Raw genomic sequence first — 72,089 nt, 5'->3', positions numbered from 1 at the left:
TCTGCCTTAAGCTTCCATGCATTACTAAGGACATGGTTTGGTTTTCCTTAATTTGCAACAATGACCTAATTTAAATGACAAAAATGTTCTCCTGGACTTTCCAGTGCGGAAAAAATAACTTTCAGCCCTTCAGGTTCCATCTGAAGGCAGCTGAACAGTAGATGGAATCACTGGTGTAATGATATTGACCTCCACTGATTTGTGAGAGCAGTGGTGGATTTTACATAAATAAATAAAGCAGAACCACTTCCACTTGTCTATAGTACAGGGGGGGAATTGGAGGTGTAGTTTGCACAACCACACATTCACAACGTAACTTTCTGTTTCATCAATAAATCCGGCAAATGGCTCCCTTTTTAATCCGAAACCTACTGAAACAAAAAAGAAAGCAGCAGCTTACTGATGGTAGGAAATCATGCACTTAATGGATTCCATAAAGCCAAAGCAGCACATGTGCAGATTCACACAAATACACATTCTCCTTTACACTTCTCCTCCCACTTGTAAGGCCTCTTCTCCCACATTGTTAAGAGAAGAAGAATCTGTAGTGTTCTCACCCCTCCTCTGCTCTAGACGGGTTCTATGTAGCGTTCCAAGAGGAGAGCAGGATAATGAGATCACAGCATGCATTTTTCATGGACAGGATGAAAGCGCAACAGACTCAAGCTTAGAATCTACATTTCAAATAAACTGCTGCCCACATGCCTCCCAGAAGAACCATTGCCTTGGAAAACTAAATCATCCTTCAGTGCTCTGCCTCTAAAGTGAAGACAAATTAAGAAGTATTAATAAATGAAATGGCAGAACTCATAGTTAAGCTCTGAATGAAAAGACCGACACTGCAGCTAGTAAGATACTGTTTTTGTAGATCTTTTTTCTTATTCCCAACTGCTGGATCCTAATCCATTCGGGCTAATCTGAAGGCACAATGCTTAAAACAATTAGCATTTTTGACGGTCACCATATTCATTTAAACTGCCATCAGTAGGCAGCCTGAAAATAGACGTGCAGCCGTTTCCTGTGGTGATAGAGAGAAAGCACAATAACAGTGATTACGTTCTGATAAAAGCTGTAATTTCTTCGCAGTAGGCACGAGCCCTCAGCATGCAGATGTGTTGACTTAGACGCTCGTTGCTGCTTTTCTGTCAGAGGCCTGCAGGGAATCACCTTCATGAACCTTCAAAGCCCCGAAACCCTTTTTGTTAATTAACTTCTTCCTAAAAAGGCACGGCGTACTAAAGAGACACAAAGACTTCCAAACCACGTTACATGAGCTGCTTTCTCCAATCAATTAATTTATTAGATAAAATGGGAAAGAAATTTTAATTTAGCTTTTGATGATGTTTAAAAAAATTGCAAGTTAACTGGTAACTGGTGAGGTTGCATCATGATGGGACATAAATAGGATCAACCAAAGTTTGGAATGCAGCCTGAAAACTTTTATGCAAGGAGTGAATCATTCACCAGTTCTTTGCAGAAATGACACCAGGATTTGTGACCTCATGGCAGGTTGACTGAAAGATGATGGAAATGTGCTCTGTGGTCAGATAAGCAGACATATTAGCTTGTTTCTTAAATAAATAAAAAAAAAAAGGACAGGTTGCATGTTTCCTCTCAGACCACTATCAGCGAAGTGTAAAAGCCAGGCGTAGGTGACCTGTACTGTTGGACACATGTGCAACATATGCAAACAAACAAAAAACAAATGCAAATTAGAAACAAATATTATCCCCAGTTTCCAAATGTGTAATTAAAAATAGGGTCATGTAGTAAAGCTGTAAATATACTGTACCTCTGTTGCAGTCATCAAATTCTGATTTTACAAAAGTAATTTATTTGGTCAGTGAAAACTCCGAAAAGCATTTTCGTACTTTTGGCAGATAAATACGTGTTCATGTACAGAGAGATTGATAGATCGAGCATTTTAGAAAATTAAAAAAAATGTTAGACTTCAGGTGAAATTTCAGAATGCACCTAAAATGCACTCTCACCTTTACAGGTGGACTGAATTTGACCTTTAAACCTTTTTAAAGCACATGTCCAGCTGTTCAGTGTTTCAGCCCTTTTTGCATAACGTGTTGTTCTCTAACAAGGTGATTAACCACAAAAGTCATGGATCGTTGCTGATCAATGAATCAACTGCTAAATGTTCTGGTTCAATGGAAATTCCTTTTCATCACACTGTTCACATTTTGACATCATGAGACCAGGACGACACCTAACAGCTGAAAACTTATTGAGACGTTGACATTTTTTTATTGTGGTTTACTGATCACTATTGTTAGCTTTTGTTTCAATAAACTGTTTGAGATGAAGAAATTACCATTACATGCTTCTACTAAAATCCCCTACTTTCATGACATAATATGACTGTAGCATGAACTTTTTACATTTTCCATAAATTTCATCTGACTTTCGAATATCTCTACCTTTGTGGTTTGTTGTGCATCTTTCTGTGGCTGTTATTAGCTTGTGTCCTTCCGGTTGTTACATTTTGGTTTAGGCACAGGGACAACTTGGTGGAGGTCAGGAGGAAATTGACTGTCAAATGTTTGAATCACATGATTAATCAGAAATTATTGAGCATGTTTTTTTCCCTCAGAATTTACAGTGAATGGATATCTGACATAAACGCTGATGGTACTAAAATATCTCTGCAACTCGCTTTGGATAAAAGAGTCTGCTAAATTACTAAATGCAAATGTAAATGTAGAAAGATTCCTTTTTCATCATCTACCATTTGCTGTATTATGTGGATTTTGGTCAGTTTTGATACCAATATACATAACTTAATAAAAGTATGTACTCCTCATTACTAAAAGTAATTGTGAGCTTTACTAACCACCACAGCTCGAGGGGCTGGAATAATCTGAATAACCTCTGATTTCTGTGGGGCTAGTTCTACAGAGGCCTAGATATTCTGGTGCCAAACATCCCGATTGAGTGACAGCTGATGCATTTTTCATGCAATGTTACACAATGGCATGGTGGCAGGAAAAAAAAAAAAAAATAGCTGGGGATTTGTGGCTGAAAACTAACAAAAAAAAATCCCTTAAGAATTTGCAAATGCTTGTCGTGGGAAGAAGAACCTGGCAAACACCCCCCCCATTCCACACAGTGCATGCAGACAGTGAGAAATGCTCTGCCGCAGTGCGCTCATTGTTTCTCACCCTGGCCTGTCGAGCCTTCTGGAGAGGAGCATTAATGGAAATGCTGAATGTTTTATTTATCAAGTGAAAGTTGTTCATTGTATTGTTCGAACTGCTAATGTTTAACTCTGTTCTGCTTGTCTCTAAAGACGTCTGTCAAAGGCCCTTCTCATGCCTTTGCTGCTCTGTTTCTGGGATAAGGAAGTAGCTTTTCTCCCCGGTCAGATCAAGTAGCAAAACCCTGATGGGTGGCTGTGCATAGAATGCGGATGCACTATTAAACCAGCTGGATGACTGGGTCACACAGCTGAGTAACTAGCTGTCAAAACAAGTCACTACAAGTTGCATCTCGTGAAATGTGAACACTTTTCTGATGGGACTTTGCTTTGATGTTTTCTCCTTGACTTAGATTTTTGCTGCCTTGTACTTCACTTGTAAGTCGCTTTGGATAAAAGCGTCTGCTAAATGACTAAATGGAAATGGAAGTTTCTTTGGGTTTGGTGCAGGTCAGTGGGTGATGTCCTGTAAAATGTGACTGTAGATGTGATTTGTAGATGTGTTACCAAACAAAACAATGTCACCAAACACTTAGACACAGAAAACTTTGTATTAATTGAACTTTGTTCAGACATGGAAGAATGTGTTTTAACAGTCTCTTTGTTGATATGTGTGTGTTTGGTGGACTTCACTGAGCTTTGCTCAATTACAACAGACAGTGTGAAAAAGGAAACTAACATTTTTTCGAGTTGCTTTATGCTGACTTTAACGTCAACAATACCTCCCATCCTTGGAGAAAGAACAAGTAGCCAAGCCAGAAGGACCTAAAGAATGAAGACATCTCATAACAACATCATGGACATGAAACTGCTGCTGTAACAGCTCCCACATTTCTGGTTTTAGGCTTTTTAACAACATTGACGTTAGGTCATCATAATGCTACATTCCAGTCATGTGGGAGGGACAATAAGGAGGAGGATTTACTTCATCTACCATCTGCAGCTGTGCTATTGCTTCACATTCTTTGCAACTAACTGAATCAACACTAACAAAGTAGAAAGACACAGAGGTTACCTACATCTCTTCATTTCTTCAGGATGAGCAACTAATCGCCAGTGTTCAAATACCTACAACAGGTTTTACATCACTTCAGTTCTGCTCAGCACCAAGTCAGTTGCATTTGAATGAAAAAACAGACTCTCCCAGCTGTACTCATGACTTCAGTCTGTTATCTAAATGCTGTTTAGATAGAGTTGGTGACATTTTGCTCAACCAAAGACCAAATGACACTAAACTAAACCAATTAAAAAGGAATATGAATATTTTCATTTTTCAATCACTCATGACTATACAGTGTGACATGTTGTTAAAAGATGCAGTATTGTTAATTGGTTATATGAACTCGACAATGAGCTAATTTGTGTGACAACATCCCGATCGTGTGTGCAGTGACTGGTTGAACGTGTCTGACTGCAGTAATTTCAGATAAGCATAAACTGAGATAGTTCCAAATCCTGAATTTATTTCTAGAGCCCTGTATAACATAATTGGTGTATAATGAGTCCTACATTGTCGTCACTTCACTTCTAATTGCCTTCATTCTGTTCAGTTTTTGAACCTCTGGAAAATTCGTAGTTCCAACATTACTTCTCCAAAAATGAACATTATTGCTGACTGATTTTTCAATTTCTCCCCTTGCTGGTGTCATTTCCCCATCTGCCTTTCACAGCCCCTTCTCAGTTCACTGTGTTCTGTCACTGTGTGAATTTATCTAAAACCTGTTACTCGACTGACACTGGGGAAATGTAAAGCTGTCTGTAGCGTCGGGCCTCTCAGAAAGCCACGAACGTTAGTTGCTGACCTCTGTAGATGTGGAGGAAGGACTAGGCGGAAAGAGTCAATGAGCTGCACAGCCATCAGAAAGATCAATCTATTTGTCCCATCCTCTTAATTGGAGACCTCAGAGTCAGTGTACATCCACATGTGCCTGTAGGAGCAGTGCGAAAAAAAAAAAATGGTGTCATGTAGTGAGGCCACTGATGAAATCTCCATGGCAATGGCAGAGCGAGGAGGAAGAGCGGGGAGGTTGGTGAGGACCCATGTGGAGCTCGCCATTGATCTGGAGGAGACTGTAGCTGGAGAGAATGACCCACTCACTCAAGAAAGAAAAACAAGAACGCAGAGGGGTGAGAGAACATGAGGACACACCGGTGCCTGCAGCTGTTCAAAGGAGACATGACTTGCTGAATTCACAACTTAAATCACACTGATGTCAGTTAGGGCCTCACTAAAATACAATATACTGACTGAAGGACCATTATGTTAACACTCCATTAATCAATGTGTCATCCACTTTCTGTGTGGGTGAGGATTTTGTTTCCCAAGTCCTCTGACATAACACAAGCTCATGACAAAGCCCCTGTTTCATGTCAGTCCATGTTCATACAGACATACAATCTGCTGGTAAGTAACAAAGAGTAATGTCAATTAGAATTTACAAGACAAACGTCCTTTTTTTTTTAAAGGCACGTCAGTTGGTTTTTAACGTGAACATACTGAAAAGTCAAAGGCAGAAACAGCTCAGATAATATTTGTCAGTCTTAGTTTGCAAACATGTGAAAATAATGAATATTTATGGAGCCATATTGTTATTATGTATGCAGTATTTCATGCTCCTGCAGCTCCCTACAGATTACATATTCTTCTCTGGCTGTACAGTGTGTGGGCGAATTTAGCCATTTAATGAGTAACATAGTAGTGTGAGCATGCAGCTTATTTCTGCTGTAAACTTACGTTTTCCCAATTAAACATATTTATTAACAAAAATGCTCCGGATGCCATAGGGTCTAGGAGTTTCCAAAGGGGAACAGAACATAAAATGATTCGGGAACGGCTGCTCTGGAATGTAGCTCCCAAGAGATTTTTAATTACTTAGGTCATTTAATCATAATCATCCTGGAAGCATGAGAGGACAAAATTCTGATTAAATAAAGCCTTTGTACAACATGTCTTGTGGGGCCAGTTTGGTCTCACGGGGACCAAATATTTACATCAACAGCAGGAAAACAAAGATTTTTATATGTTCTCCAGTGAAAGAAAAAAGGCAAGTGGAATAAAAGAGGAGCTGAAGTGACGACGAGTGTTTGTTCAGCCTTTAATGGCTCAGATCCTTTTTCTTTCAGCTTTTAAATGTGTGTCATGAGAAGCTGTGATCCTCATTCTCATCCTCTGTCCCACTCTCCATCCCTCTTCCTCCAGCCTTGTTTCCAGGTGGAAACTCTGTTGCCGTGGTGATTTGAATAGCTGTTCTTACCATCGCAGGACCTCCTGGCTGAGATGAGTTATATTTCCATTCCTAAACAATCACAGCAGCCACATCTGCCAACATTTATACTTCCGTCTGTCACACTACACGTTAGAGACCAGATACAAACAGCGTAGGATGCACGAGCAAAAGGTTTGTTATTGAGACATGTAGTACAATGATTAGTGGTTGAATCAAAGAGCATTTTCTGCTTTAAGCTTTTGTAACTTTATAATAAAATAATTTTAGCGCCCTCCAGGGGCGGAGCCAGAGGGGTTTCCTGGGGGGGGGGGGGGACACTAGCCACCACCAAAATCTGATTTGCCACCCCCAGGTGAAGGTACCAGCTTTAAAACAGTCTTCATTCTTTTTTATTATTTGTTAATGGCCATTTGGATTTTTAAATGGTAAATAAGCTCCATTACTGAGACTTAACAAAAACTATTAGACTATTAATATGCAGCGTATCATTTTCAAAAAGTATGTTTTTATTTGAGTTTAAAACCTTTGAAATCCTTTTCTAAATGTACCACCCTTTTTTGACAATGTGCCCCAGTCTGGCCACCTCAATAAAAAAAGAAATTCTATATCCTCCCCTGTTCTCTGTAACCCTGCAAAGAATAAAATATACCCCAAATTCAAAGCAGTTTGGATGATGTGTAAAACGTAAATAAAAACATAATGTAATATTTTGCAAATCTCATCAATACATATTTTATTCATAATAGACCAAACATCATATTAGATGCTGAAACAGAAATTTTACCATTTCATGGACAATATTAGCTCATTTAGAATTTGATGGCAGCAACACATCTAAAAAAGTTGGAACAGGGTGATGTTCACCATTGTGTATCATCGCCTCTTCTTCTTTGTAAAAGTCTGTGAAGTGAGGAGACCAGTTGCTACAGTTTAGCAGAGGAATGTTGTTCCATTCTTTCTGATGCAGGATTCTAGCTGCTCAACAGTCCTGGGCCTTTGTCGCTGGATATTATGTTTTATGATGCACCAAATGTTCAGTGAAAGGTTTGGACTGCAGTCAGGCCAGTTACATTTACATTTAGTCATTTAGCAGACGCTTTTATCCAAAGCGACTTACAAGTGAGGTACAAGGCAAATCTAGGTCAAAGTCTAAGTTCAGCACTTGGACTCTTCTTCTGCAAAACCATGCTGTTGTGATGGATGCAGCATGTGGTTTTGCATCGTCTTGCTAAAGGCCTTCCCTGAAAGAGACATTATCTGAAAGGAGCATATGTGTCTCTAAAACTTCTATGTACTTTTCAGCATTGATGTCTTTCCAGATGTGTAAGCTGCCCGCAGCATAGGCACTAATGCACCTCCACACCATCAGAGATGCAGGCTTTTTAACTGTCTGCTGATAACAAGCTGGATGGTCCTTCTCCTCTTTACTCTGCAGGACACAGTGTCCATGTTTTTTCTTTTTTTAAGTATTTAAAATTTTGATTAAATCTGACCACAGAACAGTTTTCCATTTTTCCTTAGACCATTTTAAATTAGCTTTGGCCCAGAGAACCTAATTAGTTTTCAAATGTTCCTCCATTTGTTTTTGATTTGCAGCAATTACTTTTCCAGCATTTTGTTGCCCTTCTTCCAACATCTTTTTTTGATGTGTTGCTCCAATCAAAATTAAAATGAGCTAATATCTTCCATGAAATGTAAAAATGTCTCAGTTTTAACATCTGATATGTTGTTTATGTTCTATTGTGAATAAAATATGGGTTGATGAGATTTGCAAATCATTGCATTCTGTTTTTATTTACTGAATCAGGGTTGCAGATAAATCTGGCCAGACACTATACAAATAGGATTGATTTGAATCCTGAATCATCGATTTTAAAATTGGACCTAAATGCTGGGAAAATCCATTGCCAGTCGTTGTTTGAGGGCAACTGTGACAGCTCATTAATCCTCTAAACAATGTGGCTGCTGGGAAGTTAATAGTTTCTCAATTGAAAATAAAACTGAATCCACTTTCATGGATTTAAAATAAAATGGTTAGATGTCTTGTGGTTTAAGCATTTTCCCACAAAGCAAACACCAAACTGGTCCAGTGAGCTTGTAAGTGTTACAGGGCTCTAGCTGGGTTGGTCTGGGGATGGGCTGAGTTGTCCACCGATTTGGTCTGTTTTATTACAAAAATCAGATGGACACAGTGGTGGATCCAGGCCTTTGGACAGATGCCCAACATCAGAGAACAATGCCTGAATGTATTTGTCATAAATGAGACTGAGGACTGAGAAGCAGGACTCCAGACAGCAGCAGACAGTTCATGAACTGTCAGACTCATCAGCTCACAGCATCCCTCTTATTCACACGCCAACCCCCAAATCCTCCTTCAAGGTCCCCAATTACCCCCCAGCTTCCAGCAACGCATTTACCTTTTATGGTAATGTGGTCAAGGCAAACAGAAAATTGTAGCTATAAAAACACATGTTTAATTCAGTGAACTGATGAACCAATCTAGACTGTGGAAAGGGGTCGAGTGGACTAGTACAAATACTAAAACTAATTGGGAATCTAATCGAATTGAATTTAAAAAATGCAGGTGAGCAAATGGTTGGAGCTGGATCGGGCGACATGAGTGGTGTGGAAGCAGAGCTGGGCCAGAACTGTAGAGTACTGGGTATGTGCATGTCTGGCACAGTGATTGTGACATTATGCTGTCATTTAAATGAAAGTCACTGCAAAAGTGGCTGTATTCACCTCACAGCTCTCAGTTGGTTTATGTCCCATCATTAACATCTGAATGGACAGAACAGGTCAAGAGGTCCATGTTGTGACTGGGTGTTGATATAGGTCATATTTTGCTGAAATGAAAAATGATGAGTAACAAAATGCACAAAGTTAAAGTATTTAGTGCCTTTTCTCTTCAAGGAAACAAATGAAACAGAACTGAGGAGAAGATGGAGTTAAACGATGGGTTGAGATCCAGAGTATAAGGAGCTCTTTCGCTGTAGGAAGTTATTTTACATTTCCAGCCTTTGAGTAACTGTGATACAGGTGTATCCCATGGCTACAGGCTTCAGGACACAGAAGTTTCTCTTTTTAAGGTAACAGTAACTTTTTGCATTTAAAGGTTCATTCTGCATCATACACACTCTGTGGATCGGTTAAGCACATGCATAACGTGTTTTTCACCTCTCTGCTGTGCTCTGGATGTATGTGACATATTGATCCGTGCAGATCTACCAGGTCACTAGCCAGAGAGTTGTGATTGATGCAAACCTCAATAGCGCAATCTTTTCAATTCCACCGTCAACACGATAATGCAGCCAAGCAGATTTGTTCTGAATGCACTGAGGCCATATTCTCTCTCTTAATTCTCTCTCTTCTCAGACAGCTCACAGCATCCCTGTTATTCACACACCAACCCCCAAATCCCACTTCAACATCCCCAATTACCCCCCAGCTTCCAGCAATGCTCCACGTCCCCCTTACACTGAAATATGCCAGTTGCTATGGCAACTCCATACGGCAACATATTATTTCCCTTTCAGTATTCAAAAGAGGATCAATTAGTGATGATGTCACCACGTCAGGCGAACCACTCAAATCCTGATCACGATCCCCTTTGGAGCAGCGGCCGAGGCCTGAGTGTCCTATTTATGACACCCACAGTGATCTGTGAGTGAAGGAAACTAACAGAGTGAGGGTTCGTTCTTCTCTCTCCAGCTCTGGGTGGAAGATAAAGGCAGACTTGAGGTGCCTGAGTCACCACTACACACTGTGGGGGAGGGCTGGATGACAGCAGGATGGGGAATACAGGCAGAATGAAACACACTGACTTCAGCATGAGGGTTAGATGGAAAAAGAGAAATCAGATGTGCTACATTTATGGTGCAGGACAGCATCTCTGGCATTTCTCCAAGAGCAAAAGCAGCAGAAAAATGTGCTGAACATCACATGCAGACCTCACTCTGCCATTTCTATTGCAGTGTATGCTGACAGATAATCCAGCATCAATGGCCTTGTTACACCTCTTTCCTTCTATCACCTAAAAAGAGGAGCACTGAGGATCTGAAGACCTAAACCATTTAATAAAGATGTAGAATTTAGCTTCTGGGGAGAACTGGCAAGTATGCGTTTAGCCTCTTTATTCAATGGAGTCACAGAGAGAGTTTGAGTAAGACAGACAGTATATTTTTAGACACCGTCTTCTAAATCCCTGCTCTTCAGTTAATGCATCACCACGACAGTTTGTAGTAAAATATTCTGGGTGAATCTAAAGCACATAACTAAATTTGACAATTGGACTGGCTACATATGTGTAAAGCAACATGTATTGATCAAGCCCAACTGTTCTGAATGAAATGGTGAATAATACAGCGTATGCAGCTGTGTCGTAAGGCAGAGTTATAGAATTGTGCCAAATGGACAATTATAAATATTTATAATATAATATATGGAGGATGAAAAGTCTGTCATCACAGACTCTTCAAACTCACAACTCAGAAAGTGGTTCAGTTTCTGTCAGAGGGTTCATCAGGGAGTATGTTTTGGGCTAAATGAGGTCTGGAAGGCCCCTACATACTGTGGGCACTTGCATTGCAGGCCACATTATATTGTAATGGGTGTCAGGTTGTGCAGTGAAAGCTTGATGAATTGCTATGATTCACTTTCATTCCTAAAATGAAATTACAAAAAAAAAATAAAAAATAAATGCAAGAAAGCCAAAAAACAAACAAAAAAATATTAAGGCCAACTTTGACCAGAGCTCCTGGGTCTAACAGGGCAGCTGTGGCACAGCAGTTAGGTGATTTTCCACCAACTTCAGGGTCAGTGGTTTGATCCTGGTTTGCCAAATGATTGAATGTAAATGTAGCGTGGGCTGTTTTCCCAGTAAGTATTTGCTTCACATTTTCAGAGACTGAGTTCATTTATTCCTGAAGCACAAAAAACAATAATAATAAAATAAATAAAGCTGCATCGTGACTCTTAAGGCATCAAAAGTCAGAGATGTGAAAGTGGGCAGGTCCCCCTGGAAGTTTCCACCATTTGAATCACGGTGAATTTAATTTGATCTTTGGACAAAACTTTTCTCTACAAAGTAAATCTGAACTGAATTAGAATGTAACCCAGAAAATAAGTGATAAATTCAGATGTCACACTGTTGGTTAAATGTCGATTGGCCGAGTGCAGTGATTCTATTTAAAGGATAAAAGTATAACTGCACCTATGTCAGGGAGGCCCGGTTACCGGCAGACAGAAGTAAATTGGAAGAAATTTCTAATGCTGAATGAAAATTAGGTTTTTGGGCCAGTAGACCAGACTCTACAGCTGGTGAAGAACCTGGGCTGCAGTAGTTGCTTGTACAGTCTCATCTCAGCCGCTGAAGCTTGTAACTCCTTCGTAAACTGGGTCAATAGATATGCAGTCACACTTTTAGTTTTTGATTAATTCAACATTGTAATTTAAAAGAAAAAAAAAGAAGAAGAAGAAGGTGAATACTTTTTGTTTGTCGCAATGATAATAAATTTGTGGCAGAGATTTTCCTGCTTCTGCAGTGAATGAAATGATGATCGCTGTCCATGGTCCTGATCTGTTGTTTGACTCTGGTGACCCATTACAGTGACCTTTGCACTGCACACACAGCCAGGATCATCATCTGTGAAGACCTTCACTGGCATAAAACACCACCTAGCTCTTTACACCAAGTTTCACAAATCCCAACTAAATGTCTGCCGTCAACCCTTTGCCAGACCTACACCAAATTCTAACAATATTCCTAAAACCAAGTCCTGTCGTTCAGTCAGCCACTTGATGTTATGAGAACAGACCAAATGGTCCGGACAAACATGCCAAACGAAGAATTACATGGACACACGTACACTCACATACTTGCTGCATGTTCCACCACATCCCATCTCCATAGTTTTCTCTGCTGAATGTGGAATGACTGGTTTACTTAACATAACAAGTTTGCCCCTGTCGATCATGCAAAAGTGGGTTTTTGTTTGAAAAAGAAGGAGAGAGAGAAGGGAGAGAGACCGAGAGAGGGGAGAGAGATACTTGAAATGCTCGGTACATTCTTGTGTGGAGGGCGACGCGAGCAGCGGAATTGTTGGGAACGACACTCACTCACAATGCAGCTCTTATCGCGCTCCGGAGAGGAAATCCTGGCGTTTGTTTAGTTTCTGCTGCAATAAAAGCGAGATCACTGCATTATTGGTGGGAACCTTAATCATTTCAACATTTCGCTGGAGGTTGTGGTGCCTGCAGCCACCGGAGAGTCTGTTTGTTCCCCTGCGGAGTGCGCAGCGGTGAATCAGCCCAGAGAATCCACAGCGCATGAGTTGATTTGTAGAGCGTCGATACGATGGTAAGATTTAACAAACTGGAATGAATAAAACAGCACGTTTTGCAGGAATGTCTTGAAAAATGTGTGGTGATGCATGTGAGGGAGGACAACGGAAACGAGCACGCCGGGATCCTGCGGTATGTGTCGGTTGAGCTCAGTCAGGAGCAGCTTTCCTGCACTGGCTGCTCACACCGGGAACGTTTGCATCGGATTCGCAGTGATCCAGTGTGGGGACCAAACAAGCTGACTGATACACACAGCGTGCAGATCAGCCACAACATTAATACCACCTGGTGGCTTCATTATTTTGGTGGACAGGGGGTCAGCGTGGGCAGTCTGGCTGGTCTGCGTCTTTGCAGCCCTAAAGTCGCGATGCGATACACCAGGTAGTAATGTTGTGGCCGATCGGTGTAGTTCACCATGTACAAGCGGAGGCTCAACCTTTAAGTGTGTTTAGGTGGCAGGTGCTGAATAACGTGAAGGTGTGAATCAGGGCAACTCCAGATCTGATGCGTAAAAATGATGCTAGAGTCAGTGTTGAATGCGGCTTGAGGGAGACGCCACTTTACTATTACATGTAGGTCGTTAAATCCATCATTACTACAGCACTGGGTCCACACACACAGCACGACTGCACTAAAAGGGCTTTTCCAGGAATTCGGTTACAGAACATCACCGTCCTTAAAGTACATATTCTTTATGTGAGGCTGCGGTGTTCACTCTCTTTTAAGCATGTTCCTGAAGAGCTATATGATCTGTAGGTTCCAGGCCGTGAGTAGTGAGTGACCTTGTGCTGCATCCTGCTGTCACGGAGTCACAATTGCTGCTTCTCTCCTGTGTGTGGACGGTTTCTGGTGCGTTTGGCGGAGACCTTCATGTTAATGTAGGGCCTTAAAAACACCGTGCGCACCAATTTGTGCATGATCTCGGTAATCGGTGTCTCTCTGGTGTGATGGCCGCAGATTGAAGGATTAAAATAAGGCTCGTGTTGACATCCGTGAACGCTTAGCAGCGCCCTGGTTCAGAGAGTGATGAATGAGTGGTGCATCTGGTCTGAGTACTAATTCAAGAGCAAACAGACGCTATTAGTACAGCCAAGATCAATTCGAGCATTTGTTGTTGAACCACATGAACATCCCAGAGAGTTGTTTATAGGCTATATAAGCTTGTTCATCCACAAAGACAACAGTGTGTTTGTCGAGCTTTTCTGTTTAAATGTACAGTTCACATCTGGCTCACATGTCAAGCAAACCCAGGATCCTGTTTAGTTTAGCCCCATTTATTAGAGACAAACATGTCCAACAATGCATCAGTGAGATATGCTGCCAAATCCTCAGAACATAACTGATGAAATATCAGGGAAGAGTTTTTCAGTGACTCACATTTAAATCCCCAATTAGGCTCATTGTTTTAACCAGCAGAGGACGGAGGAAGAGTAAGGGAGGAAAGGACATCAAGCATCAGGCCCAGACTCATCACGGCAACCTTGTAAGACAGCCAGTATCACAGAGACGAGCGTTGTTCAGTCACTGCAAAGTGATTCTATTAATTATTAAGAGTCAGAATTCTCTGTGATTACTATAAGAATATATACCCTGTGGAGCCACAATTGAACGAAGCTATCAACCAACCAGACAACATTATGACCTCCTGTACAATCTAATCCAATCCAATCCAATGCAGCCTCTGCCGTGAATCCTACTTTTACAACGTTATAATTTCTTGGTTTATATGTCGAAACTGTCAGAAAGGTGCTAATTGACCTCGATAATAAACAAAGACAAAGTGTGTAATGGAGTCGTACTGGAGTGCGTCATAAGAAGAGGTGCTTCTAATGTTTTGGCCATCTCTCATTTTAAATATGGTTTTCGTGGTAAAAAGGTTGAATTGTTATGTTTTAAAGCTACATCGAGTATGAAAATCCACAGTGATAAAAACAAACTAGATCTCTAGCTCAATGTCTAGTGTAATTTTCTATTTTATACAGTTGGGATTAAAAAGATTCCCACTTACGAAACGGTATTGAAAATTTTGAAAGACAACAAGCTCTAGAAAACACTGCTATAAACACTGTATCATACTAAAAAGTACTGTAGTAGTAGTAATCTTATTGCACAAACAGGTTTTGAACATATCAGCTCTGTCTGTGTGATGATAGTAGGCTTCACAGAGTCAGTGCCATCTCTGGTCAGGTGGTGACACAGTCGGGCAGAAGAAAATTCAGTCCCTGATTACTGGTCAATGTTGGAAACCAGAGTAGTCACTGGACTGAGAGGCATCTTCCGCTTCATCGTAACACCCTGCTTTAGTGTCCTTTCTGTGACATGTGGTCATCATACATCATCCTGTCAACCTTTGGCCTGTTGCATTTTGTTTTTGTCACCAAGCAGTGGAGGAAGACCGTTCTATCAAATATGAGATAGTATGTTGTTTTTGTCATTTGAAAAAAAAGATAAGATACATCCTATTGCTTTGTCAGGTTTTTTAGGAGGAAGTTTGGGGTTGACCAGGACTCAAGTCCAGTGCAACAACTTTTATTGTCGTCATGTGAACTCAGTACTTTCTTAAGGTAACGAAAATACTAAGAAAGTACTGTTAAGGAAGTAGTGATTTTTAGAGGCAGACTGCCACTGTTTTACTAACCTAACCCTGATGTGCTTGTGCCATAACCAAATCACTGTGTTTGCACCTTTTAAATCCCACAAGCTTGTGTTTTTAGTCAAAAATGAGTTTAAGACTGGTGCCATCTTGGCTCCATTGTAATGAACAGCAGCCACCATTTTGTCAAACCACAGATTGGAAAGACACTATAAGACAATTAAGATTCTGTAATAAAATAAATATTATCCTAACATTACCAAAGTCCAATAGAAAAATCATCAAAATGCATAGAAACCATTGTTGGAATGTCTCCTAAACATCCATAACATAACCAAAGGCATCAGTGAAAACACTGCGTCTTTAAAGAAACAGTTCCATCTTTCTTCCAAGAATTTCTTTCCATTTTCTCACGGGAGCTCTGAGATGGGATTGATAACTCTCGTAAATATAGAGCCGCCATGAGCAGAGCAAAGAGACTGGAAACTGCTCTGCAGAAGGAAACTAAACTCCCCAGCAATGGTAGAGCTTCCAAATTGGGCAGCGTGAGCTAAAAGCCAACATCCTATAGGCGTCTCGCAGTCACATGGGCTTTTTCTCATGACTAAAGGCCTACGATGACATCTTGGGTTCTCTTCTGCAGCTTCTTTGTCTAGTCCATGAATGCAACTTTAGGCCATAAAAACTGTCAGACAGCTTATAATAATAATAATAATAATAATAATAATGACATGGCTATCTTAACAAAATATGCTGTTACATACAAATGCTAAATTGTGAGTTTTCTGTGTTGATTTTATTTGTTACTTAATAAATCTGGGGGGGGGGTTGAATATGTCTGATTACAACTGTATATACAGTTTGTTCTATTGTTGTAGCTTTATTCCAGAGTTTTTACTGTGTTGGATCTATGTGTTTTAACTTATGACACTTTGAGTCCCATGCAAACACTTTCAGTTTTTTGTTCCTTTTTGGAAACAAACTATTTGGTTAATGAAAATTAAAACACTCACAATTTACCATTTGGTCATTGAAATGATCTCCTGTTATCTCCCAACATATTCATAGGTTTATTCAATGCAAACACTGGACATTGTAATTCTCCATGTTCATCTGAGCAATGAGTGCTGAAAAGGAGGGAACTCTACATACTTTCTCTTATTGCTGTGTACTGCTGTGGAATTCAGTTCAGTAGTCTACACCTCAGCAGAGTGTTGTGAATTGTAGAAAGTGCATTTCATTTCTGTTTGCAGATTGTTTTTTCATTTTCAGCAAATGGAGGTTCGTTTAACACAATACTGCACCCTTGAACACGTCCGTCTGCTGTGCACGGACCATTTGAGCATAGGTCCCTGTCAACAATTAGTAAAATTCAGTCTTCAGTCACAAACTAAAAAGCCATTTTATTTGACTTATAAGTACCAGTGCATCGGAAGCAGCTTTCATAGCATATGCCGCTATATACTGTATCACTTTGGATTGATTTGGGTAGAATCTGGTTTTTGATCTAATCAAAATAATCCTGTAAATTTGACCTGTATTCACTAACCCCTCGTTATGATGATGAGCATTTCTACTTTACGACAGACAGTTTTTGTTTCTGTTCATAATAGTTTTTTCCTCCCCCAGGAGTGAATTTTAGTGGATCTTTCCTTATATGCGCTTTTGAAAAAACTTTAACTTTAACTAACTCCCTGCTGTCGTGGTGTCACTTGGGTCCAAATGCTGTGTTGCTGTGCTGGTTTAACTCAAAATGGATGAATGCTTTGTATTTGGTAACAAGGAGAGAATGTGTAAACAAGAAAAAATAAAACTAATGTAAAACTAAATATCATATCCGTCTCCGATACCTTTCCAATAAAAATTGTACCAGTCTGGACTTCCTTGTGGCAAAGGAATCTATAGAATCATCAAATCATCCCTGAGGGCTTGGACGGTCTTTTCATGAATATAATATCAATGAAGATAATATCTAGTTTATTTTATTTGCCGTTTCCAATTTATCAATATATCTTGAAGCAGTGCCCCCATCAGCAGGTGGCGCCCTCGGTGACCGCCCATATGTTTTATGCCAAGAGCCAGCTCTGCTGGGACATGATCTTCTGTATGTGATCTCTTAAACTTTATATTTTCTGTATTTTTGCCTCATTCTTGTGACTGTAGCTCCCCAGTGAATTGTGGGTAAATCAGGGCATAATAAGAGCCAGGAACCAGGAAATTTGTCATATTCTCCGTCTGTAATACAAGCACCTCCCTCTCCCTTCCAAAAATAATGAAGACTAAGTCATGTTTGCATATATTAATTCCTCCCACAATGCTTTGTGCTATATATAGCACTGGAAACTTGAGACATACTGTGATATTTAGTGGGAATTAGAGGGTCTGGTGCTGGTTTAACACATGATTATTGATAAGATATGATACAGGATTATTCTTTAAGCAGCAAAGCAAATCATCTCTTAAATTGTTATCATTTCTTTGCAGAAAGAAGCAATAGTGTCTGTAAAACGAGACCGGTGAGAGATAGAATGAGAAGAATTAGTGGTTGAAGGTCTTTTTGAGGGTAGAGAGGGATGAGCCAGTGGATGCCTTTACGCTAAGGCCACAGCAGCTGTCAAAGCCTGACCAGAACATGTCCTGAGGTACAGATGAGCTCGCAGGGTTTCTCAGTCTGTTTTTACTGTCTGTAATTTAAAGCTTTCTGTCAGCTGTGCACCAGCATTATAAGTGAGTAATCATTAGGCAATGCTCGCTTGTCTTTTCATGCTTATTCCAGAGAGAAATAATACGTTTTCTCCGGGGAGGATTTCTACTCTTTACACACCCATTCATTTTCTTAAAGGAACCAGTTTTTCCTCTTCTTTTTACCCATCAGGTGCAACCTTACACTGACCCCAAATCCGCATTAATAAACTAATAAACCAACGTATGTGTGTTTGTTGAGTTTGGAGGGTGAACGGAGTGTGTGTTTTTGTAATTATGTGTGTGGAACAAGAAACTTCGCACAGGCTGAAGCGACAGTATTGAATATAAAAGCCGCTGAGACTCATTATGCTATGGATCCCAGCTCAGAGAGGAGTTCGCTAATGTGCATTTAAAACTGTGGTTTATTATAAATACTGTGTGTATCTATATATAAACATAGGTTTACTGTACTATTACAGCAAGTGCTCATTCACAGAGCAACGTACTAGAATCCTGAGGCAGGTTTGTAGGGATCCACTGAACAAACTGGTTAGACACACCTGGTTTCAACGAAAAGCCAATACTGGGCCCCCGAATGCTGTACTTTTATTAATGCAGGTGAGAAGACAGTTTCAGATCACGGCGCTGTCAGGTTCAGTTTATTATGAACACCAAGCTAAACCTATACTGTCTAACAGTCCAAAAAGAGTAAAGCAAAGACTCTCATCAACATATATTTATTGCACAATTAGCTACGAGTTTCCCTTCATCAGTAATAGTTAAACTTTTGCACTAAATTTATTTTTCAATTTTATCTTTTTTTATACACTCCTTGACAAGTTTTGGTCAAGCTTAATTTGCAGTAGTAGTAGTAGTAGTAGTAGTAGTAGTTTTATTTAATGATCATCATTTTATGGTTTAGTTTGCATCCCCCTACATACAATTTTACAAAAAAAAAAAAAGGATGCAAACTATTGCACCCAAATGCAAATACTTGAACATAGTAATATTTTGTTTAAACTATTTTATAGTGGTTTTAAATTTAAATGCAAATTCATTCTTTTCAGAGGCTGAAGTATACTCTGTTTATAAGGTGCATAATTTTATCAAAAGCAATTTACAATGTTGTTTCTCATTCACCCATTAACCCTTAACAGCACAACCCTCCCATCTTGATAATACACCAACCCGCCAAGTCAATCTTTGACTGGTTCCTCATGTTAACGAGCAGCTAGGCCTCACAACAAGCCAGTCAGAATGTTAGCACCACCAAACCAGCTAGCCAACCAAACAGCCTTCTGCTGTCTCCTGTTAGCAGACAGCTAAGCTAGCTAACATGCTGCCTGAGTCCATAAACCTCTTCCATCTCAGTAAGAAGCAGAGAAATAGACAAAAACGAGGAAAAGCTTCAGTTTCTCCACCACTAGTATTAACCACATTAGCCAGGACACAACTTCTTAAGTTTGCTCTTCCTGTGCTGCACTTACCTTTGCTTGGTCCTACAGTCAAACACATTCCTTCTAATCCACAGGAAATTGATCCAGTTCTTCTTGTGTAGTTTTGGGCAGCTAACATCCTCTGGACTTTGTCTTGTTATTTGCTTACATCCTGTTAATCAGTCCTGGCTTAGCAGCTTTAGGCTCTGGCCTTTTATACCTAACTCACTAAACAACAAATCCTCTGGGCGGGGCTTAACTTCCAGCCCCGCCCCTCTGCAGCTCCACACCTGCTCACCAGCCACTAATCTGGTTTCTAAAGTCCCTCTCTTTAGCTGCCCTGTATCATGCCTGCTCACGTACCTTGTTAAACTGTGAACCTGAGCCTCCTTGGTCCATGAATGGTATTTTAGTGCAGCCGGGGAAATGAAATCCAATTGAATATAATTTTCAGTTGTTGTGGTTCGCACCATCCAGTCATATGTATAAATGTGTATTTTCTATTTTTAAACCTCAGTGGGAGCAGCAGCATTTGGCTGCAAGCAGTTAAGTGTGGGAGGTGTTGCCAGGTCCAGGTAATTTTATTGGACTAATGTCACAATAGTACCAACCACTGCAAACACACTTTGTCCCATTCACTTAAATTGTAAACTGTGAGGGTTAGAAATAGTTCTGCAGGCATCAGTAGGTTTTTGGATTGTTAAAATGTGAATTTTGTTTGTTTATTAGATTTTATTGGTTCACTTTCATGGAAACTGCTTCACTCAGTGTTAAGCTTTGGGCCTGTTTTTCTTCTCCTTCCTTTGTTTCTACACACTCATCCACCTGCCCAACTCCCTGTGTGGCAGGCTGACATCCCATGAGTGTCATGGTGATTTATAAGTTATGTTTTTTTTCCCTCAGAAATGATTTAATGGCAGTTTTTGCTTGAGCAATCACCATGAAATCTTTTCTGTGGAAGAGCATCAGCAGCCATTATTACGGCTTTGGCAAAGCTGCAGACTGCCATTCATGTTGTATCTTGTTCTATGTTTCTTTATGGAGTGTGTGTGTGACTTCTGTGTGTCTACAAAATATGAATAAAGCAACTGTTGTGCAGGGCAGAGATGCATTAATATTCAGAGTGCAAGACACTTTGCATCTACAAGTGTGTGTGTCTACAGTTTCTACTGAAATACAAACAGAAATTTATCTTGAAATGAATTTGTATGACCACCTAAAAACCCCATATATGCTGCAGTCATAGGTCTATTTCCAGTAGAGCATAAGAAGGAGCAAAGGGAGATCCAGTTCCACATGGCCCAGTTCAGATCCAAACTCAGCAGCTCTCTCAGCTGTTGCTCTTGACGACGGCAGGCAGAAGGAGGGGCCTGTTTCTGGCAGGGGTTCGGTGGAGTAGGAATGCCGAGCTGCCAAGCTCCCTCCTGTGGGACCAGGCCCCAGCCCACAGTCCTGCTACTTGGCTTTGCTCATGTGAACCCTGCAGGCCTGCAGAGTTCCAGGAGGACACACAGATGCACATGGGCTGGACAGACCACATGCAGTTTGAAAGGACAATCATTTGATAGACAGCGTCTTTATCTCTGCTGTGTGCATCTTTTATATCTAGATTTAAAGCAGCAGGTGTCATGTCACAGACTGTAAACCTCACTGTGACGGTGAAAGTTTGTTTTCAATCTGATGCATATTTTTCTAATTATTTGATCATTTGCTTAGTTAAATGCAGGGAAATAGTAGAAGAAAACCTTTTTCTGCATGTTTTGGTAGAGATTTCTTACGGTCTAGTAAATTTAAGCAGTGAAAATAATCTGGCCATGCTGAACAATTGTTGATCACTATCTTTGTTTCGGATTCGGATGCAGATGTTGGTGTGAGCACGAATACCTGCTCTACCAGCTTATCCACAGCCAGTCCCTGTTTTGATTAAACGTGTCCACATCTTGTGGTACAGAACTGTTCCTTGTAGAAACCCACTGTAGCAAAGTTAATGCAGCTCCAGGCAACTTGGTCCTGTACCTTCAAAATAAAAGCCTGCCTGCTCACCAGTCAACAACAGCACCGGTAAGAAACAAAAAAGCTCATAGCTTAAGATTATAACTAAATAGAGAACTAAAAGTGAAGTATAGGTACAATTGTTGAATTTATTTTCCTTTTCTCCCCCAACAAACATGAGGAAGGATTTAAAAACTGTTTTTATATCGTTTAATTTAGTTTGTTCCTTATCTCCTTGATTGGACATGATGACCAACTATGTGTTAATAAGAGGCAGTTTTGACATATTAGTCTCCTGTTGCTATTGATGTCATGTTTGTGAGTGAAAGAAGAAGCGTTTTTGACTTTGGAGCAGATTGAAACAGTGAAAGTGTTCAAATCCTGGTCATAAAAACCAATTCTTTCAACAGATATAAGAGTTAAATGGTGATTTTATAAACTTTTTCTGTTGTTACGGTTTCACTGACTGCTTCCAGTTCGAGTTTGTGCTCCAGATATATGAAACATCCTCTGCAGTGTCCTGCAATGTCCTACTGAGATGTGAACTGTAGACGTCTTGTCTCTTGTGTTTTTCAGATCCCAAGGTGAGCCGGCCTCCTGTTGTCTGTGTCCGTGCAGCTGTAAGAGCTCGGGTTTGAAGGAAAGTCTTGACTGACAAACTCAAGATGTCTGCTGCCAACTTCAGCACGCTGCTCCTCGCACTCCTCCTCCTCCTCTTACCCTTAGTAAGATGATTTCTTCTTTTGTTGTAGCTGCACAATGTCTGATGTGTCTTCAGCATCTCTGTGATTGGGTGAATGCAAACCAATGATCCACATGCAAACAGGTTCAGCAACAGGTGGAACTTTGTTTTAATTCATTTATTCAACAATTTTCATGTATTTCTGCAGCCATTCAGATGGTTAAAGTAACCATATGGAGTGTGTGCATCAATAATTCATTGATCAGCGTGTGGCAGGAGCGAAGGATAAGGACGCAGTCTCATTATTTATTCATTGTTTATTCGACATCGTTTCTGTCTGTTCAATCTGTGAGGAAGAAAAAAGCCCCATTTAAAGCTTTCCTCTCCTTTGTCTTCTCAAAAAGCTTCACCTAATTACTTATTGCTGTAGTCAAATGTGTGTCTCCATCCTGCAAGTGTGGTTGAGATTCGTTTGAGCAGTAATGAGTAGCTGACAAGTAGCTCCACTAATTTTCTCAGTATTGCAGTGTATTAACATAAAACAAAAACCTAGATCATGAAAAAGCATCAATCAGCGTTTCTAATTTCAATTGCATCTGTGTCATATTTACACCTGGAGGAGGATGACTGTGTTGCAAATGGCTTATTTTGTTTGTTGCTAAGGGAAACTTGTAGTTATCACCACAACACGAATCTGTGAATCCTGTGAAATGTGACTTAAATACAGCATTAATCTGTGGATTCTGACATGCAGCAACACAGAAAGGTGTTGATTCTGATTCTTGTTCACTGTATCACTATAACATACAACAACATACAATTTATGTTTACTTGATTTGATCAAATGGTATTTTGCCTCCATCTCTTCATAACTAACAGTAGTTTTGTTAATTTGGGTCTAAATCCACAACCATAACCAATCCATGTTAAGTAAATGCCTGAATCTGAAACTAGTCCCTGTGAATGTAACCGAGCGTCAGCTGACACCTCTTTTAGTGGAAAACCTGCGTTGTGAGTAATGTGGAATGAAGTGAGGACAACCACTGTCTTGCCAACCGAAGGGAGTTTATTCTCTCTCATCAGAGTTTTGTGTAAAAGAAAAAAAATCTGTTCATTTGACCTTAGTAAATGTACCTTAAAAAAACTGTTTGCTTCAGTAGCCTAGTTTGAAGACGGAAACATTTTTGTATCACGTTAATGTGCTGTACAGTCCAGAAAATACACATATAATTCCGAATGAACACTAAAACAAACAGCGATCTATTACACAGTACGTTTCAAACATCGTTTACATTTTTGTCTTTTTAAAGCATTTTTTAACATTACAAATACATTGTTCGAAAGAAACAGGTGGATTTCTGGTGAAATATAAATCTGCTACATTAATACACATGCTACACGTGTGCATGTAGTGCTGTGTGTGGTCTTACTTGTTTTAACATATTAACACACCAACTTAGTTGACTGACTCAGTTATACGTGAATTTCTCCTTCTGCCTCACAGTTAGTGGTTCAAATCCATCTGCCTGTGGTCACCTATGTTCTCATGCAGGTTAGGTGAAAGGCTGTCTGTGTGGCCCCATGACGCACTGACAGTCTGTCCAGGTTTCACCCCAGTGACAGCACATAGGAGAAGATCAAGGGATTTACTGCAGGTCGGACAGAATATACAAAGGATGCTGTCTGGCCTTTTATCCACCATCATGCAACTCAGATTACAAATTAAGTTGACAGGCAATAATCTGCATTAGTGGGCAGCGTTTATTACGAAAGAATGAAGGAGGTTTGTAATAAAAAGTAGTAAAAAGCAAGAATGTAGAGATGAAAGAAACTATTAAACACTTTTAAGACAGCTGGTCCACGTTTGACAAATATACTGCAAGTCTGTGTTGGTTCTTTTGAAAACGTCAATCAGTGCAGGTTTCTTTGTTTAGTTTTGTGTTAAACCTCAAACACAGATGCTGTTATCAGCAGGGGAGCTCTGCAGTTATATGACCTATCAGTGCACTGAGGTTTGCCTTTAATGTATCACAGGTGTTTCCAATGATTTTCTTTAAACCTCCTCTCTGGACTGGCATGTGCAGCCTGTGTAAGATTGGCACGAGCTTCCTGTCAGATTTGGTGGTGTACTCATAGCTGCCTCTAATCAGCCACACTACCTGAACACACCTGTAAGTGTATAAGACCTTTTAACAGAGTGCTTTTCTGTACCTGACTGTGAGCCACGAATACTGTTGTAGAAATGAAACACAGGCCTCAGTTTTCACATTGAGCTGTAAATGTTAATTGGCCTGTTTTTGTGCTTGATTTAAAATTACAACCTGCTACTGCACAGCAGCTACGGCCAATGTCAGGTATCAGTAACTCTGTCTGCACTGGTATTGCATCACACTGTGCAACAAAACAGAGCCGATAGATCAGGGGTGGGCAACCCATGCTCCTCAAGCTCTGCAGCCCAGCTTGTGTTCCTACTGTCCCAGCTTCTGATTGACTGAGCACATCTGAACCAGGTAATCAGAAGTGGGTGGGCATTGGTTGCCCAGCCCTGGTCTGTAGACTGATCCAGGGAAGCAGGAATAAACATGCTGCCAGTAGGTTCCATTGGGGCAACTTCATTTCCCTTGAATTTTTCTCCTCAGTTTTTACATAAAATGTTGCGATGGTAAAAAATCTTCTTTGGTCAAACAGGTTTAGCAGAACAAGCTGCAAATACATATTTCTTTAAGTTGTTTTTTTAAAACATTATCTGTAGCTGTTGAATGTCCAGCATTTACTTTTGTTTGGGCATTGATTTGTTGTTTAGCAACCATAAGAATCCAGTGAGAAGCAGGGTACTTTCCTTAACCCTGGATTCTTCAAGCTTCTCTGGATAAAAGATAATCCACTTCAGTCCATCTGTTTCACGGCTATGACAAACACAAAGATGGCAACAAGAAATGATGTTGTAATTCAAAACAATTTTTTTCATTTACTTTTGTGTTTGGAGTTTTATTTTTTCCTTCAAAAGACACTAAAACACTATGCTTTCAGTCAAAACAAGCGAAATTTCATTTTCTTTACCTGTAGAATATTTTTAATCTTAAGAGCAGAAAGAGTCTATGTTGCTTTTGGACAAACCTTCAGAAGTTGGATGAGTTTTGTCCCCTGCTAAAGGTTTTAGAGGTATCTGTGTTAGCACTGTGACTCCAAGTAATATGGCACAAAAGAGTTCAAGATACTGTGGCTACTAACAGAGTCCAGTTTGATGCTGGACTAATGTGCAGCGGACTGAGTCTGGACAAATGCAGTAATGTTTCTGGCTGGAAAACTGCAGCTCAGTCTTAATTGTGTTTTTGACACTTTCAGGCCTTTTGATAGCATTTGGTGTGTTAATGTATAAAATCGAATAATGTTTAACAGCTGAAGACACTAAGGTCCAGTAGTGACCCACCAGCAATTAACACATCTAACTGCTGTTTTAAAAGGGAATAAAATTCACATATATATCACTGTGCTTTGACACCATCCAGCTAGACGACTGCAGTGTGGGTCAGTTAAGAGATTTCGACACGATTCATCCAGTAGACTTGTGGGTACAGACACACACTCGTCCACACGATGCACTAAAGCTGCTGACGTCAGTATACAGACGCAGAACAGCTCCCCAGACAATGCTCATAACGCTGTGACGTCGCGTCTCCCGGACTGACGCCAGCACAGTCACACAACATCATCTTCTTCTTCCCACACAGCCGCTTCCATCACCATCCTCCCACTTGTGGCCCAGCGTCAGCTCAGCACTGTGGCCCATACTTCCTGTGCAGTCGGGTGTTTCTGTCGAAGGTTGGCCTGGTGCCATCCAGTGTGAATGAAGCAAATGAAGCAGCCTTTCACCTTTGGGTCACTCCTCTCTGCTCTCGTGTAGCCTGCAGAAACTTGACTCCCTCTCTCTCTTTTATTTCTCTGTTTGACCTCCAGGTTTCGAGGCAACACGTCCCCACTAACTGTGTGATCAAGAGGGAGGAGGAAAAATGCCAGGAGATGATAGCCTCGGACGACCCTGGGAACGATCCAGATTTTGGTGCGTTTCTCTGAGCCCGTTCTGAGTCTTTAAGCTAGTGAAAATTACAATGACAGCACAGAGGTTAACAACCGCAGAAGATAAATGTACAGATGGTTGGAGAGCAACACAGAAATCCAACCAACAAACAGATCTTGAAGTTTCACGCTGGGCTTTTAGTTCCGCAGACAGGACCAGGCAGAGGCTGTAATTAGCGGCTTCTCATCGTGAGGATCCTGAAAATGAAAAGTAGATCAGTGAGACAGTGAGTGAAAGGCGTCTCTCTGGCTGATGAGATGGATGGATGGAGGCACGATCAGACTGAGAGACACTTTGTGCCACTGCAATGACTCTTCTGGTGCTTTGATTTGACTATTCTCCTCTTTGTGTGTCCTCAGGCTGCATGTGGATGTGGGACAACCTGACGTGCTGGCAGCCGGCCAGAGTCGGTGAGGTGGTCGAAGTCAACTGTCCCGAAATCTTCAATGATTTCATGAGTGAAGAAGACTACGGTCGGTGACTCTTCATTCCCAGTTACAAATAGCTATTGGCTGTTGCAGCCAACAGTGTCAAAAATCTTTCTCTGGTTGCACCAGCCTCTGTCACAGTGATACGACTGTTGTCCCCATGTCTCAGACGCCCTCAAGTTGTGTTTTGCAGTTGAAAAGTGTCTCATCAATGACTTTTGTTTGTGGTCAACCACAACTGTCATAGCAGGAAACTGCCTTTGTGTGAAGTGTAATGTAGGAGCAGATAAACTTACCGAAAACTACAATAACTGGTCAAATTGCCAGGAAGTTGCTGTGATTGGACATTGAAAGATTATGCGGAATACATATTGTATATTTCATACATTTAGACAATTTCCGAATGACCTATTTCTAGCAAATGCATCACTGACTGATTCTGCCTTATACAGTATTATCCCAGTGTTATTGATATGTTTGATATGTCGGCTTATTTTCCACAACTCTACTCCAGCTGCTGGTGAAATACTTCATGACTTGACTGTCCTGTATCCACAGAACCGGGGAAAGTGAGTCGAAACTGCACTGAGTTCGGCTGGTCGGAGGCCTTCCCGCACTACGTGGACGCCTGCGTATATGACGGGGGAAGCAGCAACCACACGGTGGGTTCAGAGCCGAGCTGTCTGCGAGAGCTCTGCCTCTGCTGTTTGCTGAGTGTTCGCTCTGTGTTTCCACCTTCAGGACACGTACTTCGTGTCGGTGAAGGCTCTGTACACCGTGGGCTACAGCACGTCCCTCGTGTCCCTCACCATGGCCATGGTCATCCTGTGCAGATTCAGGTCAGACGTGGTTTCACTGGTTTGGTTCTGGTTTGATGAAGTGGTAGATGTCATTTCTTCCCTCTATTGATTTCTTGGCGTTAACTACTTTCCCCTCGGGGTGTTAGGACATAAGTATTGATCACACGATTCACCTCCTGAGATCAATCATCTAGTTGTTAGATGGTTTACTGTTGAGACACAACACACAGACAGACAAGGTCACAGTTCAATGACAATGTATTTCTATTTTGTTACTTTCACTTTTACCAATTTAATCTCAGAGGAATATTTCTACTTTTTCGTCCATCACATTTATTTGTTACTTTGTGCAGCTGGTGATTATTATAAAATCATAACCCACTATTTATCCATGATACAGATCAACCAGCTGGCACCACACACAAATGTTTGGCTTTTATTTTTTTATGAATTGCTAAATAAATATTGTCATTTTTTTCACATTTGAAAGTTTGTCTAATAAATGCGAACTGGACTTATTTATGTTATTCACAGGATCCATTTAAATAGTATTTACCCATTGAGCTACAGTAGTTTGATTTTACTGTATTTTGTGTTTATTAATCATAATCTGAGTATTAACCAGTTACTATATATAGTTCTCCAGTAAACATAGTGCAGTATATTCGACTGTGAAATCTAGGTAGTGAAGTCAACGTAGCAGAAAATTGAAGCATTCAAGTAGAAATACTTCAAAACTGTAGTCAAGGACAGTATTTAATAATTACTTCACCTTATAGTGAAATATACATTATTTTCTTAGTGGAGCAATTAAACCTACTTGCAGCCCGTATACTAAACCTAAACATCCAGTACTACTACTACTACTACTACTGCTAATAGTGATGCTGTGCTGCCACTGCCACTGGCATCATTATTAGCAGCAGTATAACGATAGTAGCAGTAGTACTCAGGTTGTGTGTTTGTGTGTTTTCTCACACAGGAAGCTGCACTGCACCAGGAACTTCATCCACATGAACCTTTTTGTGTCCTTCATCCTGAGAGCTATTTCTGTCTTCATCAAAGATGGCGTGCTCTACACGGAAAGCGAGCACTGCTTCATTCACACTGTGAGTAACTCAGAGCACTCTGTGGTTTTTAGGTCCGTGCTCTCACTCCTAACGTTCATCCTCTCCTCGTTTTCCTCGTTGTCTCCTCTTGAAGCTGGAATGCCGAGCAGTGATGATATTCTTTCACTACTGCGTCCTCTCCAACTACTTCTGGCTCTTCATTGAGGGTCTGTACCTCTTCACGCTGCTGGTGGAGACCTTCTTCCCTGAGAGAAGATACTTCTACTGGTACATCATCATTGGCTGGGGTGAGAGGTTACTTGATTCTTGTCTGATCAAACCTTAGTAGACGCCGAGTTGTTCATGTTCACATGTTGTTTTGGATGTTTGCTCTTGGAGCAGGAACCCCCACAGTGTGTGTGACCATCTGGGCAGTGCTGAGGGTGCACTTCGATTATGTAGGGTAGGTTCTTACACTTATATAGTTTGTTCCCCTGCTGATGATTGTGTGCATGTGTGCTCTGCTCAGGCTGTTTCATCATCTCTCAGGTGCTGGGACATAAATTACAACCCTGCCATCTGGTGGGTGATAAAAGGACCTGTGCTGGCTTCAATTATGGTACAAAACCTTATCTGACAGTTTGAGCAACTTTTACCAAAGATGCTTGAATTAAAACAAATTTTTACATTCATCACATTTTTTTCCAGATCAACTTTGTGCTCTTCGTTGGCATCATCATCATCCTCGTCCAGAAGCTGCAGTCCCCAGATATCGGTGGCAATGAATCCAGTATTTATCTGTGAGTAACAGTCACTGTGGATGTTTTGAACAGCAAAGTGAAAGTCATATGCAAAAACACTGCATTCATGCTTCATTTAATAGTCTCAGGGGATTTGCTGCTACAAAGTTAGAGTCTGGTGGAAGCGAGTGACAACTCCCACAACTGAAGCCAGTGCAGAAATGAAGGATTTAACAACAGCACTAAGGAGCAAAAAATCCTGGCTGAAATGATTCTCATGTAGAAAAAAACGTAAGTTCTCTACATGAAGCCAAGATTTGAAGGCTTTGAGAACAGAACGGCCATGGATGCTGTTTTTTTTTTCTTTTTGTGCCATGTGTGTTATGTTGTGACAAGGTGATAATCATCTTGTTTTCTCAGGAAAACGACTTGGTTTTCTCACGATAACGAGATCATCTCGTCATCACGAGAACACGAACTTTGCTTTCCCATGAAATTCTCGCTATCCAGACAAAATGAGATAATTATCAATTATCTCTTTATCAAAAGGATAAGAGCACATAAAAAGAAAACAGCATCCATTGCCGTCCTCAACTTTCATTGTTTTAGGGCTTTTAGTAGGTTTTAACATCTGCAGGGCGGCTCTCTTATAGTTGTGCATATCTCAAAAAATTCTTATATATATCGGCCGTGACAGTGGCTCCTGCAAACCGAATGAGTAAAGCGGTGCCTGTGTGTGCTGATTCTAATGAGGACTCACGTGCACTCGTCATTATTTGTGTGTTGTTCGGCAGGAGGTTGGCTCGCTCCACTCTGCTCCTGATTCCTCTGTTCGGGATTCACTACACTGTGTTTGCCTTCTCCCCCGAGAACGTCAGCAAGCGAGAGCGTCTGGTGTTTGAGCTCGGCCTCGGATCCTTCCAGGTGAGCGTTTCTCCATCATGGCCTCAGTTTAGAGAAAGCCCAGCACTAACATCACGGTAAATGCAGCCAGTGGACAGGATTTAAACCCACCAAATAGAACCTCGCAACTTTTTTTTAAAACCTAAGGAAAATCCAGATTAGAAGTCACAGGTTCAACGATTTTGCAACGCAAATCCAGAACAAGTCCAGCTCACTTGTGCACCGTCTTGAATGTCAAGATGTGACGGTAAAAGCACGTATGGTTTTGATTAACTGTTGTTAGATTATCTGAGAAATGTCTGTTGTGAGAGTAAATATGGCAGCAAGTCTTTGTGTCCTCTCAGGGTTTCGTGGTGGCCGTCCTCTACTGCTTCCTGAACGGAGAGGTAAATATGCTATAACACAAGCTTGAATGATTTCACAGAGCAGCATTGCTGATCAAGAGCATTATGTTCTAATAAAGTTTTGTGCTTATTTAAAAATAAAATCCACAAAATATTCTATGTTCCAAACTATGTTTCGTAAATTTCTTTTTGTAAAATACATGTAATTAGTAGTTAATCCGTGTCTGTGCTCTCAGTGTATGTTTAAACATTTTGGGTGTGTGGGAACATTAAAAGCTGAGCCACTGAGCCTTAAGTGCAGTCACAGATAGTTAAAGTGGGACAGAGGGACAGTGAGATTGTCTCTTTCCAGCGAGGTCCATTAATAATGACCTTGTGAAGTATATCCCTCAAGGTGCAATCGGAGATCAAGAGGAAATGGCGCAGCTGGACGGTGAACAGGTACTTTGCTGTGGACCTGAAGCACCGGCATCCTTCACTGGCGAGCAGTGGGGTGAACGGGGGGACGCAGCTGTCCATCCTCAGCAAGAGCAGCTCGCAGATCCGCATGTCCAGCCTGCAGGCCGAGACCCCGGCCACCTGAGCGGCGCCGGCGTCGACGACATCGCCTCGGCAGCTGGACCTGATGCCACCAAAGCTACCAAGCCCACCCTCGTCCCGATGACCAGCCTCACCAACCCCTACCTGGACCCGAACCCATACCCAGAAGAAACCATGATGGAAACCCACCTCAACTCCAGCGACCCGAAAGAGCCTCTAGTCTGACCCGCTTCACCCTGAAATGTCTCGTGCCAAATAATGAACCGGTTTGTGTCCTGACCTTTGACCTGGATCAGTTGCGGCCCGCTGTACCTGAACAGCCCCCAGTGTTTGTGTAGTGCATGTCCGGGCTGAAAGCTGCAGAAGAAGCACGATTATCTCTGTACATATTGTTTTAGTGTTAAAGTTGTCTGTTACAGAAGACCCTGCTGGAAAGCACAGAATCGTTCCAATCTGCCTGAGGACCTTTTTCTTCGGACTCGTTCCTCGAATTGTAGTTTACGCTGTAACACTGCACCATATTCTGCTGTAAACACAGAATCCACAGCTGCCAATTTCACCAAGTTCTATTTAATAGACACAACCTTTGCTGCCCGAATGTAAATATTTGAAAGGGCCGCTGTGTAGATTTTACATATGAAGATGAGTTAACTGGAGGGACACTCAGCCAGTTGTGTTCTATTGTCTGTCACAACCTGAACATAAAGCTGAGTTCACCGTGCCGGGAGGGTCCAATGCAACATACAGCAGCTTTTCCTACTTTAAGCGTTTATTTAGTTACAATCTGTGTCTTGTGGGTGTCCTAACATTAATAAGGTGCAGAGTGTAAATCTGAATGAGGTGCAGATACCCCCACCGGAAAAAGCACTCTTAATGTACAAACAGTGACAGCTCAGTATTATTAACCACTACAGACACAAGCCTGTGTCGACTGTGCAAACTGTGACCGGCGGAAACCATATAATGGCTGCTGAAGACAAGCAGACTGTGGGAAAACTGTCAAAGAGAAGTTTCACCTGGATTTCAGTGTTGAAACTTTATTTTCTACAGTTATGTGAGATGCCAAAAACCAAGGGTGAAGAAAGAAACCAGGGTGAGCTGCTGGACTCCAAAGTGTCTTTGTCACGTGTATGTACAGTGCTGAGGTTTGCCCACTACGACCACAAATCTCCTTTGGAGTCTCGGCCCTGAAACATCAGAGAAGAAGCCTCCTCAGAGCTCAGCGTGCCTGTTAAACAGCCGTTAGTACAGGAAATGTCAAGCAACTTGTGACCAGTCATGACTTCAACAGCATGTACAAGCATTTTGTGTGTGTGTGCTTTTATGCATCTGTGTTACTTTTTTAATAGGAACTCAGTGTTTTAATATGATGTAACGTTTCCTAACTTTTACACTTTTATGTTTAAAAGCTGAGCCTCTCCAGCATTATACTGGTCTGAGCAAAAGCATCACAGCATTCTGTGGATGAAACCTCCACATTATTTCCGTTTTTCTTTCTACATTTGTATTTTTCCCCATCACATTTCGTGGGACCTCTGTCCTTCTGCACTCACTGTTCCTGCTGATGTTTGCTCTCCTCATGCTGAAAACCAAGCCCACTGAGATAAACATCAAGTTTGAGCAGAGCAACTTTTCACTCGCGGGTAATTCTTTCATTCCAAAAGACCAAATATTCGACTCCTCACTGAGTTTTTTGCACGGCCGTATCTTTTTGCAAAGGCTGAGTGAGCTTTGCAACTGATGTCACTTCTGTTTTTTCCTTTGCTTTTGACTCAACCGCCCTCTGAATCCCTAAAAATGTCCCACTCTACTTTGTGTCTCCAAAAGTGCCTTTAAGTACAAAACACTTATTTCCACTTCTGTTGATGATTTTGAAAAAAAGAGATTTCCTTTTTTCATTTTGAAGCGAAACTGCAAAGTAAAGTAAAAAAAAGTGCTTTTATGACATTTGAGGCATAATAAGTACTTTATACCTGGAGGCCTTCAAAGTACTTGAGTACTAAAGATGAGCAGAACATACGACCAATTAGTATTTTTAATAGTTACAGTGTAATAACTCAGTGTACAGTAAACTAAACATGCACAAGATAATATGTAGATTTTAGTTTTCTGACTTCACAGACACATCTTTGATTTTCTCTACAGGAGAGAAATTACTGGAAAACATTTTCATGTACATCAACCCAATTATGGTTCTTTATCCTATTCTTCAACATGTGAACAGCAATTGTAAATGTCCTATAAATTTAATATAAGGACAGAAATGATTTAAAATGAGTCCTGCAAAGCTCAGACCTTAAATTTTTGATCTAATAAAAAGCAAATTTCCTCATTTCAATATTCTACTTTAGGTAAATGTTGAGTTTTTCTCATTAGCAGCTTAGTGTTACACAATTCCCACTGTTTTGTTAATATGAAGGGACATTATGTACGGAGACCTATAAGCGACTAAACTCTAATTTATTTAAAATAAATAGGACAGTAGAATCTATTTTTTCCCATTTTTACTTAAGTCGATTTATTTTAATTTTCACCCACAAAAATACCAACATTTAAAAAAGATTTTTTTAATGTTTCCAAATTTACCACACATTTACTTTTAGGTATCAGAACCACCTTCATTTTAATTATCATTTTAAATTCCCGGGAACCATTTCTAAAAAAAATGAATGTAAAAACATGAGCAATGTTTTATATTGAAAATCTGATTAGCTCAATAGCTCATTTTCAGATAATTAGCAACAATTATACTAATTAATTAAAATAAAAAAAGATAAATGCCAAATATTTAATAGTTCCAGCTTCTCAAATACTTTTCTCTTGTCTCAACCCAGATTTTTTCAGTTTGCTTTTCAAATTGTGACTCTTTAAAGCGACGTTATGGACAGAGTCCTGAAAGTGACTAATTTATTTAAAATAAAAAGGTCGAACAGGTCAGTTTGAGTCTTATTAATGCAATCATTTACTCATTTTCACCCACACGAATACAAACAAATACAAATTGTAAAATTATTAATAAATTATTATTAAGTAATTTTACAATTCAATATAACTCAATCATTTATTTAATATTGTCTAAGTAAGTAAGTGACAAATTCTGTTTTCTAATTTCTTATAGACCAATTAATAAAATGATGAGTAGAAAAACAAAATAACAGGGTAGTGAAGAATAAAGTATTTAGATTCATTATTTTCAGTCTTCACATTATCATCGTCTCCGTTTAGCAGTTTTAGGTCTGTATTACAATGTTTGTCACTTTCAGACTGAAACACTGACCGTGAAATGACGTGACCTTTGTATAAGGTTCACTGATTGACCTCTTTTGACCTGCAAACATCAAAAAGTCCATGCACAGGCAGAGAGAGAAATGAAGGGCTGACCGGAAACTGTACTGTCCTGTTCTGCTGTGTCCGTCTCCAGTCCGACCTGCAATAACAGTGCGGATCCAACAGCAGCCATAAGGGGGCCCCGCTTCATCGTCTGATGTTGGGGGAAAGGGCTGGACGGACACCACCTCTGCTCTGGTTCAGTTAAACGTTCACTCGAGTCCATTGTAAACATTAAGACAATCTCACCAGATTTTGTTCATGTATTTACGAATGACTTCCTTCAGCATTAATGTGGGAGCTACGGGAGCCTTATACTTTGTTGATGTCAGACAAAGATGTTGCTATTATTATTATTATTATTATTATTATTATTATTATAAGAATAAAGAATAATTTGAACATGTTGTTTTGAGCTATGAAGTAGTTGAAGTGTTCGACAGGTATTTGCCAACTGTTGTGACAAAAAAAACCCTGCAGTTTAAAATGTGCCAAACTGAAACAAGCTGCCAACGTTGTACCTTGTAAATGTGATTCAAAGTAAATAGCTGTCATTTATATAACTTTGCCAGTGATTGTTCCCATATTTTTACTTTAATGGTGATGGTGAAGCCTCCTGTAATGCCTCTGTAATGGGCTGATGCATGCCTGATCTCATTTGAGCAGCAGATGGAATCCTGAGGGAGGGTCGAGCTTTCAGGCCATTACGGGAATCTGAGCTGCGTCCTTGTTTTCGGCAATTAATGAGCTGAAACACAAGAAACGGGATTTCATCTGTGAATGATTTATCCGAGTGCAGCTCGAGTCCCGTCAGGACCCGTCCAGTACTTTTCCTTTGAATGTTGATCTCCCGTGACATGAGGAAAAGTAAAGTGCCATAAAAACTGCTGGACTCTGTGTACTGTTCTTACTGCAAAGCATGACGTGAAATTTGATTCTGGATGTTTTTCTCTGAAGCTTTTTGATGGTGGCGATCTTTACCGGGTTGCCTAATGTGATGCACTTCCCTGTTTGAATCATTTAGAGATGGTGTGTTTGCAGTAACTGATGTCTGAATGTAAAAAGAATTTAAAGCACTACGCTGTGATCCTGCTTCTGTCTGCTCATTAGCTCTTCCTTTTCTTTCGCTGCACAGTGCACTGCTTTGTTTCTGCTGTGAACACAGAGTTTTTTTAAATAAATGTTTCTAACTTGTGTGTTAAGCTTGTAATAATTTGAAGGCTTTTATTACGTCTCCGATGTTCTTAATGTCAATAAACAAGGTGATAAAGAGTGAAAACAATGAATGTTATTGTCAGTGATTTCCTCAAACCTCACATCTTCACAAGTGGTGCACAAATGCTCAGGATCTTCCCCCAACGTCTAATAAATAACCTGTTCATTGTCCACAGTGTAACTATGAAGAGATGCAATGCAAAGAGCAAAGCCAGAACACAACACGAAAAGCTCTTTGACACAGCTCACGAACAGCTGTTTCTTGTGTCCATGTGATCGGACAAAGAGGCCATTTCACAATGTCACTGTCTTGAATGCAGGATTTCACACCTTTCCTAAGTCCAATCCAGCTGAAGAGCAGATAATCAGTGAATTATACTCCACGATAAAGGCACTGTAGTGTCCAGGAGCTGAGTAATGTTCTGTCCCGTCCGTAAAGAAACGACACGTTAAATTCATATGATGTCAAAAAAACTGCAGTTTAAAGCAACATACACAGAAGTTCACAGCTCATCTAGTCTCACAAATTAAGCCAGCAGAGAAAACACATTCTGGATTAGCTTTAGCTTTAGCACAGCAATCAGTGACGATAGGAATCACTGATGTTCACACATTGACACATTTACAGCATCATGTTCTTTACATTTTGCAATGTTAAAACATATAAGAATAAAAGTAGCTTCCATGTAGGATACAAAAATGTTAGCTATAAATACGTTAGCTTATTTATTTCAAAATTGTAAAATCTTGTTTTAATGATTATTTCTGACTTTTAGTTTTATAGTAACAATGTGATAGAATGTGGTTGTAGAAATCGGGACAAAATGTGATAATGCCTTAAAATTCATGTAAACTGTAGTTCAGGTCTATTTACATTCACGCAAAGACATAAAAACAATAGTCTGACAAATAAATAGCTTTTACAGTGTAGTGCTCCAGATGTGCGCTGCGTGCAACATGTTGCATGCAGAGACACTGATGGTAACGGAGGCCAGTTCGCTTAAATCTGCCTAAACTTTTAAAAATTTTATAGGAAATCTCTGTGAAACTTGATCATGGAGTGAACAACATTCAAGACAGCACATGGCACTGAGTCAGTAACAGGAACAAGGACGTCACAGTAAGTCCAGATCCACATCTAAGCTCAAACTGAGGAGCAGTGAGTGCATCCAATACAGACTGACAAAAGAGGGCTGATCTCTGGAGGTTTTTAAAGAGGCCTCGTCAGGCACATCTGAGGACACCCCTCCGCACTTGGCACACCTGGTGGCAATAAAGTGATTGCGTCTCATTGTTGGTGAAAAGTTTAAAAAGACTGAAAAAACGTGTCTTCCCTCTCCGAACGTGTGAATGACAAAATGGAAACTTTATCTTGGAAAATGCTGAGGACTCGGAGCTTCGTTCTCTAAGTATTTGTCACTGCAAAACTGAAACCGAAGCAACAGATTTGCTGATTCATTCCCATTTTCATTCCCCTGTGCAATCACAGGAGACCACAGGCGAGACTGAGCCAACACACTCACACCATTGTTTGAGTGAAATAATTGGGATTATTTCGTTAAAAATAATAAAGCAACATATGATAATATATTAGCTTTCGTAAAGGGGGGAAATTATTAAGTTGTTGTAACATGTGGTGGTGGCCAGCAAACCTAATATGTTCATCGACATGAAATTTGAAACCTCACCATTATCTCTCTAATTCAACACTAAGCTGCTTGTATCATTTGGGTTTAGAAACGTTGCTGGAGTCAGGAGCAACGTGACCTTGGTTTCTGTCAATGCAGACGCCTAGAAGTTAAAAAATAATCAGTGTCAGAGGACGGAGTTTATTCTGAAGGTTGCGTGGGGTGTAGTGAGTCAATAAAAGCCCGTGTCCAACTTGTAAATGTGATGGACCACAGGGGATTCTGCTGGGAAGTGAAGACTGACCTTAAGAGGCCTGTGCTACAGGCAACGTCCACATTCAGCTGACATGGTCCAAAACTGATCTTTTTGCCCCTTAGTGAGTCACAACGCGATATTTTTCCACATGTGAACAAAACAAACCAAACTGGATTTTCAAACGGGGTCTGGGCCACTCAGGTACATGGTCCTACATCAGATCTGTGGCAATGCCGAGGCTTTTGTTAATGTCTCATTTGTATCAAGTGGAAAAAAAAAAACGACAAAGATGTGAATGCAGAGGTGAAAGTTTCAGACTTTTTGGACATTAATGGAAAAGCTGCTGTTCTCACCAAACTAGGAATAAAACTCCACTGACCGTTGCACAAGTGACGTTACTGTGATCACGTGCCTCATATTTCAGTTTGTACATGTCTGTTGGCTTAGGACAACAAAGACATTCACATGGGAGCTGAATATGAGACACACGAACGTGAACATCCACACAAAGTGTGGGAACTGAGGACAAAGTAACACGAATGTAGCTTTAGTCTCAGGACACGATGCAAACCCGACGCAGGTGTTAACAGGTGAGCAGTGCCGTCGGCTGTTCCTCAGACAGTGGAGTCACTGCTGGGGGGGAGGGGGTTTGTGAGGGCGTGCGTCTCTGCTGCTGGAGGCTCTTTGGAGCTGGATTTGTCCAGAACAGATATCTGGGTGACGGTGCTGGTCTCCGTGAACAGTGTGCGCCGTCGTTTAGTGTAGCTCAGGTAACTCTGAGTCTGCCACTTCCAAAACCTCTTCTTCAGTTCAGCCTGCACCTGGAAAAAATTACAGCATGAAAACTGAATAATAGAAAAACAGGATAATATGTGGTTGTGTCTTCACTGTCTGAATTCACATTTGCAACTGAGTCTGGCTCCACGCAGGAAGCGTCACCAACAGGATGTTGTTATTGTAAACAAATTTAAAGAAATGATTCTTTCATCATTTACTTCACGATATGTCAATCCAATGGAAAGTAGTCTCCTTAATGTTACTCCTGCACAAGTTGATTATCTTGTTGACAATTCTGTAGCCTCACTACGTACAATACTCGACAGTGCTGCCCCTCTGAAAAAGAAGGCAGTAAACCAGAAGAGGTGATCTCCATAGTTCACAAACACGCAACTTAAAGCAGACAACACAAAAGTTAGAGAGGAAGTGGCGTTTCAGAAATTTAGAAGAATCTCATTTAGCCTGGAAAAACAGTTTATTAACAGTTTCTCTCTCTAATTCCAGAACAGGATATTATTCATCATCGATAGAAGAATAGCTAACATTGTAGCTATTAGAGAAAGAATTCACCAGATCCTCCCCCCAAATATTACAGATAGATCTTAATATACAACATTGCTATAATCATGGATAAGGCCCCAATCCCTGTTAGACTGCTTTTTACCCATAGATCTCTCTGAGCTAACTTCAATTATTACCTCATCTAAACCAACAACCTGTCTGCTAGACCCTATTCCAACTATACTGCTCAAGGAAGCTTTACCCTCGTATTAGATATCATTTAGAGAAACCGGTTCTCTCTACATATTTTCATAGTGATGACTGAGATGACTGTGTTGTGAACGGGCGCTAAATTATAAAGTTGAATTGTATTGATCTTGTGTACTGGTAGCAGCAGCTTCCACCAGCATCATTTGACACTAAGAACAAAACTTTATTTCCAAGTCAAATCATTCACCACCTCAACTGTTTTTTTCTCTTTTATTTCACCATACAGTTTTAAAACTGACTTGGAAAAGATACAGATTTGAAAATGTTTTATTGTACAGCAGGTCCTGACAGCACAGGCCTGCACAGGTGTTTTCACTTTGCCTGATTACACCTCCTGATCACATCTGTAATGAAGCAGAATCAGGGCACCAGCTGTGTGGCTGTGCTGTGCACGAGCAAACTCATTGTAGAGTAGACACAGAGATACCAGTCACTATCATTTAGGAGAACGAGCAAGTAAAAATACATGTGCGTGTATGATTTACTTACCTCCCCATTCAGGAAGCAGTAGAGCAGAGCCACAACGAAACCCTTCAGAGCACAAAACATTAGCCAGCACGGTTTAGTATGAAGTGGTACAAATCTGTCCTGAGCACATGAACACACCTGTGCTGTTTTTCCTCTCACTTTACCTGAAAGGATCCCAGACCGAGCTCGATGAACATCCGTGCTTCTACTCCGGTGTTTTCTGGCAGGAACACAAACACCATGTAGTGCATCCCAAACAGGGGGATGAGGAGCAGGGTGGATTTGGCCAGTCTCCTTCATGTACACATGCAACAGGCACATGATGAACACATGAGCATCTGCACAGCACTCATACGTTCATGAAATGTATTCAGCGTCTCACTTGAAGTGACTGGTGTCGTTTCCACCGACGCCAGGAGACGTCAGCTTCTGGACCAGGATACGGATCACGTTGATGAAGATGATGAAGTTCACCTACAAGAAAGAAACAGGGAGACTATGTTAGCGCCACAGTGTGCAGCTATGTTTCTGTGTCGCACTGCGTCAAAAGGAAGCTTCCCATAGTCGTCGGAAACGAATCAAATAAACTACAGGTTCATTCATAAACTGAAATTGAAATTAAAACTAATATAAAGACTAAAGATGATAATGTGCTGTTTGTATCAAGTTAGTCCCTGTGGCTCTTCACTTGGTGTGTGATATACAAAGGAATATAGCACTAATAACAAATTCAATATACTGTTAAAAATCATGTTTAAAAAATGTTCAGAGATTAAAAGTCCAGACAACAGAAAATTTAAAACAGTAATCGGTGAGACAACGCTTTGTCCTGACAACTGCATCAGGTTTCGACGGTGCAGCTTTTCATAGGTATGTCTTAAATATATTTTTAGTTTTCGTAATAGTAATAATTTGAGATTCGTCCTCTCAATAAACCAAACAAAATGACACCAGCTGGGTACTGAGGACGCCCCCATCAGCTGCTCTCATTAACTGCTAAAGACAAAACACAGGCCTGATCCCAGAGCGAGGACTCCGACAAAACCTCCATATCTCCCGCTGTCGCTGCTCTGCACTCACCAGCAGTGATGCAGTTATTGGAGCTTTTATGATCCACCAGATGAAGGCCACATCTGTGTCATCCCAGCACCTGAGACACACAACAGGCAGCAATGAAATTAACAAGGCAGTCGCATCATGTCAGCTCACAGTCAGACCACCGTCAGCCACAAAGTCTAAATCAAAATTCAGGATTACGTGTGATCATGTTTCATTACATTCCACACGTGTACTTCATCATCTGCTCATCACCTGATCACAAATCGTCTGCTAAAGAGCTGACTAACTAATCGGACTATTGTTTGAATGAGCAGCTTTGAGGTTCTGTGTTTCTGGACGTCTGAGGGGGGCAAACGAGGGCAAATTGTAATCAGATGGTTATTGTATTAGCTGCAATATTGTCAGGGGGTTCTAGGCATCCTACCTATGTCTGATTATCTGGATGAGGAAGATACCGTCTTAAGGTTGGAGAGGAGGGAAGACAAAGTGAACTGGTTTTATCCAGTTTACGTAAAGACTACAAATCCAAGTCCTAAATATGAACAGTGATGCTCCATGAAGACATTTGCAGGTTACTTGAGTGTTGAGGGAAATTCTGTGTGGTTTTCCCCTGCAGCAGCTCACCCTCTGTTATCGTAGAAGTTGCGAGTGAGGATCCACACCGTTATGATTGTCGTTGGGAGACCTGGGAGGCACAAAGACAGTGGCCCTGGTCATTAGAGGAAAAGAATGAAGGAGATGCACATGAAGGAAAAGGATCACCCACCCCAGCCGATGAGTATGTACCACCAGAAGTACTTCTTCTGGAAGACAAAGGTGAGAGCCAGCAGCGTCTGCAGGTACATGCCCTCAACCAGCAGCCAGAAGTAGTTAGCCAGGATGCTGAACTGGAAGAAGGCCACGGCCGATTTACAAGACGTCTGCAGGAACCAAACGACAGAGGCCACGAGCCTCATTAGTCTGTGCAGCTCGTGTATGCAGTGGTTATTTGTGGGGCAAAGCAGAAACAACACTGACGGTTCATATAAAAGGTGCAAATTACCGAGACACAGTTGTGTTCACATGAAACGGTAAAATATCTGCACTCATACAGCCCAGAGCACTTTACGGTGGAGGATCACACACTCTCTCGCTCACACAGACGCACACACCGATGACACCCTGCAAGGTGCTGTCCTGACCACCTGGACCAAAATGGAGTTCAATGTTTTGTCCAAAGACATGTCAACGTATGCGGTGATTTACACCAATACATTTGTCTTTTGACTGCAGAATTAATAAAGAATCAGCTTTTACACCCAGCATGAGTGGATCAACATCCTTCCTACTTTTTATTATTTCCTCGATGCTTTGTCCCCAGTTGTACCTTGTGTCTTTGTCTTCTTTGCATCCACCAACCTCTCATATATAACTTTCCTATTAAATTAAAATTTCCACTGTCTTGTTTTTAAGTATTAATGTCACCAACATTTTGCATTTTTGTTCTATTGCAGCCCAAAACAATTCATAATAACAAACCCACTGAGCCCACTAGCGTGTGGTGTTGCTAAGAAGCTAAACTCAACTTTACTCGTGTTTTTTTTTTTTCATCCAGTGTCTCTAGCATTTATTGTACTTAATTGGATTTCAGTGCAGGGTGAGAAGTAGACAACATATTTTTCCTTTTTGGCTGCCACTTGTTTTATGTACACAACAGACACGAGTCCTTCTTTGCTAAATATGGATCCATTAATGCAGCTGGAGGGTTTCACACTCACTGTCGACATGAAGCAGTGATCCAGGTTTTCGTCAGAGAACAGAACGCTGTCTTTAATAAAGACAGAGCTTGCTCTCAGGATGAAGGAGAAGAACAGGTTGATGTGGATGTAGTTCCGAGTGCAGTGAAACTTCCTGCAGGGCACAGAAAAGCCTTATTGGAATGATTTGTTTTTTCTTTGTGAGATGTATTTTGGTGAATTCTACCTGAAGACGGTGAAAACAAAAATGGCCGATATGAGAGAGATGAGGGAGGTAGCGTAGCCAGCAGTGTATACTTGTTTGAAGTTGGAGAAGTACGTTGTCTGAAATACAAAAAAGACAAAAGAGATGAAAGTCACAGCCTTCACAACTGATCTGTATTAGTGATTGATCACATTTGATGGGTAAATCACTGCTTGCCAAAGCATTGTCTCTTGGGACAAAGCTGTGGTCTGTGTGGGACTGACATGGTTTGAATGGGCTCTTGTGATTGGTTAAATGTATTTGGGACGTTTCTTTCTGCAGCAGTGATTAACAAAGCTCATAAAGCCACAGTAAACGCTGGGTGGACACTCGAAAGCTGCATCATGTGACTCAGGCCAGTGGCAGCATGAGACTGGAAGTCTGTCCACCCCACGCTGCACAGCCCTTCAGGTAACTTCTCTACATTACATACATTTTGAAACACATTTCTACAAACACAGAATTAGAAAAAAAGGTATTTACTGTAGCTTTAAGCTTATATGCAGAGTATGTTTCTGCAATTTTAATGCAGGGACGTTTAGGCATAATTTACTCAGAATAGAATTTAATAATACTTTATTGATCCTTTGTAAGGAAATTACTTCATTACAACAGACCACTAGAAACAAAAACAGACACAAAATACATAAAAATAGCATCAAAAATGGCAAATGAGCAATGTAACATATGTAATGTGCATTTTTATCATTTATTAAAAAGTCTCCCTGCTGCCTTCATGACCCCCTGAATTTTTGCTTATCAAACATTTTTGATGAAGATTTATTTGTTCACTTTTTGACAAACCTCTGTTTCTGTCTCCTCGTCCTCGGCAAACTCACAGGCCTCATCGTAGGGTGGGTGGAGCTTGGACCATCCTTTCTCAGTGCAGTTCCTGTAGATGTAACCTAAGAGACACAAACACCTCCCTGTGATGAGGAGTTGCTCATGGCACAGATCCCAGGAGAGCTGAGAACTTCAGAGGAGGATGAGAGTATAAAGTCACGACTAAGAGAAATTTGCTGATGTGAAGTCAAACTGTGAAAAGTTGAAGATGTGGTAGTGAAATGGTAAATAAATGAAACGTTTGAATTTAAAGAACACTGGATCAGACTGTTGGAGAGGAAATGGATACAAATGAAAGACACTCATGGTTTGTCTCTTGTGACTTTGAGAGACATAAAAATACATACTATTTGACCAAAACTTGCAAAAGAAAAAAAACAGTGTTGAGAAAATTCTCCATGTGATGTGACCTGATGTCACGTCTGGTGGTTTCTACATTTGGTCATTTAACAGATGCTTTTAGCCAGAGTTACAAGGCTGTGTTTTCTCCAACCTAACTGAGACATCAACAAGAGGCAGGGCTCAAAAAAAGTCACCAAATCTCTACAGACAACAAAAGATCAAGTTTTTGGAAAATGTAGAAAACTGTAAAAATAATGAGCAGAATCCACTTAAGAAACTGGAAACTTGCTGGCCTGGCTTTTCCTGTACTGCATGTATTTATATCTAATTTATTTTATCTTTTACTTTTTTATTCTGGTCATTTTTATATTTTACTCATCATTCTTTTATTTTTTTTATTTATATTTTATTGTGTTATAATTTCCATTGATTATAATCCTTATTTTTGCGTTGCTCTCAATGTCCTATAGTCTCATGCTTTTATGTCTTACTGCCCTCATTTTGTGTCAACTTATTATTTTAATTCATTTTATCTTAAATAGTCTTGTTTATTGGTTATTGTTATCATTTTTATCTCTCTTTCTTTGCTTGTCACCTTTTTATCAACTTTCAATCATCTATAAAACACAGAATTAACTTCTGTATAAAACCAAACTTCCATTTTTCAGTCAGCACAGACACTAATTGCGCCTCAGCATCATATACAACATGATTTCTGATTAATGTTCAATTTGTTGTGACTTGTTTAGTGCTGCCTGGCTCCAGCATGAATATGCAGCTTTCCTGATGAACTCTATTAGTTTTACAGGAACACTGATGAATAATAACGAAATCACTCGTTGTACCACCTCCCACTTTGTGCAGATACGACTCTGAACATTCTGGATGCTTCTCACAAGAGAAATAATGACCCCCGCTCTTCATTAGGATTCAATGAGCTGAAGTAAAACTCCATCTGCCTGTTGATGACGTGAGGGGCTGGAGATGAGCCCCTTGTGAGGAGGTCGCACCTAAATATTTATCCCCACAAATACACTGAATAACAACCAGAGTAGGCCTGATGGTGGGGGAGGAGTAATGTGTCACTAGCTTTGCTCCCCCCCCCACAAAAAACATGTTCCTTAAATACTTAGTATGAGTTACACAGGAATAGTCCTGACACCAGTTGTCCTGCACAAACATCCCACACTTATGACACTATAGTAGTGTGTGCAGTTCATTTAATAAGTTTAAGTAAGTTTATCATTAAAATACCACATGATGATTTGTCTGTTTGTTCACAGTGGGTCTGTCCTTATTTGCCATTTTATCATTTATGAATATAGGTAGCTGCATTCAGATGAATAAAATGTTGCAGCACTGAAGGTTTCATGTCCATCAGTACAACCAGAGATCTTAACATGCTTAATGAAACATCTTCACCAGTTCATCTTTAAAATGCTGCGAATAGAAAACAGAAGAAAACACAGAAACACAATGAAAATAGAAACGACCACTAACAGTGCTGTTAACCAGAACATATGCTACTGTTGGCAAAGATCAGAGAGTGAAGGGGTGTTCGGAGGAAGAAGACAGTGATCTGTGATGGACGCTAGTCTGAAAGAATGAAAGGGAAGATTTCCAAGATGGTACTGAGACTATGCTGCACAGCCTGGAGACGGTAGCACTGATAATAAGACAGGAAGTGGAACTGACGGTGGCAGAGTTAATGATGCTGTGATTTTTATTTGGAGTGATGTGGATGAACAAGTATATTGGAGGGGCAGCGCGGAGGAGGGGTGCAGGGAATATCAGGAAAGAATGCTGAGGTTGGACAGAAGGAGAAGAGGAAGATCGAGGAGAAGGTTCATAGATGCTGTAAAAGAGGACATGATGGAAGTTTGTGTGACAGACCAAAATGCAAAGGAGAGAGTGAGATGGAAACCGATGATCCGCTGTGGCGAGGGAGCACTTGATTGGAAGGTTTTAGGGTTAAGCATGAAAACAACTTTGCTAAGTTTAGGGAAAGTTCATGGTTTGGGTTGAAATAAAAACTGCCATGAACTCCCATGTTCTGTTGGCTCATGAGTTTATTTCTTAAGTTTTTGTAAGGGCAGGAATTCCTTCTGTAAGTCCAGGTTCTTACTCTGTGGAGTAAAAAAGCCTGAATGTAGCTGGAACAGGTGAAGGCTGTAAATGATGCATTCAAACGAGGCACGTTGATGCTCTCCCACCATGGCCTGAAGATAGAACGAAGGAGCTCGCTCGCCATGACGCACACAAGGTCACAGGGTTCCCCTCCTTGCATTTGTGCAAAGTGAACAGTGTAATACCACATTTTAGTTTCATGTCAAATAAAATGCCTGTCCGGTTCCTCAGCACAGCTGAGCTGAGTGTGGGGGTTTGTGTCGTGGGTGGATTTAGCGCTGTGCAGCTGCATTAGCGTCAGTGCAGTGCAGAGTGCTGTGCCTGCAGCGGAGGCATCTGTGGGTGAATGGTTGCATGTGAATGGAGGTTGAAGGCCGAGGCTCCGGGGAGGGCGCTAGAGCTCAAACTGCTGTGCTTAACAAGCTGTGCCAATTCCTTCCCCGTCCTCTCAGCTCCTACCATGATCTCTTTGATTTTCCAATTCATTATTGTTGTGCGTTCAGCCTCCCGCTGGAAAGGCAGGATCGACCCGCACAGCTACAGTACAGCGCTCGACTTATCCCGGTGTCTGTGGAGGAGGAAATCCAGCGGGTCCTCGGTCATCAGCACCAACCTCCTCCTCCTGATCCTTCCACACAAAGTGTGCGCTTCACTTTCACGGAGGAGCCGTGCTGAGTTTTTTCTTCTTCTTCTGCTTTCATTCTCATTGCCACTGGAAATCAGCGAAGGGCATCGCTTCAGCCTCCCACATACTGGATATGCCCCCTGCTGAAAATACTTTCCCAGTGTGGTATAGTCTGGTTTTGATTCAAGCTGTGCAGTTTGTCTCAGGCTTCAAACAAAGTCCAACTCATGCTGGATTTTGGGAGTTTATGACATGTTGGTCGGTATATTTTCTACATTTCTAACAAAGACCCTAAAATCCTCCTTGCACAGCCTGGTCGAGAGGGAATTATTGGTGCAGTTTGCCTCTACACCATCCCGTGTGATAAGCAGCCTTCCAGTGTGAAGATCATTGTTGACCCTCCTCTATGCTTCCATGAGAGGCAGTAACATTTTAAAATTCAGGTTCTATGTGTGCATGGAACAAGGAAAATGGTTTGAGAACAAGTGATGTGTGAAGCGTTGTTTCTCCTTACAGCTGGTCAAGACTTTTGCTTTTCACACTCAAGTTGCGCATTGTGTTAACGCACAACAGCATTTGTGCGTTAACACACAGACAAAAGATTTAAACTGGACGAGAAACAGGGAGAATTTCAGAAGTGTTTGAGAGACAAAAGCCAACGAGGTCATATACACTGTATCCGTGTTACGAATCGATTCTCAGTCAGTTTCCGTGACTGTAATCAGTAACTGACCAATTACAGCTTCTCTTCATTAGCTTCCTGTTTTAGGTGCTGCTGATGACACATAACTAAAATAAAACAATCTGTAGAGGCTTTGAATTCCTTAAAACTCATTTATACTTAATTAAAATGCTCGGCTTCGATGACTTTCTGTTACTGCCTCCTTTTTTACTGGGTTTGTTTGTGACAACCTGCAGATTTTGACTGTCCTCATTTGTCTCCGAGCTCGATTGCATCTGTATTTGTCTGCCATTAAACACTACAGCACATGAGAGCTTCAGACCTTCAGGGCTAGTTTGTTTTCTTTAGATCAGCCATCTGGATGAGACGGGGCCTGGAGGAGGTGGGGGTCCTGTAAACAGTTGGGACAGACCGACTGCAGCCAAGCTCAGACACGGGAGACAAGTCCATGTGATCCATGTAGAGACACGTCCTGTCTACATAAAGCACTTAGAGAAAGCATAACACTGGTCCTGTGAGATGTCTAAATATAACCTGGTCACTTTGTCTGTGAACTGAGAGACAGATGAACAGAGCAACAGTTCATTATGATGGAAAACTACAATCTGTCTGTTTTTTGTACAAAAAATAAGCCAATGTGGCCTCAGGTCAGCGCATCAACTGAAGGAATAAAACAAAAGATCTGCCCCACTTTTAGTAGCGTTATGAATCATTTCTCTGCTCTGACACAGGCCTGATGTGAGCTAAACATAGAGTAACCCAGAAAGTGCAGTAATGGCCTAAGAAATGGTGCATAATGTTTTCTCTTGTGTGTTCAGGGCCGTCTTGGCACTGCCATCCAGGCTTAAGTAACACTGGTTCCAGTTATAGACATCAGACTAATACTAAAAGTAAAGGTGAAGCGGACTGTAGCACGAACCCCCACATGTGGAGCCGAAGGGATTTTACCTTGGTTATTAGCAAACAGCTGGGAGACATTGGCACACGACACGTTGACCACCCGTCCCACCTCAGCCCGATGCCAGCAGCGGATATCGTCCCAGACTGTTGGACAACCTGAGACAGGAGGACAACATTAGTCCTGACTGATTATTCCACATTAAAAATAGTGACGTTGAGTAGTTCTAGAGGACGTCATGTATGCAGGACATATGTCTGAGTGTATGAATTAGAATTTTCCCCATGTCCCCCCTTTCTATCCATTAGGCTAAGGAAGAGAAATGTTACATAGACACGTGAAAGAATGTGGTCTAATGTAAACACACAGTCGACCTTCTGGAGACTGATAACAAGTGTGAAGAGAGAAGGTGTGACGTGCAACAAAGGTGCTGAGCGAGGACTCCCACCACACACACTGACAGTCTGCAGCTTTCCAGGATTTTCTTGAAACAGAAGGAAAGAAAAATGCCCGGAATCCTTTTCTGCTGGGTCTGTAAACAATAAGTTAAGTTACAGCACAGGAAATAAAACTTTTTCAAATTAAATTAACTTGATTTATATAACACCAAGTCAAACTGAAATCATCTCAAGGAACTTTATAGAATTATAGAAAACTCACAACTCTCATTTCTGATAGTACCCTCTGTGTCCCGGCTCACATTAGCTCCTGACACCCAGAGCCTCTGTGTGCTCTGCCTTTGTCCTCTTCATCTTCCTCACCAACAGCATCATTTTACACACCACCATCCTGTGTTGTCTGGCTACACTCTCCCCTACCAACACTTTACAGTCACTGATTTCTTTCAGATTACAGCGTCTACACAAGATGTCGTCCACCTGAGTGCTTCTTATACGTCACCCTATGTTCCTGCCTCTTCTGGAAGAAAGTGTTCACTTCAGCCATTTCCATCCTCTTTGCAAAGTCAACCACCATCTGTCCTTCTGTGTTCCTGTCCTGAACACCAAACCTGCCCATCACAGTCTCATCACCTCTGTTCCCTTCACCTACATGCCCATTGAATTCTGCACCAATGACCACTCTCTCACCTCTGGGGATGCTCTGCATCACTTCATCTAACTCACTCCAGAATTTATCTTTCTCTTCTAACTCACATCCTACCTGTGGGTCATAACCATTCACAACATTGAACTCTTTTTTAATTTCCAACTTCAGACTCATCAACCTATCTGATACTCTTTTCACCTCTAGAACGTTCCTCACAAACTCCTATAAAAAGGAGGACAAAGCTGACACAATTTCAGAAGGATGACTACAAAAACTAGAAACAAGGAGTTGGAGTTAACTCAGACTCAGGCACTAAGACATTTAACGAGGGCTGAATAGACAAACTAGAAGGCGGAATGGAAGACAAACATGAATTAATCAGCTGGTAACCAAAAACTAGGGACAATGAAACTAACAAACATAAGTCATAAGACAAGACACAGAAACCTAAACATAACCAGGGGGAGTAGATACTAAGAATCTCAATAGGAGAATTAAACATTAAACCAACCAGGATGAGGCAAATAAAACCAAGGAGGGAAGGAGTGTTGTCACTAAAACAGCAATTCCAGGAAATAACAACACACTGGAAAAGCTGAACATTCATGTTAAAAATTAACTAAACCAACACACACTAGAAAACCATTGATGCCCACAATCGAAAAGGTGAACACACAGAGAAGGACTAAGACACAGAAAGAGAACCAAAAATCAAACCTCACACCAAGGAACAGAAAACCACAAGAAGAGTCCACAAGAACAGGGGCAGGAGTCCAAGAACCATGAGTCAGGTAAACCGGAAGATGAAACTAAGACAATGACAGAGAACCAAGGGGAGAGCTGGGTTTAAAAAGGCAGGGGAACATGTGAAAACAATTGTGAACAGTGATGACTGGTGAAGGTTGAGAAACAAACTGGGAAAAGGAAGTGGAGGAAAGAGGTACAAAATAAAAGTCCATGGCAGGAAGTGAATGTGACGGCCAGATCATGACAGCCAACATTCAAAGTCCCTGCTGTCAATCCTACACTGTTGGCTTTGCTCCTCTCTCTCTGCCTTCAACCAACAGGGCTACTAAGCCCAAGTTCCACTGGCACCCTGTAGGTCAGCAGTCAGTGGTGGTTGTTGTTAACCTGGGCCCTGAAGGATCCGGTATGAAAGTCAGATTTGGTGTGGAAGTCACGATTCCCATGATTAATTTGACATGTGTTTTATGTCGGATGCCCTTCCTGACACAACCCTCTGCATTCATCCAGGCTTAGGACTGGCACAGGAAGACACTGGCTTGTGCCCCCTTGTGGTTGCATTCCGGATTCTCCAGATTCAGAATAATTAGCACAGAACCTCGGTCATGGTTTTTCACAGGGTCCCCCCCCCCAGTGTGGGAAACTGAAGAGGCGTTTGATTCGGTGACATCCTCAGCCCCTTTCTTTGCCCACGCGTTGGTTTCTGCTGTTTCCCTCACGTGGCTGTCAAGTTCTCCCAACAGTGTCCGTCACTCCAAACCAGAGAGGTGTGACGGGGACGGGGGAGGAGGTGGGGGCGGTAATGAGAAGTCGCTCGTCTCTCTCCGCCACCACGATGCCTCGTACATCAAAGCTCTTAATTAAAGCAGCAGCCACTCATTCATAATAAAACACAGCTTTTGGCTGCGGCTGGAGCTTCTCCTGCCAAAGCTGTGACGAGGCAAACAACTCGCTGGGTCAATGTGACTTTGAACTGTCCTTCTGTACATTTCTTCCCACATCAGGACAGTTGTTTGGACACTGAGCTGCAGATGGCATCAACCACTCTGGTGCTTTTGTTTGAATCAGAGCTCTGCAGCAAGTTCCTGATTAGAAGCTAATTAGCGCATGTGACTGACTCTGACAGGATGATACAGGATGTTTCCCAAAGTTCTGTTTTTAACTGCTTTAAATAAAGCCTGAAAAAAGCCTCTCCTGTCCTGTGAGGATCAGTGGTCTGTGTGACAACCCGTTATAAACTGTTCCTTGTCATCATGCTCACATATAAACAGACACCGATGCACACGTACATTTTTCCAGACGTGTTCAAGGATGCACACGTGTTCATGTTCCCACCATATAGAGCCGACTCGGATGAACAGAGCTTCCTGCTGCGATGATGTGTTCATCGCCACACTGCTGGGCTTCACAACATACACAGTAAATCCCAACCTTTTCCAGTAGTAGGAAATTCTATGGAGCCAATGTGAATAGTGTTTAAGCACTGACACAATATTTTCCTTCGGTGTTTAACTCAGTTTGAGAAGTCGGCTTTCACTGTTTTTTGAATTGTTTTATCATTATTAGTTATTTGTGTGTCTGCTCCTTTAAATGTCTTATATCTTTTTTATCTGTTCCATTTGTCCTCACTTTTTAAGGTGCTTTATAAATAAAGTTGCATTGGAGAAACAATGAAACCAATGGTAATATTGTTGATGATGAATTTAATGTTTGTACTTCTGTCATTTCCGCACTAAAGTCTTACTTTTCACCTGTGGTATTTAGTCTGCATAAAGGGCAGGACAGTCACTGTGTGTAATGATCTGTGGAAATGTCATCGGTGGAATGTGAACACCATGTGGAATCACGCACGTGCACGTGCACGTTCACGCTCACGTGGCTCACAAGTATTCTCTGAAAATGAACAAGCCAGTTAACCCCCTCTCTCAATTTACTCCTGCTTTATTTCCTCATTTCCTCTCTGTCACCGACGTCCCACGTTTCTCCTCTCGAGGTGTTGCCTGGGGGTAGAGGTGTGAAGCTAATTAACCTGAAGTAGACGAAGAGCATCTGCCCTCCCTACAACCACTGATTACCCCGGAAAAAAAAGGGCAACAAGTCAGCAAAGCCTTTTCCTTCTGCCTCGATCCTACTCGTCTGCTGGTCGCTCCGTCAGTCTGAAAACGACTGCTCCTAATGAATGTAGATGAATTACATGGAAAAATGTAGAAGTGTAGCTTGGTAAAAGTGGACATTCACATTGTTTCTGCTTTTCTCCATTTGGATGCTGGAGACAGATTGTTACTGATTCAACGTGTTTATGGCAATGTCTTTATTCTATGCAGAGCGTGGCAGGTGCAACAAGGAAATCCAAGTTAATCCACCTGCACACATTTCTTATTGTTGTACTTGAAGGGGTGATTTCAGTGCACAACCGTGTTCCAGAAAGAACATAATGTTCAGCAACACTGCTTATATTTGACCACGTGTCGAATATAAACGAAAGCAAATGACATTAAAAAACTTTAGATTACATTTTCCAGAGCCTGATAACTTTCTTTATGTTTGTACTAAAGCAGAATCCACAGCTACATGTACACTACACTGATAACAGCTAATGCTGAACGCAGCTGCTGCCCCACGTCAGCTGGATCAGAGTAAGGATGCAGGACAACAAGCATTGTGTTCAAAGCTGTGAGCAGCCTATAGTTATGAAGGAACAAATGTGATGCAGGCATTTCAACACTGATACATCAGTTGCTGCCTGCCGCTGGATGTTCTTAAGGTAAGAACACAGACAATCCAGGAATGACACGAAATAGGTTTGTGTGCAAAAAAAACACCCTATTTTCTCCATGGCCAGAATGGGGCACATCTTCAAAGATGGGTGGTGCCTTCGGCAAATGATTTTGAAGGTTTTAAACTCTAATTTATAAACCTTTTGGATATATTAAGCTGTATATTCAGAGGCCGATAGTGTGTTAAGAAAGTGTTTGTTCACTGTCAGAAATGTCCAATATGTTACTCGCCTACAATTTTAGCTCCAAATAGTAATAAACAAATATTAGACAGTTGGGGGGGTCTTAAAAACCCACTCCCAGTGTGTGTGAGTGTGTGTGTGTGTGAATGGGTAAATAAGAAGCAGTGTAAAGCGCTTTGAGTGCCAATAGGTAGAAAAGCGCTATATAAGTGCAGATCATTTACCATTTACCATTTGGCGGCAATTCACCCGGTCGGGAGCCTCCTGACTTTTGCAACTTGTCGGACTGTGGCTCATAACACAGCAAACTGCTTTGTGTACTCAACAGAAACTGTGATAAGATACGGTGACTGAAGGAAAATGAAAATGACGTCACACCTGCCGGACATGTTGTTCATTAGAGATATAGGTCAAAATCACCTTCACGGACTGGCAGAATGAATGAACGTACTGGCTCGAGTCTAAAGAAGCTTTCCCGACAGCAGGCATCCTCTACACGTTTATTAACATTAGTGATCATTAACTGATGATTAATCTTGATGATCAGTCAATCGGAGGGAGAGAGCATTGACATTTACATGTAGTCATTTAGCCGACGCTTTTATCCAAAGCGACTTACATGTGAGGTACAAGGCAGCAAAAATCTAAGTCAAGGAGAAAACATCAAAGCAAAGTCCTATCAGAAAAGTGTCCACATTTCAGCAGAAAGGTAGTTTTTTCAGTTTTTTTAAATATAGATTTAAGTGCATAGGAAGAGTTGTGTTTTCAGCAGTTTTTTAATTATGAGTGAGTTTGCTGAGCTTGCAGAGTTTGGTAGCTCGTTCTACCATCCTGGGATCATTGCGCTAAAAAGTTACTGCTACTGTGCGGTGCTGGGACCACCAGACGTCGGTCGTTGGCAGATCGCAGCGGGCAGGAAGGATTGTAGACTTGAATGAGGGAGTTGAGGTCAGCAGGAGCTGCTGAGTTAACCACCCTGTGAGCAAGAGACAGAGCTTTGAACCTGATGTGAGCAGCTACAGGAAGCCAGTGTAGAGATCTGAACAGTGGTGTGACATGAGTCTGGCTGACTAAAAATGAGGCGAGCTGCTGTTAGTGCTTTGGATCAACTTGTGAGTAAAGTTGTGTCGACAAATAAAGTTGAAAAACCCAAACACCGTGGTTTTTTGTGATATTTCTTCAGGCTGAATAAAAAACTAATGCATTCAAATGTAGAAAATTAACTTGTGACATGTATTAAAATGTAGTAGAAATATAACTTACAGTATGCAGACCCACGTGTACTACCCCCACTTCAGTTAGGAACATAGGACCTGACCCCCATGACCCTAATGTGTCTCCTCAGGACATCTGAGCTGAAACATGACTGAATATTCATGAGGGTTTTGCTCCAAGCCCTTGTTTACTTGACAGTCTGCATGTGATCAGACCCCTCTGGCTGATCTGCTCGGTTTTCTCACAGTTTTCAGCAGGCTGATTTTATTTATTTCTCACTTGCCGTGTTTAAGTTTCATTCTAGGAATACAATGCTTTTTTTACTTTAATCATGTGAACACACTTTTAGTGAATAAATATTGAGGAGCGATTAACAACTCAAATTAACAAGTAAAACAAACAGAAATTATACATTTCTTCAATTTTTCCTGCATTTTGTTTGAGGTGAAGGAGCAGTGGCTCTGCTCTGAGCAAGGAAACTCATTATGGCTGCTTGTGTTTGTGTCAATCATTACCAAAACCCAAAGGTGTGCTTTTTTTCAGCAGCAGGAACTGGGAGACTAGTCAGGGATGAGGGGAAGCTAAATGGAGTTAATTACAGAGATATACTCTGTACTATGAAAACGAGCACTCGGGCCTCCGACGGTGCCAAAGGTTCACCTTCCAACATGACAACAAGCCTGAGTACAAAGCCAAGACAACATGGGAGTAGTTTAGGGACAACTCTTTCCTGGAGTAGACCAGCCAGCCCTGCCTTGAACCCTATTGAACATCTCTGAAAGGCCTGAAAATGATTCAGTTCAGGTTGAATCAGGCTGTAATTGCTGTCAAAGGTGCTTCAACAAAGTACTGAGTGAAGGGTCTGAATACTCGTGTACATGTGATATTTTCGTATTTTTATTTTTAAGACATTCACTATCATTTCTAAAGTTGTGTTTTCACTTTGTAATTATGGTACTGAGTGTAGATTAGTGAGGTAACATTGAATTTAATCTATTGTAGTATCAGGCTGCAACGTAACAACTATGATAAGAGTCTGAAAACAGTTCATTCTGAGCAACGCCAGCTGTGGCGAACACAGCCAGTCCCACAGGCGAGCAGAGTTTACCGACCAAGAATGACCCGCTGTAGAACTCGAAACAAGGACAACTCATATTTCAGGTGTGACATGCTCTCAGACATAAGATGGAAAATGAAGCGGATGTGTTTTATGACTCATTTAAGGCGAAGGTAATGGATGGATCTCCTCTGAATCAGCTGGCTTATTCTACCCGAGCTGCAAAGATGAAAGAGGTCGACCAGTGGGTCCCTTTAATCCGGACTCACCTGATTAGATTAGTCAAGGGCGGCAATGTGATAACAGGAAGCAAACATGCTGGCTGTGCTTCAGATTAACAAGCAGCAAACATAAAGCAAGGCAGCAGGTTTTCATCGGCAGGGTGCTCTAACCTGTAGTCTGAGGAATGGATTCAAAAAGGGGACAAAATGGTGGCCCCCATGGCTCTGACACAGGACCCCTAGAGACACCACGCAGTTACAAATATGACGTTTTGTTTTCTGCTGTAATATGTGATTGTGCAGTACAGTGTTCAATCTGTGTGACTACAGCTGTATTAAAGCATTTTATGGTTGTGGTTTGGCAGGTACAGGAGCTGGTTATGGTCAGAGGAAATAGGGCTGGTGTTAATTAAGGAAAATCTAACAGTCATTTTATACAAAATGTTTTATCATTTTCGAACCCACCCACCCTGACATCAGTGGTTTTCTTGACTGAACCAGACACAACACTCAGGAACCAAACTCAGGTCTTTGGCTTGATAGTCCTCTACTTTCTACAACCTCCATCCACCCTAACCACCCCTACACAGCTCCCTTTACCCCAACAAGAGCAAAAATAGGTTGCATCACAGTGTTCGCTAAAAACCTAATTGCGTTTGCGGTTGAGTTAGGAACATAATTTTAGGAGACAGAGTTGTCCACAGGATGCATTTTGATTGTGAAAAATGGACAACATGGATTATTTTTGTTTGTTAGCATAAACTGTATTATTCACTTTTGTAGACTTTTTTCGTAGACTTATCTGAAAGTATAAGTGCCGTTGCCTGAGCTGTTTCTTCTCCACACTGTAAGACTTAGTGCCTGGGGTAGAAATTTAGCTCCCTACATGCCAACTGTAAAACTATGAGATGAAATTTAGCCCACTGTGCACAGGGTAAGGTTGGGCTATGCCAGAATATGAAAACCTGAATTATTGTAATAATATTAATTTGGAAATAACAGTGTCAAATGTTTGATTATTGAAATGACAGAAAAAGTTGAAACTCCCCTGGGAGGAGCTATGGCCTGACCCAGTAAACAATACAAATAAGCCAAAAGCATCCACAGGTTTTTAGACCAGGTTTGAACCTCTGTCTCCATGTACTGACCTTTTTTGTCAATAAATCTAAGTTGACTTTTGAACTTTCCTGCCTGCTTTGAGTTTCAACTATTTCAACAGAAAACGTTGCTGCTTTGACCAAACACTGAACATTTTTAACAGAACTCGCTTCACTGTCGAAAGCAAGCAGGAGCTCAGAGCTTTCTAAAAATTCCTAGAATTTAGATGATGGAAAAGTGACTCCTCAGCCTCTTTTGACCTGTAACGTCTTCTGTAAACTACACATGTGCAGTTGTGCAGTGCTGTAAAAACTACTGTCTATGTCATTAAGGGGGGAATGGCTGCGTTCAGTGTAAGAAGAGAGGACACAGACCTGTCCTGGAGTGGTTGTTCTCCTCCTCTTTGAGGATCCGGTTGCATTCCTCCTGAGCTTTCATGTGCTGAACCACCAGGGCACAGTCTGGGTGCATGGCCTCTGTCTGAAGAACAGGAGAAAGATGAACACACGTCTGTTGAACACGTTCTGTTGGTACAATGAGGAAAATGTCCATTTCACATGTGTGTTTATTGATCTTTGGCTTCAGGCACCGACAGGACACGGTGAGGGTGTAACCGTCACCGTAGTGTGTTTCAATTCTGAGGCAGTAAATGTATGTATGAAAACCAGCTCGGGCTTATTTTTGATGGTGTTCCGTGTCACACGAAGGCTTGCTGTGCAGCCTCAGTCAAGCACGGCCTCAATCCTCGCTAACTGCTCAGACTGAGCTCAGAGTCAGCAGCTCCATGGCAGCATGGATGGATCACATGGATTGGTGACTACAATGATGTGTTATGATGTTTCACTGGTTTAATGTAGGTTCTTGAGCACGATTTTATATTACTAGATTTTTTAAATAACATTATTTTTAAAAATATCATGGGAACACTGAGACAAGGCAGCTTTCAAGGCAGAGAATTTGATTCTCATCCTAGGCCTGTTATTAAGCCACTTTATTGAAGGGATTTTTCAAGCTGGTCTCAATAGAAACTTGACTGCTGAGTGCAACTGAAGGGTGTCAGGGCTCAGCCTTAGACACAGGGAGCAGAGCTCGGACATCTGAAGGGAGCTGGGGGGTAGAGCCGCTGCCGCTTCATGTTGAAAAGAGCCACTTGAGGTGGTTCTGGTAATCCTTTAAGAACGCCTTCTGCGTTCGCCTTCTTCCAAATGTGCCCAGCCGGAAGGACCCCACTCTAGACCCAGTACATGAGATTAGCTCATCTGGTTTGGAAAATCCTTGGAATTCTGCCAGAGGAGCCTGAAACCAATCCAGGGGAAATGAAGGTCCAGAAAGCTCTACTGAACCTGCGGCCACCACAAGCTGACTCTGGATAAGTGAAGATTTGGACATAAACACAAAGTGTGAATGAAGCAGCAAAACTTTTTCATATTGTGCATGTTCAAAACAGTGTTAAGACCAACTTGAACCATTCTGAGCTTTTTTCTTTCTTTCTACATTTTGATATTTTTCCATATGACAACGTGCCCATAAAGATGTGTTCAGTTCTCCCAAATTAAGTTTCTCTCTGCAGGATCAGTGTCTGCTGTCGTTCCTGTGGAAGCAATCAGCCTTAATCCAATGTGTGGTAGTTTACCTGTGGCTCATGTTCAAAGTCTTTTTGAATGATATAGTTCATGTGTGAAGATAAAAGCTGGTGTCAGAGTCTTACAACAAATTGGTGTGAGAACAGATAAATGCAGCATCAGCGTTCTGTGTACGCAGCCATAATGTCAGGAACAGTATGTTGCAAGGCTCAATGTCTTAAACATTTCGACTCCTCACATCAAGAATGATTGAAACAGCTGCAATGGACAGGGTGATGGAGCTGTGGCTGCAGCTTCAGTTCAGGTAGTTCAGAGAAAAATATGCCAATTAAAAAAATATTACTGCATTGTGATGTTTTCTAAATCTGGAAGGTCATTTTACAAAACTCACCCAAACTCTGGTTGTTTTCCTGAATCCTAAAGACCCCTTATACTATCCCCCCCCACCCATAGAGTCTATGTCCAGGTGGACAACTTTTATATTACAGTTAACATCATCATCACATTCATTTGTCCTTCAAAACTATGTTGTTTTCAGAGCCTCAGACTGTGACCTGCTGATGGCGCTGACATCATTACTTCATTTTAACTAAGCAGACAATGTCAGAAGTTGCAGTACTAAGATGAACTTCTTGTCCAGTGCTCATTGGTTATTTATTCATCCAGATGGTTAGAAGAGGATTGTGAAAATACCTGAGAAGACCTGTACCAACTGGTTATCAGCTGGTTTCCTTTGTGTTAAACATGAGAGGCGCAAACTGAAGCTACAGACCTGCAGCAGCAGACATCATCTGTTGTCATTTATTCACAGTTAGTATTTGCATGAGCAACAGGGATCCAGCAAGCTCACCAGCTGTAAACTAACTAGTCTGTGGTGTTAAAGCTCGGATGAAACAAAGATTTTAACTAAGTACTATGGGACCACTGTAGATATGTTTTTCTCCCTTTCTCTTCACCCTGTACACCTCTGACTTCAGGTACAACTCAGTCCTGCCATCTTCAGAAGTTATCTGATGACTGTGTGGTTGTTGGATGTATCCAGGGTGGAGATATCACGGCTTATCTATCAGTGGTGGGCAGTTTTGTTAACTGGTGTGAGCACAATCATCTCCAGCTCAACATCAGTAAAACCAAGAACTGGTGGTGGACTTCACCATCTGCAGCACCATGCTGTGGATGTTATATGAGTCTGTGGTACCAGCTCCATCTTCTGTGCTGTGGTTTTCTGAGGCAGTAATATGAAGGTGGCAGACAGTAACAGACTGGACAAACTGATAAGGAGGTAGAATCTGGACCCTCTGCATGTTGTGGCTGAGAGGAGAATGTCGTCCAAACTCCTCTCAATCCTGGACTTTCCCTCCCACCCACTACACTGTGTGCTGGCTGCACAGAGGAGTATTTTCAGCCAGAGACTGATCACAGTCAAGTTCTCCACAGAACAACACAGGAGATTCTTTCTCCCAGTGGCCGTTCAACTGTCCAACTCATCCCCCTTCTGTAAAAAGGAGGGGGACTGAATGGTAAAAATGGACAAGTAGTATTGTTTTTTTTATTTATTTTTTTATTATGTTTATTTCATTTATGTTTTTCTCTGGGTTTTTTCTTATTTATTGATCAGTAGTTTGTACTTGTTTATTGTCTTTGTTTGGTGGAAGTTTTCTTCTTTCTTTGCTACTTTTCACGTGGAGAGCAGCAATAAAGTTGTTTGAATCTTGAATCTTGAATCATTTTGGTGATGAGAAACAAAGCAAGAGGGAGGAGAGTCCACACTGACTCGTAAGCCTCCGCGGGAAGAGCAGGGATTCGTTCCTTTAATCCAGAATGTGACTGTGCATATTTAAGTTGATCCTATAAAAATTGAGTCTGACAAAAAACAAACTTAAGGAAGTCTGGGAGGTTTGTGAGCTCCATTACTGTCAGTGAGGAATTTATGACAGCAGTAACATTTTAATCAACACCACCAACATGTGAATGGGATTTATTCCCTTTATTTAAGAATCTAGCTAATTGTTTCATTTTTCATCAAATGTTCATCAAAAACACATCTACACATGCAAGAAACCAGTAAATAATCGAAATGAGCAGTCCAGCAAATCCACACAGGGCCTCAGAGAAGGGAAGGGGCTTAAGGTCTGTACACATCTACAAAAAAAGATTTTACATTTCACACGGTGATGAGGGAAGAATGGGTGCATCCCACCCTGAGAAACCGAGAAGGAGACACCGTCGGTGCAGGAGCTGAAGCTGTATCAAGGTTGATTTCAGAAGCTTGATTTAACATTGACAGTATTGACAGTTTTTGTGCAACGTTGCAGCAAACTGCATTGTAATTGGTCAGAGGAGCAAACACCACCATTTCTCATTCTTTCCATCCACACTGTCTCTTTGCCTCATCCCTCTCTCCACATAATGTCTAAAGGATGTTAACTGTTCCTCGAGTGATGGAATTGCACAGTATTCAGCAGCCCTGACAGCTAAAAGGTGGGAGGTTAACTCCTTCCTAAAGGCCTGACATCTCAGTAGACTTCCTTTAACTATCTCTAAAGCATTGTGAAGAGGAGGAGGACAGAAACCTGCACACACCCTACAATACCTACAATAATCCTAGCAGGCACAGAATTACATCTAAAAAATAGAAAATAAAGATGACAGCAGCATGTCCACCATGCAGCTTCATTGCATTTGTGATATTTGTGTCACTAAATTGATCTGTTATGCTGTCAAGTGAGAAACACCTGTCTGTTGGACAGATGGAACCTGCAGGCCGTGGTCTCAGCCCTGCAGTGTGCAGGTTTAACATGAGAGGAGATGCTTTCTGCTATTGGACACTTTACTCTGTGACTGTAAAGTTATTCATGAGCCCAATGAGATCTGTCATCACGTCTTTGCTAATAAAATATTTTAAATCTTATCTGCTGTCCGTAAAAATGTGTTTTTGTACAACCCCAATTCCACAAAAGATGGGACGATGTGTAAAACCTAAATAAAAACAGAGTGCAAATTGTGAAGTAGCACAAAATGGAAATGAACCTCAAAAGTAGTAATGTGCAGTATGACAGTAAATGTACTTTCTCTCCAGCCCTGATTATTGTTGCTCTTGTGGCCTCAGTGTTAAAGTTCATTTTTTTACCCACGGTTCTCGAGCAGTGTTAATCCAGTCTCAAGTGTCAGCGGTGGACTTTGCTCCTCAACCACCAAGAGAACTCAGTGACCGGGGGAAACACAGTCCAGGCTGGAGCGTATACCTCATAGAAGCCTCCCGATATAAACACATTTGTTCCTAAGTGGCAGAGATGAGATGAATTTGTGGCTCCTTTTATGACTGGCCCAGACCTTTTAAAGGTGTCCCAGGTCTTCTCCATGGGGAAAAACCCTTTTGTTACACATGTGACAAGAATAACAGTGGCTTCATCTGATTAATGTGCTTTAAAATGAATTGAACACGTATACAGTACAGAACAAACTAAACGCTAAAGTCAAATTCTCTTGGCCACATCATCATCATCATCATCATCATCATCATCATCATTATCATGGCAGGTGATTTACTGAAAGGTTTTAGATGTTACAGTGGTATTTTCAGTGGTTTTTGTCACCACAGCTGCCTCTGCATTTAAGAGTTTAAGTATCCAGGAAGTGGAAACTGTCTCTGTGTCCAGTATTCTAACACTTGACAGTGTAGCATCACTTGCTGTGATACTCTCTACTCTAATATCTCAGCCCTTTGCTTTAGAAAGACGTTTTTGGGGGTCTAACATCGAGTAGCTTGGACCAGTGCCTCTTTATTTTTATCACAGTGCAGCTGCTGACACGTCATCAGACAACACGACAACACACAAGTTTGTGAATGAAACTCACATCTCAGTCCTCAGTCTGAAATGTTAAGTTTAAATCTGACTATGGTAAGAGAATGTTCGAACCAATCCTAAAGAGCCATACTGCTTCCAGTTTATGACTGTTTCCACCACTGGGACCCCGTGAGCCAAAGCTGACCCCTGCATTTTTTCCCATTATCCCACTTCCACGTGCTATGAACTGGCAGCCTGTGTCTGAATAAGTTATCTGGATAATGATGATTTTCTTTGATGATTGGTTTCCTTGAGTTTTTACAGCGTGTTCACACCGTATGGATGGAGTATCGTCACAGAGTGAGCCGGACCATCTTGAGATGTCAGATAGCTCTGCAGATGTGCTGCTTCCGAAAAGCATTTCCATCCGTCCACCTGTGATCTACACTGTAACTTCTGATTAGTTAACCTCACTTTAAAAAAACAATTGAATTTGTAGTTAAAAATGCTCTTAAAGCACAATTCTTGTTCTCTACAATTTAGTTTACACAACTAAAAAAACAGTGGAGAGCATTTAAAGATGTACTTTAGATATACAAGTAACTCAGTGTGGAGTAAGTAACTCATATTACTATTCCTAAAAACCAAATCATCATCCATCCATTATCTGTAACCGCTCATACTATTTTGGGTCATGGGGGGCTGGAGCCTATGCCAGCTGTTATAAGTTGAGAGGCCCACCCTGGTCTGTCTCAGCACCAACACAAACAGACATACACAGACAGACAAATGCCTTTTTCTGTGTCCAGCTAAGATTCCTGGAGGCCTAGTTCACCAAATGTGCTTGATGCCAGCTATCAGTTATAGCAGTCTTCAAAACAAATAGCACATTTGCCGGCTATGTAACCATGTGGCCCTGTCTTATTTGCAAACATATTTTTGACATTTTTAAACATCTTTTTCAATCATTTTAAGAGACTTAATAATAAAGACACAAGATTTCACCAACTAGTACAAACTTAATGCATGTGATAAAACTAACGTTGTGGTTCTCGGTTTCTAAAGCTGCTGTCTGTCCAACAGCCCGTGTTGGACTCTCAGGTTGGGATCTGCCGCCTTATACAGCCAAGCCCCATCTGTTCCTAACATAAAACAGAGTAATGTGTTTGGATATGACTGTCAGAGCAGAGACTCATCTTGTCAAATACCCTCGTCATTTTCCAACAGCTACAAGTTAAATCGTCTCACTTTCTGCTGTATGAGTTCTCTGATAAATCCGTAACCTAAATAGATGAGCTGAAACCAGGAGAAGTTACTGAGATGAGGCATATCTCTAAACTGGGTGGCCCACAAACTCCTCCATCATTAACAGTTTATACCTACAGCAGCAACAACTGAGCCTGTGAGGCTGAAAACCTCGGGCAGGCAGCTGGATCTGGCAGCGCAGTCTCACCGTGACACAAGACAGCACAGTCATATCTGCCCACGAGTTTATGGAACAAGCCTCCTTTACACAAGCCAGATAGTCGCACAACGTGTGGCCAAGGCAGCAACGCCACAGGTAATTTTACAGTTTAGTAATGTGCAGAGAATCTGGTGTAAGTCATGATGAGGTGCAGCCACTGGAGCACGCACTTTAATTATTACAGTGCTCCATCCTACTGGCAACAGTTTACGTGGCAGCAGTGTCATTTTAAATTCAATCACTATTTTAACTGGGTTGTTATTGCAGTGCAGCAGTTGCCTTCAGCCAACATCAATGATCATCAGCTCCATGATGTCATTAGGGTGGGCTGTGTGTGTGTGTGTGTATTGGTTACCTCCAGGTGCAGTTTTCATTTTTACAGACATTTTTATGTCGGTGATGATGATGATGATGATGATGATACACAGGTAAATTGAAGCTCATTCTCCTGCAGTCATTTTCTGATGCTGCTAAATGTGAGGAGATGATCTTTGACCTGACAGCACACACAGCACATCAGCACCAGACACTATTCCCTTTGAGTTTGCACAAGAACATAGAAATCTCACCGTCCCACAGGAGACAAGACTCTAATAAAGTCTTGGTGACTTTCTTTCAGACTGATATCGATTTCCCAACATAACGCACTGAAATGAACTCCTTGTGAGCGGCAGCACTGAAAAGAAAGAAAAACTGAACAAAAAACATGCAGAAAGAGACAGATCATCAGCTGGAGTCTGGGACACACAACAAAGGAGCCCAATGATCAGACATGCTCTGAACCAACCGACAGTTTATTCAGTTTATCTACACCGCTACAGAAAACTGTACATCGAGTCGGAGTGAAATGGGAAAATCGTGTTCACTATGACTTTTTTTTAAGACGAACCTCTGCTCAGTAATTAGCAGCTAAACATTCCTGTGGTTTTTCTGTGCTGACATTTCTAAGAGACCATACAAATACAGATACGTGTCCAACAAGCTCATAATGGTCGACACGGTCAGTTGTGATAGATATTAGAATTTAAGGACACTGAAGGTTTAATTTCCGGCAAGCAGGTTATCATCTCTCATTGTTTGCTCTAAAAATCAATTGAACCCATTTAACCCGGGCACCAGGACTGAGGCACTTACAGGAGCTCAAAGACATTCAGTCCACTTTGGCATCTCTGCTCTGGTTACCTGATTTGACAAACCCACGACTTGCCTCAGGCTGGACACAGACGGAAGTGGACTGCTTTGACGTCAAGGCTTGAAATCTCATTGCAGCCAGGACCACATTTGAACCCGGTGGGCTTTTAAAGCCACTGGGGCTCATTTTTAAAGTGTTCACTTTCCCATAAGTAGAGGAATGTAATTACATGTATTTACTACATTTATCTAAAATCACATCCCTTCTTTATCTTTTTATCACATAAAAACAACTGTAAGTTAGCTGTAATCTGTGACGTTCAGCCTTAAAATGCTGCTCACACATCTTTTTAACAGTGCATCCAGATGGTATTATTTCCACATTTTGTTATGTTACAGCCTTATTTCAAAATGGATCAAATTCATTCTTTTCCTCAAAATTCTACAAAAATACCCCATAATGACAAAGTGAAAGAAGTTGGTTTGAAATCTTTGCAAATGTATTAAAAATGAAAAACAAAACAAAAGCATGAGACTCAAAATTGAGCTCTGCTCTATGTGAATACTTTCCACACACACGTAGCGTCGTAGTTTTTCTGTGCAGCATGTCTGCAGCACCCAGCTGGTACTAGTGTCTTTAATTCTGAAACAGGCTCATAAATAAAAAATCCAACCTGCAGTCTGTCTTTTTCAGCCACCAGGTGTTGCAAAGTCTCGTCTTCGTCCCCAGTCCACAGTGAGGAACCCTACTGTCTGCGGTGACAACTAGTTTTAAATCTGATCTCTCACACAGCTGCTGTCATAACCCTGTGCTCATGTTGATAATGTGATGGACATGAGATGTCCTATAGATTGTGTCTCTGTCTCTCTAACGTGGGTTTTTTAAATGCATTACTTTTTCATACATGTTCTTTCACCCTCTCTCCTGATAAAAAAATCACAAAATAATTTTGTACAGAACATTTTATGTTTGGATCACAGGCCACTGCAACATGTCTTTGGAAGGAAAAAAGCTACACATTCACCTACAGACATGTGGAAACTTACTGCACAGTCACGTGACCGCGTGTTAGCAAAGCTTTAATACCCAGTTACGACTTTGACTCCGACGTTGTTCTACGAAGTAGACGTAGCTAACAAGTGTTTTCATTATTTATTAAAATAAGTTCTCCTCTCTTCCTGTAGTTGAAACCACAGGCCCACAGATCACCAGTGATGGACAAACTACACAGATGCTTGTGGGTTGAAATTCTCCACTGGAGCAGATTGTGTGTAAATATTTTTAAATGTTATGTGAATTACTTGGATTATTTTTTATTCATCAAGGGCTGCGTCATGTTTTACTCTGCTTGGTTTTGGCGTCAGATCAGCTGGAGCAGCTACTCCAATTAAATTATCAAATGATCAAATTAGTTATGCAGTTATTTTTCCTATCGTCTGATGTTCTAATCCACTTAAAGAAGCGTCTCTCTCTCTCTCTCTCTCTCTCTCTCTTCTCCTGAAGTGTAGGGACCAAAGTTCACACGTCGGTCTGTAGGTCATGGTTTTGGTTTTATGGACCACAGCGTCACAGTTTTGCTTCAGTTTCTCTGCAGTAGCCAGCGGTCCAGGACCACGAGAATGGTCGGTCATAGCTGGTAGCCAGCTGCCTTTAGAGGCCCCAAATCCACAGTCCACAGTTAGCTACTAGCTGCTGAACATAGTGACACACATTCAGCCTGTTTCCTAGAAATGACAATTCTATTTGGCTAAGAAACAGACTGGGTTATAACTTCTCTGAACATAGTGAGGATATGTTGAAAATTTATGTAAATTCATAAAATGTCTCCACACAACATGCTTTTGTGAACCAGTCTTGCAGCCCCACATCCAGTTTGTCTGACTGCCTCGTTAGAGCTTCTGGTTAAAATGGTTCATGAAGAAAACTGGATCGGTCACTTCACACACAGAACTTGTTTTCTTTTTTTTTACTTTAACCAAAATGCTTTAATTGCCTAATCTTAAACACACACACAAGACTCTGGAGTCAAACACAGGTCCAACACCCTTTCCAACCAACTAAATGACTAAATGTTGTTTCCTTCAAAATCGTATCAAGTCAGGAATCAGAAATGTCGTTTTTAGAACAACAAGCTGCTAGAGAACAATAGCAGCTGTGTGCTGCTGGATGGGATGTTGTGTTTACAGCTTGCTGCACTGCCCTCTAGTGGCCTCAACAATCTACTGATGCAGCTTTAAGTAACTTGCACTTGTAATGGGTCTAGTTACACTGTTCTACTGGAGCTCAACACGTCCTCCTTAGCTGTTCTTACACCCACTTATATATGTTAGTTTTCTTTCACAAAATCTACATTTGGCAAATTCTACTATTTCATGACTTTGTGAACCTTTTTTTGAAACTGATGGGCTGTCAACATCCTGGATGGCAAAGAAGGAGGAGCAGGCGAAAGAAACAAAGAAATGTGGTGTGTGCACACTCGATCCCATAGGTCAGTAAATGGCATTAGACATCAGTCCCGCTGTCACCAACAGGAAAGACATCTGTGATGAAAAAGCAGAGATAAAAGGAGAAATCTCAGTCCTAATACCAATCAGTGCTACAGCAGAGTCTGGAGGTAAGGACGACACAGCATCAGATGATGCAGACTGATGAAACCTCAGGTGCAGCAGATGGAGAAGAAATTCCTCCATGGTGCCGTTAAATCCAAATTGAAATAGGGAAAAAATAGAATAAACCCAGAATATAATTCACTCTGAGTTAACTGCATTATTTGAATTTCAAACGGCACATGAACAGACAAAAACCGAAAATATTAATGCTTTCTCTTTGCCAGTGTTGGTTCAGCAGAATCCAGTGAGTGTCCAGTGCTAATGAAGTCACAGGAGATGCCATCGGATCTTTTCTCTTTATCGATTTATCGGAGCTACAGTACGTGCGTGAGCTTTTATGGACGCTTTCCTTCATATTTAGGTCTCGTGTATCAAATGTGATGGTGATTCTTAAGGTTAAAAGTCAGCTTGATGTTATGAATGTCTGGAATATTAAATCACAGCTATTACTCAGGATAAAAGTGGTCGATCACCTTCAGACAAATTTCTCATCATCAGATAATTTCCATCATAATTCCACAAACGTTTTGTGTTTGCTTTATTTAGGATCCACCACTGACTGACACAGTAAATGAGCTATGCCTGTAAAAATAGGACATATATTGATTAGAAACTGCCCTTGCAGATATGTGAGCAGAATGAGACGTGTGGCGGTAAAAAACTAGGAGCACAGCTGCACTTGTTGCCCCTTATGACTGAATAAACCCCAAAGGGCAAAGAACACCATAAACTTAATGTTGACCTCTGGACCGCTCTCAGTGCTAAACACATGTTAAAATGAATAGTGTTTCTCCTCCAGTATCTTCAGCTTAGACAAAATGATATGTTCTGATCGTGGTCAGCAAACTGCACACTGACTGCTGTGCACAAAGGCAGCAGTGAGGAAAAGGCTGTAAATCCTGAGTAAAACCCGCACACTCACCCCATCACTTCTCCGGGACTCACCGTTTTCCACAGCTCCAGGAACAGAACCAGGCTCCAGCACCAGCATCCCGTGATGAAAACACTCAGTAGTGACATGTTTAAGCTTTGCTCACTTTCAAAAGTGCGCACGCTAAAGTACAAATAGATCCACAGATACCGTCAGTCCTCGAGCGTAAGAAACTGTGTCCTTGTCAACAGGCCGGGTGTCTGCCCGGAGTCCGGGACGCGAGAGGGTCCGCATTACGCGCGGAGGAGGAGGAGGAAGAGGAGGAGGAGGAGGAGGAGGAGAGGCGACTGAGCCAAAAGAAGGTGCGCTCCTCTCTGAAAAGGCAGAGACGCTGCGCGGTGAGAGAGGACGGGACCTGCAGCTCGGGCTGATTTCTCTATCAGCACATTATCCGAGATTAAAAGCTCCAGTCCTGTTTTTTAAACTATGTTCTGCGTTCAGGTTTTAAAATGAAGTGTCGCATTTCATTTTCAGACCCTGATGTTTTTATGTGTTTTTAAATCTCACACGTTGCTCTAACGATGTTTAGATGATAGTTCTGGTCCAGGGATCAGAGAATAAGAAGTTCTACTTTTTTGGTTATGTCATTCCAGAAGGGAAAATCTCATGCGTTCTAGATTTGTTACACAGCTCAAGCCTAAATTGATTTAACTTTAATGATTACAGTTTACAGAATATTTCCTAAGATCAACCAGAACAGGGTTTCTAATACAGAAAGTCCAACTTCTAAAAACTATGTTTATGTATTTATGATCAGCAAACCACTTAGTAGTGGTTTTGGCAGAAAACGTCTCCATGAAGTTCGGAAAAATGTCCAGGTGGACATCTGCTTTGACTCTGGATGGTCCGGTTCGTTCTCAGCTAAGATGCCATGAAGTTGTCTCTGGTACGGCAGTGGCTTGATACAGCAGCTTTCTTCTGGACAGCTGTCAATTGTGGTTGGATGTACTGAACAATAGATATTTGGACGTAGAGGAGTTTTGGTTTTCATGAGCTGTAGAAGGCCTGAGGTATTTCACTTTACATGTGATGAATCCAGAATATACGAGAGTTTGACTTTGTTTCACATTCTTTCAGAAGCACTGATGACTGAGTTGGGTTCACTCTTCCTCAGTCGTTGATTTAAAGCCATTCTCGGCTGTGACAAGCAGCCTCTTGGTTATGTCAGCAAACTTCTTGCAGGCTTCATTTCACTGCTACTGTTTTTGAAACAAACAGAAGTACGTTTCTTAGAAGTAATTTAAAATGATAGACGAAGGATTATGATACCTGTGTCAGGGAAGAACCACTGGAGTCAAAGTGTTGTTTTTTTTAATGAAAAGCACATTTTTACAATGGATCTACTTCTAGATCCTGAAATTGCAGGAGTGATTGATGGTGCATGTGTTTGTGTGCAGCAATGGTGCAGCAGGCCACTGTGCTTCTATTTCACCACACAGGACACTTCACATAAACAGTTAGAATACACAAACAGTGCAGGGTGACAGCAGCGCACAGAGCTGCAGTGTGTGTGTGTGTGTGTGTGTGTGTGTGTTTGGGGGGGGGGGGTTGCACCTTGCAGAGGTCCATCGGTGGTGGATCAGACCACCAACACTGAACTTCCTGCAGATAACAGCACCTGTGAGCTGACTGAGGAGGGTGTGATGTTTGCATCCTAATTTTACTTTGTTCAACAAGAACTCACAAAGCAAAAGAACAAGTCTCTCAGTAACTGTGTAGCTGAGTGTTAATGTGGTTTGTGTGTGAGAGACTTTGTCCATATTAATGTAGATGGAGTACAGAGTGAGACACAGAGGAGACTCTTTTGACTGGTTTTGCAGACTGAATACATGCAGATGATCCTGCGTCGCACTTTTTATTTTTTTTTTAGCTTTTATTAAGAGTCCACTGTATGTGGAACTTAAACAGACATGTATGGAACCAATCAAAGCCTTTATCTAACCTCAGTGAAACAAAGTCTCCGGCATGAGACGTCACCACAGGACATCTTTAACATGGACAATGTAATATAAAGGTTTAAGGCAGAAAATGTCAAGCTTAAAGTCAAGATCAGCTGATCAGCTTTAACCTTTGACCTGAACACTACAGCTGCTCTGGCTGCTTTCGACCACTCTGTGCGACTGAATTGATTGTTTGAATGTCTGCTTGTATGGTAACTTTGCTTCTCTTGCTGTGTGAGCATCACTACTACTACCTGATTTTTCCTATGGACATCAGTGGGTGGAGTTTAAAACAGGACACGACTAATGTGGTTTACTCGAGAGAGGAGCTGCTCGCTCTGAGGACAGTGAGCGCTGCTCGTGTGCCTCACCTCATCCCGGGGAAGCTGATGTGCAAGCACCGCTGGTGTAGAACTGGAACGAAAGTTAGGACCGGAATAACAAACAGTAAGCGGCCGACATATAAGCCATCCGTTCCCTCCATACTGATGGGAAACGTCAACACACTTCAAAAACTAAATCGAGGAGTTTGCCACCTTAATGAAAACCCAGAGGCTCCATCAGGAGAGCAGTTTGATCTTCCTTACCGAGACGTGGTTAACTAGCTGCATCACGGATGCGTGGATTTACCTGCGTAAGAGCCGACAAAGTGAATAAAACATGCAGTAAGAGCAAAGGCAGTGGGCTCATGCTGTATGTGAACAACAGATAGTGTAATCCCTGTCTGTCTGTTAGGGTGCTGCCGGGATTTAGAAATGTTAGCAGTTAGCCTGAGGTCATGCTACCGTCCAGAGTTTACACACGTCATAGGGGTGTGTGTTTACATCTCCCCAAGAGCTGATGCTAGTGCAGCATGGGAGAGGACACAGACATGTAATGCATGATTGCAAAATGAGCACCCTGGGGCTCGTTTGGTTATTTCTGGAGATTTCAATCATGTCACTCTTGGTTCAACTCTGGCTGGCATTTATAAGCTTGTGGGTTTCCCTTCCTGCAAGAACAGCACCATTGACTTGCTGTATGCCAATGTTAAACAGGCATACACAGCATCCCCACTGCCACCACTGGTAAGGTCTGACCACAATCTGATCTGCCTGTTGCCCCAACATACACCTATGGTTGAGAGACTGCATACAACAACTTGTTCCTTCAGGAAGTGGCAACATGGTACTGAGGAGATCCTCAGAGACTTTTTTTGAAACCACAGACTGGAGTGTACTGCTAGATTCAGATGGAGGTAACATTGAAGGCTCTACCCACTGCTTTATGTACTATCTAAACTTTTGTCTGGACTTCCTGCCTGTATGTAAAATGGTACACTGCTTTGCCCATTACAAACCCTGGGTAACCAGTCAGGTGAAAGCAGTGCTCAACATGAAATAACACATCTAAAAGTAAAAAATATCCAGGATGTCTGGAAAGGGGATGAAGACCATTACAGACTGTAAGCAGGGGAGCGCTGCAGCTAAGGGCTGCAGAGAAAGAGTGAACCAACTTAACATCTTCGTTAATTGGTTTGACTCTACAACTGCCCCCTCCCCCATCCATCTCACTGCTGCAGCTCTTCTACACTGTCCTCCTCTGCCCCTCCCACCTCTTCTGCACTCCTGATTCCCACATCCCCTCCATCACCATCACCGCAGACCATATCAGACAAAAGCTGATTCCACCCCAGGAAGGCCGCTGGTCCAGACACGTTGTGCCCAAGGCTAATGAAGGCCTGTCCTGCAGAGCTGGCTGAGCCCCTGCAGCACATCTACAACCTGAGCCTTCACCTAGGAAAGGTGCAGACTTCGGAAAACATCATGCATTGTCCCAGTGCCTAGAAAGGGACAACCCAGCAACCTTAATGACCAAAGACCAGAACTCACCTAACATTTGATGAAGCCACTGGAGCAGTTGGTTATGCACATCTTAACACCTCAAGTGCAGCTGTCCCGGGATCCACTACAGTTTGTACACTGTTCTGGTCCTCCTGCACCGTGTTCTCACACACCCCGAAAGGGAGAGTGGAGCTGTGAGGATTTTTTAAAAAGATTTTTTCAGTGCTTTTAACACTGTACAGCCTCTCTGCCTGATTAGGGGGGATTACAGGTCCCTTGTGAAGGACTTTTACACCTGGTGTCACCTGAACCACCTGCAGCTAAACACTTCCAAGACAAAGGAGATACTGGGTTTTAGGACGTGCCGCCCATCTCCTCTGCCTGTCAACATCAGTGGTGAAGAGCTTGAGGTGGCTGCCTCCTATAGGTATCTTG

General features: G+C 41.5%; 2 protein-coding genes across 4 annotated transcripts; one reads left to right on the top strand and one right to left on the bottom strand.

Moving 5' to 3' along the window:
• The first annotated feature begins 12,423 nt into the window (after nucleotides 1-12,423).
• Nucleotides 12,424-35,653, top strand: adcyap1r1b (adenylate cyclase activating polypeptide 1b (pituitary) receptor type I). 2 transcript variants are annotated; one of them, XM_067513216.1, is made up of 14 exons: nucleotides 12,424-12,790; nucleotides 22,057-22,205; nucleotides 26,120-26,222; nucleotides 26,600-26,713; nucleotides 27,227-27,330; nucleotides 27,410-27,507; nucleotides 28,451-28,577; nucleotides 28,672-28,825; nucleotides 28,920-28,980; nucleotides 29,067-29,136; nucleotides 29,226-29,317; nucleotides 30,052-30,181; nucleotides 30,505-30,546; nucleotides 30,899-31,224. In XM_067513216.1, exons 2-14 carry the CDS (start codon nucleotides 22,146-22,148, stop codon nucleotides 31,085-31,087), a joined length of 1,344 nt encoding a protein of 447 aa, XP_067369317.1. In that variant the 5' UTR covers nucleotides 12,424-12,790; nucleotides 22,057-22,145; the 3' UTR covers nucleotides 31,088-31,224. The 2 variants fall into 2 exon arrangements, with proteins under 2 accessions (XP_067369317.1, XP_067369316.1); XM_067513215.1 differs by having other exon boundaries at nucleotides 12,430-12,790; nucleotides 30,886-35,653.
• A 393-nt stretch (nucleotides 35,654-36,046) lies between these two features.
• On the bottom strand, nucleotides 36,047-68,158 carry ghrhrb (growth hormone releasing hormone receptor b). Of its 2 annotated transcripts, XM_067513213.1 has the most exons (15): nucleotides 67,906-68,158; nucleotides 56,758-56,863; nucleotides 49,812-49,898; nucleotides 48,491-48,574; nucleotides 48,093-48,200; nucleotides 43,330-43,430; nucleotides 42,508-42,605; nucleotides 42,303-42,435; nucleotides 41,312-41,465; nucleotides 41,170-41,230; nucleotides 40,567-40,636; nucleotides 39,869-39,960; nucleotides 39,651-39,780; nucleotides 39,508-39,549; nucleotides 36,047-38,291 (listed from the first exon to the last, which is right to left on the bottom strand). In XM_067513213.1, exons 1-15 carry the CDS (start codon nucleotides 67,978-67,980, stop codon nucleotides 38,085-38,087), a joined length of 1,548 nt encoding a protein of 515 aa, XP_067369314.1. In that variant the 5' UTR covers nucleotides 67,981-68,158; the 3' UTR covers nucleotides 36,047-38,084. The 2 variants fall into 2 exon arrangements, with proteins under 2 accessions (XP_067369314.1, XP_067369315.1); XM_067513214.1 differs by lacking the exons at nucleotides 48,491-48,574; nucleotides 49,812-49,898 and having other exon boundaries at nucleotides 67,906-68,153.
• Between the last annotated feature and the right edge of the window lie 3,931 nt (nucleotides 68,159-72,089).

The sequence above is a fragment of the Channa argus genome, chromosome 8 (assembly GCF_033026475.1).
Source record: "Channa argus isolate prfri chromosome 8, Channa argus male v1.0, whole genome shotgun sequence".
Lineage (NCBI taxonomy): Eukaryota > Metazoa > Chordata > Actinopteri > Anabantiformes > Channidae > Channa > Channa argus.
Note: the sequence above shows the minus strand (reverse complement) of the source record. Positions and strands in the feature narration are given on the sequence as shown.

Excerpts from the sequence above, each read along its gene's own strand:
- ghrhrb (XM_067513213.1), bottom strand. The coding sequence starts at position 67,980 with ATGTCACTACTGAGTGTTTTCATCACGGGATGCTGGTGCTGGAGCCTG. Across the intron at positions 48,575-49,811 it reads GTGGTTTTCTGTTCCTTGGT|ACCCAGCAGAAAAGGATTCC; the intron begins GTGAGGTTTGAT and ends TATTGTTTACAG. Across the intron at positions 43,431-48,092 it reads GCTGTTTGCTAATAACCAAG|GTTACATCTACAGGAACTGC; the intron begins GTAAAATCCCTT and ends TGTGTCTCTTAG.
- adcyap1r1b (XM_067513215.1), top strand. The coding sequence starts at position 22,146 with ATGTCTGCTGCCAACTTCAGCACGCTGCTCCTCGCACTCCTCCTCCTC. Across the intron at positions 27,508-28,450 it reads GTCATCCTGTGCAGATTCAG|GAAGCTGCACTGCACCAGGA; the intron begins GTCAGACGTGGT and ends TTTCTCACACAG. Across the intron at positions 30,182-30,504 it reads TCGGCCTCGGATCCTTCCAG|GGTTTCGTGGTGGCCGTCCT; the intron begins GTGAGCGTTTCT and ends GTGTCCTCTCAG.